Source organism: Phodopus roborovskii, unplaced genomic scaffold (assembly GCF_943737965.1).
Source record: "Phodopus roborovskii unplaced genomic scaffold, PHOROB, whole genome shotgun sequence".
Lineage (NCBI taxonomy): Eukaryota > Metazoa > Chordata > Mammalia > Rodentia > Cricetidae > Phodopus > Phodopus roborovskii.
Genome location: NW_026126588.1, coordinates 7,079,810 through 7,151,898, shown reverse-complemented (window position 1 = coordinate 7,151,898; position 72,089 = coordinate 7,079,810). Strand labels below are relative to the sequence as shown.

Below are 72,089 nucleotides of genomic sequence, written 5' to 3'. Positions count from 1 at the left end.
GTTAGCAAAATGTCACAAATACACCCACAACCCTTCATTTTTCATCATGTTTTTGCTAAATAAGTTGATTAAGAGATATAAACATTCAGACAATTTAACAGTACTCACTGGAGAGTCAGTCATCACTAAGGGAAGTGAATCTGAGCTGTCTTAGGCAAAGAAAGGCTATTCGGAGGCATTCAGGTCCCTGCTTCTGGTTTCCAGTCCCAATGTTGACCTATGCGTTTCCCCTAGAAATGAAATTAACTTGGCACTGAAGAGATGGCTCAGTGACTAAGAGAACTTGCTATCATGCAGCCCCCCAAGAACTGAAGTCTCAGGACCGTTCTTAACTTCAGGGTATCCTATGCCGTCTTCCGGCCCCCACTGATACCTGCACACATCTGTACATCCACACAGACAGACATTACATACATACATACAAACACTGTAGATACATGCACATAAAACACAAACTACAATAAATCATTTTAAAAGTAAATTGAATTTACTGCTATCATAGGTATTAGTGCAAATTCTAGAACGCATAACCCAGGTCCTTCAGTGAGGAACAGTTGTACCTCCTTTCTTATCTGACGCAGCTATGCAGATGGATTTATAAGGTAAAAATGACTGTTAGGGTTTACTGCTGACTCTAGGGAAGAAAAATAAGAGAAGGAGGTTCTTTAAACCTAGGCAATCACCTCGCGTATTTGGCTCTGATTGCTAGTTTGAGATGACTTGGTTGATAAAAGTTGATGTGAGCTCCTTATGTTCCTTTTATCTGCATGTGTTGTCTAGGTCAACAGTGTCATGTCTCAGCAGAGTATGTATGTGTACACACCAGGAAGATGCCAAGTATGACCTTGAGCATGAGTCTTAAAAAGTGGACCATATTTACATCTTGAGTAGGGTTCACCGTACCACGATATAGTCATAGATCATAACTTATTTCTACAACATTTATCTAAATGACACCCTGCCGTCATTGTGTCTAGATGCATCTTTTTTAAAAAAAAATGGCACTAATTAAGAACTGAATATTGTCTAAACAACGTTCAGGTATTGATAGGCAAGAACTTTTTGCATTTTCTGAATAGTTCAGATATTCCACAACTATGGATTTCCCATGCCCACTACTTTCTTCTTTTATTTATTTCATTTTACTTTTCAACCCAAGTTCTTCCTTCCATCCCATTCCATGTCCACTCACCTCCCCACCACCCAGCCCACCCTTCATCCATTCCTCCCAACAGATAAGGGCTCACATAGAGAGTTGAAGAAATCTGGAACATTAAGTTGGGGCAGGACCAAGCTCCTACCCACTGCATTAAGGCTGAGCATGTTATCCCCTAACAAGGAATGGGCTCCAACAAGCTAGCTCATGCTCCAGGTCCTACTGCCAGGGGCCTCTCAGATAGCCCAAGCTTCACAACTGTCTCCCAGATATGGCAGGGCTAGTTCAGTCCCATGGAGTCTCCACAGTTGTAGGTCTAGAGTTTCCACGAGCTTGGTTTGGCTGTTTCTGTAGCTTTCTCCATCATGATCTTATCATCCCTTGCTCATGTATCCCCTCCTCCCTGTCTTCCACTGGATTCCCAGAGTTCGGCTTGGTGCTTGATTGTAGATCACTGTGTCTGGATAGAGGCTCTGTGGTGATAGTTGGGGTATTCACCTATGTAAGGTGGTCAGTTTGGACACCCTCTCCACTGTTGCTAAGAATCTTGGCCGGGGTCCTCCTTCTGGATTCTTGGGAGTTTCCCTAGCACCAGGTTTCTTTCTAACCCCATAGTGACTCTCTCTGTCAAGATACCTCTTTCCTTGCTCTCCCTCAACCATCCTGTTCCCTCATGTCCTCATCCCCCATCCCCACCCCTTGACTGACCCCCTCACCCCCAGGAGATTTCATATAACTCCCCTTCAGTACAATCCATGTGTCCTTGTTATGTAGGAACTCTGGAGCTGTGGATTGTAGTCTGGTTATCCTTTGCTTTACATCTAATATCCACTGATGAGTGAGTACGTACTGTGCTTGTCTTTCTGATTCTGGGTTACCTCACTCAGGATGGTTTTTTTCCTAGTTCCATCCATTTTCCTGTGAATTTCATGGTGGCATGGTCTAATACAACTGAGTAATGCTTCCTTGTGTAAATGCACCACATTTTCTTTACCCATTCTTCAGTTGAGGGGCATCTATCTAGGTTTCCAGTTTCTGTCTATTAGAAATAATGCTGCTATGAATGTTGTTGAGTAAATATCCTTGTGGTATGTCTTTGGGTGTGTCTCAGGGAGCTACTCTTGGTCTGCTTTGATCGGTTGCTGACTGTTTCTTAGGGAGCTTCTGAGGTCAAGGGGGATAGGGAGTTTGAGGGCAGAGTGGGATTTGTAGATTATAGAGTACAAGGGGTAGGGTGGAGTATGCTGTCTTCAGGAAGCTTGCCTGCTGACCAGCTAGTGTAGCCGAGTTTTACCCCTGGGCCTAAGGCCTAGAGACTAGGCTGTCCACCTAGGAGGCTGGTTGCTTAGCTCCTGGACTGCTTTGTGCAGGTTCTGTCTGTGTCCAAGGGAGCTAAATGAGTTGGTGGGGGATGGGTCAACAACGTTTTTTTTTGTTGTTGTTGTTGTTTTTTTTTTTTTTGTGAGCCAAGTTTCTATTGTGTTCACAATGCTAAATGCAGTGGAAAGAGAAGCGCCCTGTTTTCCTCGACCAGTGCTCAGACCAAAGGGGCGATCCTGTCCTTGGACTGCACTGCCCCACAGACTGTCCAGTACTTTCTTTAGTTTCCCTCATGCTTAGTGTTTTTGTGATTTATATAGATATAGATATAATAAGACATAATAACAAGTGCTTTTCATCACTGGTGTAAAAAAAAAAAAAAATCCAAAGCAAATGAATTGGGTTTTTTCCGTAACACTTCTTTTGGGACTTGACTGTTCAAATGTCCTGAATCCTGTTAGCACATGACTGTTCAAAGATGGGGGGGGGGATGACTACAAGTGTACTTAAACCGAATCGCTGGTGGTTGAGTGCAAAGACAATACTCACCCATAAATCTAGGTCACATATCTATTGTAACTATTAACTCTGTTCATCTACAAACTGGCTTAAACTATTTATCTTGTGGATTCACTGTTAACAGTTGTCGTAAGTTTTTTTTTAATATTTTCCAGGGATTATTTTCACTATACCTCTACTTTTTCTTTTCTAAAGGGGAAATAATCCTTACTCACTAAATATGCCTTATAAGGAGGGCTCACCATGTGGAGACTGTCCAAATGACTGTGAAGATGGACTATGCAGTGAGTTGTTTTTGTTGTTTAATTTGGATTGCTTAAGGTTGGCCTATCGATCATATTGACATGGATCCTTTAGGTTAAGCATTGATCCGCGTTCTATTTTTCTTAATTTTCCTGTCAATATTACTACAAGATATATCTAGGTTATTTCTGTTTCCCTTCCCTTTGTACCCAGGGTAAGCAAAGCTCTTTGACTTCACTGTTGAAATGAAAGGGAAATTAGAATACCTAGCTATGAAAGCTCCAGTTCTCATACAAAAGTTAAATAATGAATTAGAGCCAGCCTAGGTAAAATATTAATGTAAGTGTGATTGCTTCCCTACACAATTCCTGAGACACCATATTGTTGACCATAAATATGTGTGCAAACACATAAATTCAACCCTAGACCATTATTGTTGTTTGTGTGTTCTCAAGATTGACCACTCTGCATCGAATACTCAGTAAGGCATCTCTCATCCATAGGAGAGGCTAATTCTCCTTCTCTCAGTAGTCATTACCTATATGTAGCTATTTGTCTAATGGTGGAACAGTAAGAATAATGTTTTATAAACATTGATTCTCAGTACAGAGGCATAGATTATCTTCCTGCATTTGGGTGCCATCTACAATGCTTTATAATTTTCACAATTGTGATCTCACTTTGCGTGACTTCATTGCTGTGTAATTTTACGTGTATGAGTGAAATTGTTTTCTTAATTTCGGCTTCACATATTGCTATTGCATATACCAGTACTCCATATTTTAAATGCTGCTTTGATGTAATGTATCATGTGCTGCATTTATTTTTATATTACATACTAGTTACATTTATATAATATAGCAATTTATTTTTTTCTTAATTTTGGCAACTGTCTTTTTCTATGTATGAGACCATGTCATCTTCTGACCATGACAATTTGGCTATTCATTTTTCCAATTTAGAAAAGCCATTTGTTTCACCATCTTGCAACTGTGTTCAATGAAAGTCATGACAGTGTTCTTCCCCATCTTAGAGAGAAAACATGCACCTTTGATAATCAGTGTGATGTTAGCTACTGGCTCATTATAAGTAAGTGGCTTCATTTTAGAATTTCTATGCATTATTCACTTGGTGTTTCATGAAAGAAAAATGGACAAAGTTGCCAAAAACACTAGAGGAAACGCAGCATTTTCAACAAACAATGTTGGGGAAATTGGGAGATCACGTGTAAAATAATGAAATTAGGTTCACATCCATCACCCTACACAAAAATCAACTCCAAGTGTATCAAATACATCAATTTAAGACCCAAATCACTGAAATTGCTAAGAGAAAACAGAGTTAACATCAATCTCTACTATACTAACCCAGCAACAATCTTTGTCACTCTATTCATAATAACTATGAAATGAAAACAACATAAATGCTCTTCAACAGGTTAGTGGATAAAGAAAACATGGTACACTTATATACAATGAAAATCTGTTCAGCTGGGGAAAAACAAGAAATCATGAGAGTCTCAGGGAAACAAATGAAACTGGAAAATATTATATTGAGGGAGGTAACACAGGCCTGGTAAACCAATGGAACATGTTCTCGTCTATTTGTGGGTATTAACTACAAATCTTTGGATGCCAGTGTTTAACCTAGAGTAACCTGCAGAAGCCAGGAAAAGAAAAAGGGTGAGGGTGGGAGCTCTAAAAAAGGAATAGTGGGACACAGGCACTCTGAAAGGGAAAACAGAAAAAAAATGGAAAGGGGATTATAAATGGGAATAGAGGGAAAAAGAAATACATGGGGAGAAGGAGGAATGAAGGATAGATAACACTAAAGATGTCAAAAATGACATAAGGGATACATTATTTTATGTATATTTTTACAATACACAAAGTTTAAATGAAATTTAACTACCACTTGAGGTAATAATATTTCCCTCAATAATGCTCCTCCCAAATTTATAGACTAGCTAACAAAATCCTCCTTGCCAAGCAATGGAAACTCCTTCCAATTGTTGGTCAGGGGTGATTAAGAGACTCCTGAAACAATATAGGCTATTGCTATTCCCTTTGGTTTCCAGCCAGAACTTGAAGGCACGACCCTATTGCTGAAGACACTACATACAGCCTTTGGACATAGGACTTGGATGAATCCAGCTTGAATTGACTTGGAAGCATCCTCCGAAAGGACTACCTCTCATAGTGTGTAAGGGCGTTACGCAAGCTGTCAGGGAACAAAAAAAATCACTAGTCCCCCTGAGCTGCTGTAAAGTCTGAAAACTTAACAAAGATCAGTACGACAAGATATCCCCAAGTGTTGAGGGTAGCCAACAGCTATGTAGTTGAACTAAAGGCACTCCCAGTAGGAGGAAATTCAGGCATGATCCTGTAAATCCTTAAATCGCCCATGGATTTTGGTCACTGGTCCTACAAGATAACCTACTACTATCACTTCCCTAAACCAGTATAATTTCTTACTGGATGCTAAACAGTGATCCTCATTCTCACAGATAAGTTTAGCTCTCACTGCTTGTCTAAGAAGCCTTGTCTTGTAGGAGATGAAGATCATAACCGAAACCCACAACTGGTCAAAATGCAGAGAGCAACTTTCCTTTGTGTGCACCACCCCATCTGATGCATCTACAACACAATCCCTACAACTAACGCTAAGACAACGTCTCAGGGGAGGGTGTCAAAGAAAAGTGTAAGAGCCAGAGGACCAGGACATCTGCTGTGAGATAATGGTTCTTGTAGGTCATTGAGAAGCTGCACACCCATGAAATATCAACCGTCAAGTCACCTAAATAATTCATGTACATTGACAACACCAGCTGACATGTCAGTGTGGATGTCAAAATCTCACAAGGTTCCACCTCTAGACAGAGCTGCAGACAATTCCTGATTACTTTAAAAGGGAGATTCAGTTTTCCTCAGGGATGAGCCCTTAGATAGGTTACACAAGCTTTGACACAGATACAACATCTAAATAATATGCCATCAATTAACCAGAGAGGTGGACAAACACTGTTGGGATTGACAAGAAAGAGGGAAGAGTGGAAATTATATAAATACAATACACAGGTATGAAATTCTAAAATATTTTAAATTACAAATTTGACTCATGCCAAATTATGAAACTAGCATTAGTAAAACGAATCTTTGTTTCTTTTCCATTCAACTGATTACTCATAAATAATTTGCATAATCTCCATATATTTCCATAACATCCAAAGCATTGTTACTGATTTCTAGTTCTAATAAACAGTAATTAGAAAAATTACTGAATAAAGTTCCAGCATTTTGACACTGTTATAACCTGAGTGTTAGCTTATCATATGGTCTATCCTGTGGGACTTTCCACATAATGATGGAAAGAATATATGCTTTGTACTTTTTAGCTAGAATATTCTACAGAATTCTGTTAAGTCTGTTCAATTTACAACATAACGTAACTCTTGTGTTTGTTGAGTTTTAATATGTCCATTGCTGAGAGTGCAAAAACTTTCAAGCATTACTTTGTAGCTGACCAATATTTGTTTTATATTTTAGAAACTTTTGTGCATATATACATAGACATTTTATTGTTAATCATTATATAATGACCTTTGGTTTTGCTGATTTTTTTTCTACAGTCCATTTTATCTGCTATTAACATGATTACTCTTGCTTTTTTCTGAATTTTATTGACATGACATATATCTTAATACATCCATATACTGTATATGTGTGTCCTCAGAGATTTTTTTGCAAGCAATGTATACTTGAGTATTGTTAATTTTTTTTGTCTCTTCCTTTGCTACATCTTTCATGTGGAAAATGAAATCAACTTACTTGCATTCAAAGTCATCAAGGTCTCATAGCAGCCATATTTAAACTTGCTTTTTAGTTATGAAGTAAACCTGTTTTCTCCCTTACAGCTTTCTTGTAGTTAGAATGCTCAGTATAGTAGCACAATTCTATTTCTTGCTTATTATTTTTGTTTTATCTATTGTACATGTTCTCTTAGCAATAGGTTACCAAGGAAAGAAAAGAACTCAGGACCAGGTGAAGGGTGAGGTATACTTTTTTTTTGGTTATAGAGTTTAGAAACAATATGACAATAAAGATAATGGACACAAAAACAAAAATAATGTGTTGAAAAGAAAACATGTATTTTCAGTCCTTTTTCTCTTACATTAGTTTCTTTTGAAATGTCCCACTTTACGTATTTCTGTCTCTTACTTCAATGTATTAATGAACCTGTTATTATTTTTAATTTCATTGATTATTTTATACTTATATTTGTTCAGCATAAGGAATCATCTTTAGCATGTTTTGTAGGATGGGCTTGGTCAAAACCTCTCTTTGACACAGTTTTCTGATATTGTGCTTATTGTTTCTTCACTTCTAAAATGCAATATCTTTGAGTACAGAATTCCTGATTGACAATTTCTTTCCTTCTACACTGAAAAAGAAAACAACAACAAACAGCCGAACAAACAAAAACTTTCTTTTCCTGAGGAGTGTATCACGATATGAATCAGAATTCCTTTTTAACTTTTAGTTTTGAGTCCCTGATTTCACAACCTATTATGATATATGTTGAGTTAAATATGAGGAGTGAACTTGACTTGCCTGTACTTGGATAGTATTACTAAATTAAGGGTCAATTGTGTCCTTCCATACATCAGAGGGCTGGTGGAGGAAGGTCATAATGACCAGTTTAACATAGAGTTAGAGTCCCAGTTCATTAGCATAGATGTAATTTATGATATAGAGGAATGGTTTGAACTCTTTCTGATACCTAATTTGTCTGTGTTGAGCTTCACATAGAGTTCCAAGTCTATGACCTGGACATTGTTAGTAATGTGGCACAAAAGTAGGATCCTGGCAGATCCCATGGCAGGGTGCAAACACTCCATCAGGCAGAACTTACATGGATAGGAATTTTTGGGGGAAGGGAATGGAGAATGAGAGAGGGGGTGGTAAGAGAAGAGAGGGGAAGAGAGAGAGAGAGAGAGAGAGAGAGAGAGAGAGAGAGAGAAGAGAGAGAGGGAAATGATGAACAGAGAGAGGGGGAAGGTAGTTAGAGTTTAAAAAACCGTTGCACCTGTGTGCAGACTATATAATTATGCAGGAGCTATAGATCCCTGGGCTAGCCAGGGTACTGCCTGAGTGAATGCATTATGCCAGATGACAGGGGGTAGGCCAGCATCATGCCTGAATCCTAACAGATGTAGACGGGATCTCTCTTTATCCTGTATTTCTTTATGTTCAGGAAGGAGTTGGAATGGCAATTCTTTTATTAATTTACCTATTATATAATAAACCAGGTACTGAGATCTCTTAGCTCATGAATTTTTCTGTGAGGACAGCTTAATGCCTGATGAGCCACTAGAACTGATGTGTCTTCGGAGAGACTTGGCTGCAAGGGCTTTTTTGCTTCCTCTTAAGACTACTTATATCCTTCAAGGATAAAGGTAGAACAATTTTTTAAGTGACTGAAACTTTATTGCTTTATTGTTATTATAATGGTATTATTGTTCTCAAAATGACAAAAATAATTGAAAAGATTATTCCTCTCCAGTCTGTTGAGGTGTAGTGTCACCAACTAAAAAATTGAGAAAGGATGAAAGTGCTGTATATTATGACAAGAATTTTTCCATTATTTCAAAAGGATCTGATTCAACTCATCAATTGTTTTGCATTCGTACCTAATCACCTTACCTTAACCAAATCAATCCTCTACTATATAAAATATTTATCTTTACCTCTTTAGGAAGATAATGTCTTTCCTCAGTGTTTGCAGTTGTTTTGAGCATAATGTTGTATGCTATTCTATTTTTTTTTTCAGCGAACCCCTGCCCTTACTATGATGAATACAACAACTGTGGTAAGAAATTGACAGCTAGGGGATGCTCCCATCCATCAGCTCAACTGTTCTGCAAGGCTTCTTGTCTGTGTAAGACCGAAATAAAATAAACTACTATTAACTACTGTGCCATTAACACAAAGCATTGTTTCAGGGTCATTTATTTCATGTTAATGTACTATAATATCTTCAGTGAAATCCATTTGTTTATTATGCTCAATAACCTAGTTTTTGATCATCATTAATTGGCATGAATGTATATTCATTAAGATCATGTCCCCCTTTTCATGGTCCACCCTGTAGCAACACAATTTTAAACTTCCTTGTTGTCTTAATGAAAGAGCGAGTCAAATAGTTGCCCCAAACTTAACACACATAATTTTTGGTGTGTAGGTCGACATAATCCAACCAATAACTTAACTGAGTTCTTCATCTGGGGTGCATGAGCTCTCCCTTGTTCAGGTCAGCTGCTTCTGTGGGTTTCTCTAGCCTGATCTTGACCCCTTTGCTCATCACTCCTCCCTCTCTGCAACTGGATTCCAGGAGTTCAGCTTAGTGTTTAGCTGTGGGTGTCTGCTTCCATCAGCTAGTGGGTGAAAGCTCTAGGATGATATATAAGGAAGTCATCAATCTCATTATCGGGGAAGGGCATCTAAGGTAGCCTTGCCACTATTGCTTACATTGTTAGTTGTGGTCATTCTTATAGGTCCCTGAACATTTCCCTAGTGCCAGATTTCTCTTTAAACCTACAATGGTTTAAATATACCTATTACGGTATATTTTCTTGTTCTTTTCTATTCTTACCCCCATTCAATTTTCCTGCCCCCTCATGTTCTCCTCTCCCTTCCTCTTCTTCCCTTCTCTTTCTCCTAATTTCTTCTCCAACCCCCCTGCCTGCTCCCAATTTGCACAGGAGAATTTTGTTCCCTTCCCTTTCTGTGAGGGACCATGTATGTCTCTCTTAGAGTCCTCCTTGTTTCCTAGCTTCTCTGGTGGTATGGGTTATAGGCTGGTGATCCTTTGTTCTATGTCTAAAATCTATATGTGAATGAGTACATACCATGTTCACTTTTTTTGTGACTGGGTTATGTCACTCAAGATAGTTTCTTCAGGTTCCATCCCTTTGTCTGCGAATGTCAAAATTCCAGTTTTCCCCCTCTAAGTAGAACTCCATTGTGTAAATGTACCTTATTTTCTTTATCCATTCTTCAGTTGAGGGGCACCTAGGTGGGTCTGGCTATTACAAATAATGCTGCTATGAACATACTTGAACATCTGTCTTAGTTGCATGAATGTGGATCATTTGGGTATATGCCTAAGAGTGGAACTGCCGGGTCCTGTGGTAGACTGATTTCCATTTTTCTGAGAAATCACCATACTGATCTCCAAAATGGCTGTATGTTTGCACTCCCACCAGCAGTGGAGGAGTGTTCCCCTTTCTCCACATCCTCTCCAGTATAACACTGGCGTTGGTGTTTTTGATTTTAGCCATTCTGACAAGAGTAAGATGCTATCTCAGAGTTGTTGTGATTTTCTTTTTTCTGATGGCTAAGGATGTTGAGCACTTTCTTAAGTGTCTTTCACCCATTTTAGATTCCTCTATTGAGAATTGTCTATTTTGTTCTGTACTCTTTTTAATAGGGTTATTTGGTGCTTGGTGACTCGTTTCTTGAGTTCTTTGTATATTTTGGAGATCAATCCTCTGTCAGATGTGGGGTTGCTGAAGATCTTTTCCCATCCTGTAGGCTGCCATTTTGTCTTGTTGACTGTGTCCTTTGCCTTGCAGAAGCTTCTCAGTTTCAGGAGGTCCCATTTATTGTCTATCTCAGTGTCTGTGCTATTGGTGTCATGTTCAGGAAACGGTCTACTGTACCAATTATTTTAAGGGTACCCGCCACTTTCTTTTCTAAGAGGTTCTGTGTGGCTGGATTTTTGTTGAGGTCTTTGATTCATTTGGACTTAAGTTTTGTGCATGGCAATAGATGAGGATCTATCTGCAGTCTTCTACACACCATCACCCAGTTGTGCCAGCACCATTTGTTGAAGATATTTTCTTTTTTCCATTGTGTATTTTAGCTTCTTTGTCAAAAATCAGGTGTTCATAGGTGTATGAGATAATATTAGGGTTTTCAATTTGATTCCATTGGTCTACTTGTCTATTTTTGTGCCAATACCAAGGTATTTTCAGGACTGTATCTCTATAGTAGAGCTTGATGTCAGGAATGATGATGCCTCTGGAAGTGCCTTTATTGTACAATTGAGTATTGTCCTTTCAAGTTCTGTGAGGGATTGTGCTGGTATTTTGATGGGTATTGCATAAAATCTGCAGATTCCTTTTGGCAAAGATTTCCATTTTTACTATGTTGATCCTACCTATTCATGAGCATGGGAGATCTTTCCATTTCCTGGTATCTTCTCTTTTGAAAGAATCAAAGTTCTTGCTAATATAAGTCTTTCACTTGTTTGGTTAGCATTACCCCAAGATATTTTATTAGGTTGTATGTGGCTATTGAAAAGGGTGATGTTTCTCTGATTCCTTTCTCATCCCCTTTATTGTCTGTATATAGTAGGACTGCTGATTTTTTTTTTTTAGTTAAGCTTGTATCCTGACACTTTGCTGAAGGTGCTTATCAGCTGTAGAAGTTCCATCTGTAACTTTTAAAGTGGCATCTTTTTCAGTCAACCCCCTTTTCTAGCCCTCCCGTTTCCCCACTATCTGAGTAGTTATCCTGCCTTACTTTTCAAACTCTTTTCTGTTTAAGTCAAGCCTTAAAAATGTTCACTAACTAAACAAAAGTATTGCTCAACCGAGGATGGTTTAAACGCCGCACTGACCCATTCCTGTCTCTGTGTGCATGTGTGTGAAGTGGGGAAAATAAAAGGCCGTCTGTCTTTGGGTATCTTTCCCTTCACTTTTCCTTCTCCAGTATTCTCCTCTGGCCTCCCCTCACCCTGAATATACCACTTGTAGCGAGATATCCACCCCGCCTGCACCTGTTGCACTGACCACGCCTATTTGCGTGTGAGCACAGGTGCAGACATGTCAGGGAAGGCTAGTTCTGGGGTCCTGGATCCGGGCATCCACTGAGTGGGAACCTGCGGAGGTCATCTGTTTCATGTGTAAGTGAATCCTCCCCGAATAAACCACGCTTTACCCTATACTGAGTCCAGTGAATCTTTCTTTCCCATGCTTCATCCACTCCCAGATTTTTGTGTTTCTTACATCATAACTGAATGGATATAAAACTATGCTGTCATGTTATTTGAAATACCCGATCCTTTTATTTGACCTTGTTATATTACTTTAGTAGAAAAAAAAACTGTATCCTATAAATTATTCTGTATATAAGCAGTTTTAAACAAGGGAGACTAAAAATGGATCACAATAAATGATAATATTGTAGTATGTTCTTCATATACTTATTTGTAAGCCACAAACTTTGCCAGTTTCAAATGGGATATAAAAATTTGTGAGTCTGAATATCAAAGAAACATTGCGAGTAGCATAGCTACATACAAAATCTGATGTTTGGCATTTTTGGTTTTCTGGGGATATTTTTCTTTTGATAATTCTTTTTTGTTGTTGTTGTTGTCGTTGTTTTTTGTTTGTTTCTAAAGCCAAGTCCCTCAAATCCTTGTCATTTTCCATACATTTTGTAAGTGGAAATAAAGAGAAACTATGTTTAACTTCCAAGATGGAAATTTTATGTAATCCCAAATGTGCTTTATTGACCAAATATTTCCACAAAATGTGAGGCCAACAGTAGGGTACTTTTCTATGCACTTCTAAGATCATAATTTTTGCAGGGCTATTGTGTACTCGGCAGTGCATTATGGTGCTATGGTGTGTTTCCGGAGAAGACTGTCATCCTGTTTCCAGCATCCATCACTTATGTATATTTATGAGTACATGTATGTATATTAATGAAATCCAGGGGAAATATAAATCAATATGTAAAAGAATGGCATCCAGGATAAATACCAAATAGTATGTTTATTTGGTCACCGTAAAGAGAGGGAGGCGGGGGGTTGTGTAGAAGACAGAAATTATGGGAAAAATCCAAAGCATGTCCCATGTCACGTGCTTGATTTACTGTAGTCCAATAGCACAGTGTCCTTACACTTTATGTGAACACAAAAATAACAGAGAATTTCAAATGTCTGGACTGAACACTGATTCACCATGATGGTAATTAATTCTACAATTTCACTGTTTCCTTTCACCATAGGACACTATTACATCACTGCCAAGGGACCATTTCTATGGTCTGATATAATCCTGAGATCATTTTCCAAAACCATTAAAATGGGGATGGAGCACAGCTCTTTTTTTTTTTTTTTTTTTTTTTTTTTTTTTTAACATATCTCAGTTCCCTCTCCCTCCCTCCTTCCCTCTCTCCTTCCCTCACATGCACCCCGACCACCCTCTCCTCCTATTCCTCCCCACTCCACATGTAGGGTGATGCCCTCCAGGAGGGGTCATCTAAATAAGTCAAGTCATTTGAAGTAGGGACTAGGACTTCTCTCCTGTCTCTAGGTTAAGGGAGTATCCTTCCACGGAAAATGTGCCCGCAAGGTTCTTTGTGCACCAGGAATACATCCTGGTTCTACTGTCTGAGGTCCCTTAGACTTCTCAGGCCTTCTAGCTGAGACCCATCTTCAGGGGGTCTGAGTCAGTCCCATGCTGGATTCCCAGCTATCAGCCTGGGGACCTGTTAGTTCCTCCTTGTTCAGGTCAGCTGTCTCTATGTGCTTCTGCAGCATGGTCTTGTCCTCTCTCTCTGCATCTGGATTCTAGTTCGGCTCAGTGTTTAGTTATGGGTGATTGCTTCTGTTTTCAACAGGTACTAGCTGAGGGCTCCATGATGGTGGATAAGTTAGTCGTTGATCTCATTATCAGGGAAGGGCATTTATGGTAGCCTTTCCACTGTTGCTCAAATTGTTAGTTGGAGTCAGTCTTGTAGGTCTCTGAACATTTCTCTAGGTTCAATTTTCTCTTAAATCCTATAATGGCTCCCTCTTTCATGGTCTCTCTCTCTCTCACTCACTTCTCTCTGTCTCTCTCCATCTCTCTCTCTCTCTCGCTCTCTTTTTTGTCTTCTATTCTTCCCCTAACTCAATCTTCCTAATCCCACATGCTTTCCTCTCCTCCCCTTCTCTTCTAGTTCCCTCTCCACTCACCGCCCCCCCCCCACTCCCTATGTGCTCTGGAGAACTTGTCCCTTCCCCCTTCTGTGAGGGACTTTATATGAATCTCTTAGAATCCACCTTGTATCCTAGTTCCTCTGGTGGTGTGAATTATAGGATGGTGATCCTTTGCTCTAGGTCTAAAATCCATATATGAGTGAGTACATACCATGTTCCTCTTTTTGTGACTGGGTTACCTCATTCAGGTTGGTCTCTTCAAATTCCATCCACTTGCCTGTGAATTTCAAGATTCCATTTTTTTTTTCCGCAAAGCAGTATTCCATTGTGTAGATGTGCCACATCTTCTTTATCCATTCATCATCAGTTGAGGGGCATCTAGGTTGCTTCCTGGTCCTTGTTATTACAAATAATGCTGCTATGAACATAGTTGAGCACATGTCTTTGTTGCATGGATGTGGATTATTTCGGTATATGCCTAAGAGGGGGATTGCCGGGTCCTGTGGTAAACTGATTCCCATTTTCCTGAGGAACTGCCATACTGATCTCAAAAAAAAACTGTACAAGTTTACACTCCCACCAGCAGTGGAGGAGTGTTCCCCTTTCTCCATATCCTCTCCAGCATGAGTTGTCATTGGCGTTTCTAATTTTAGCCATTCTGGCAAGAGTAAAATGGTATATCAAAGTTGTTTTGATTTGTATTTCTCTGATAGCTAAGGATGTTGAGCGCTTTCTTAAGTGTCTTTCAGCCTTTTTTTATTTCCTCTATTGAGAATTTTCTCTTCAGTTCTTTACCCCAGTTTTTAATAGGGTTATATGGTGTTTTGGTGACTAGTTTCTTGAGTTCTTTGTATATTTTGGAGATCAGCTCTCTGTCAATTATATGATTGGTGAAGATCTTTTCCCAGTCTATGGGCTGCTGTTTGGTCTTGTCAACCGTGTCCTTTGCCTTACAGAAGCTACTCAGTTTTAGGGGGTCCCATTTATTAATTGTAGATCTCAGTGTCTTTGCTACTGGAGTTATGTTCAGGAAGCGGTCTCCTATACCAATTTGTTCAAGGGTACCTCCCAGTTTCTCTTCTAAGAGGTTCAGTGTGGTTGGATTGATGTTGAGGTCTTTGATCCATTTGGACTTGAGTTTTGTGCATGGCGATAAACAAAGGTCTATCTGCAGCACCACCATCCAATTTTGCCAGCAACATTTGTTGAAGATGCTTTCCTCCATCCATTGTATACTTTTAGTAATTTGTCAAATCATGTGTTCATTTGTGTGTGGGTTTATATCAGGATTTTTGATTCGATTCCATTGATCTACTTGTCTATTTTTGTGCCAGTACCAGGCTTTTTTTCAGGACTATAGCTCTGTAGTAGAGCTTAAAGTCAGGGAGGGATGGTGATGCCTCCTGAAGTTCTTTTATTGTACAGGGCTGTTTTGGCTATCCTGGGTCTTTTGTTTCTCCATATAAAGTTGATTATTATCCTTTCAAGGTCAGTGAAGAATTGTGCTGGTATTTTAATGGGGATTGCATTGAATCTGTAGATTGCTTTTGGCAAGATTGCCGTTTTTACTATGTTTATCCTACTTATCCAAGAGCATGGGAGATCTTTATATCTTCTGGTATCTTCTTTCATTTCTTTCTTTAAAGACAAAGTTCTTATTATGTAGGCCTTTCACTTGTTTGGTAAGCATCACCCTAATATACTCTATGTTGCTTATGGCTATTGTAAATGGTGATGTTTCTCTGATTTCTTTCTCAGCCCCTTTGTCCTCTGAATAAAGTAGGGCTACTGATTTTTTTTTTACTTTCTTTTATCCTGCTAACAACTCCAGCTCTTAAAAGAGCCTTTAGTATTTGCATATTTTTATGGGAGAGGGGAGGAGAAAACAAAAAAGGGAAGTTTCCTACTGTGAAGCCAATAGCCTCATGGAGGGAACGGGTTTTCAGGTTTTCTTGAACAGAAATTCAGCATTCCTGACCATTAAAAACACATTAATCTTCTAGGCAAGTTAATGCACACGACCACTAGATGGCAGACGACACACACTGCATTTAGGAACCAAAGGACTCCAACCCTCTAGACTATTATTACTAGTCTTTTCTTTTGTGAGCTGATTGCCACCTGTTTGCAGGTTTTGGTCTTCCTTTATCTAACAGCCTCGGAGCTATGAAAAACGGTCTCTTTGTTATTTTTTTATAAGGGTTTGCAAATATCAGAGTTCAAACAGAGAAAATGAGTTTATGTTATAAATTCTTAAGAAATCATTTAGTAGAAAATATTTCAAAGCAGTTCGTGTACAAATAAATATAGCCGAGCAATATGTGAAAAGGGCTTAGAAATTATTTTGATTCAAAAGTCAATTCCATTTGCATTCCAAGCTTGGTATCTTTCATCTGAGAGTCACTGTTCCATGATTGCTTTTGAATTCTTACAACTTACCTAGCGTATTTTAGTCGACATAGTATTCCTAGCATTAAAAAAAAACCCACTGGGGATAAGGGTTGTCTCCAAATTACTATCAAGACAGCCACGTGCGGATTTTAAACAGCTTCCTAGAGGCAACACCAGAACAAACGGTATCTTTAACCAAGATGATCCACTTCGAAAATTTAGCTGCATTGATGCAAACCAACAGCAGATGGCGATGTCGCATTTCTCGAGCCGTCTTTTAACAAAGCTAACAAAGGAGGAGCCCGAACTTTTGTTCCCAGTCTGGTTTTCGTTTTCATTTCTCCTTAACCCTTTACAGACAGAACTATTACGAACTTTTCCCATCCGAAAAACACATTCATCTGCTAACTCACTGCCCGTGACTTTGAAAGAGTAACTGAAATCTTTACCTGTTCAGACTCTTTCAGAGTCGAAGCCTGCCAGCCAATTCCCTTGCTAGCATGCAAATCCGCTGGTCAGAAACTTGTTTTTTGAGACTTCTCTGGCACATGTTTAAATGTAATGTATTGGTTGTTGTCTTAGCAGAGCTCTCACTGTAGCCAATTTCAAATGCAGTCCTTGACTGAACTAGGTCACCCAGAAATTCACTGCTCCCCCTTTCACCTCAGAACATTATTGGTGTTTAAGTCTGTATATTAGTTGTGGTGTGTGTGTGTGTGTGTGTGTGTGTGTGTGTGTGTGTGGTGTGTGTGTGGTGTGTGTGTGTGGTGTGTATGTGTGCATGTGGTGTGTGTGGTGTGTGTGTGTGGTGTGTGGTGTGTATGTATGTGTAGTGGTGTGTGTGTGGTGTGTGTGGTGTGTGTGTGTGTGTGTGGTGTGTGGTGGTGTGTGGTGTATGTGTGTGGTGTATGTGTGTGGTGTATGTGTGTGGTGTATGTGTGTGGGGGGGGGGTGTATGTGTGCTTGTATGTGACACTGTGTTTCCTTCCTAGTTTTTCATTCTTTGACTTTCTCCAAGTCAATTAGAATATTTTAAAAGAAACCATTTTGATTCATTTTGTAATGTTTTTGAGTGTACATCCTTGTATAATTTTCTTAATTCTCTCTTAGCATACTGTGCTGGATAGTTTTGTGTAAAGTTGACACAAGCAAAAGTCATCTGAGAGGAAGGAATCTCAACTTAAACATGACTCGGTAAGATCAGGCTGTAGGCAAGTCTGCAGGACATTTCCTTAGTTTTGTGATTGATGGGTGGGGCCAACCCTGGGCTGATTGTCTACAAGAAAACAGGCTAAGCAAGCCAGAGGAGCAACACTCCATGGCCTCTGTATCAGCTCTCATCTTGCTGTTCCTGTCATTATTTGAGTTCCTGTCCTGATTTCCTTCAATGATAAATAGTGCAAAGAAAGTACAAGTCTAAGAAATCCTTTACTCCCTTGATTTCTTTGGACATAGTATTTCACAGCACTAAAAAGGACATCTATATCCCTCAATACATGTATGTCTTTCATATATATATGTGTGTGTGTGTGTGTGTGGATGTGTGTGTGTGTGTGTGTGTGTGTGTGGATGTGTGTGTGTGTGTGTGTGTGTGTGTGTGTGTGTGTGTGTGTGTAGGGAGCATTCCTACTGTTAGAGGCTGACCCCACAATTTCACTATTGATTTCAATATGGGTTAAATAATTTATTTCATCTGGGGAGGGGGGAGGGAAAGCTTGAGTTCCTCTTACTATTCAACTCCCAGACCTTTTCCAGAATCTTGATGTTTCTACTCGTTTTATTTCTTAGGTGAAATAAGATGTATGTTCCTATTGTGTAGGATCTATTTTCAAACCAACAGAGTGCAAACACCTTCTGAAAAAGCAAGCCAACTTGACAAGGCTTTCCAAACCTGGCTAATTTCAATGACATCAAAACCTTTGGCAATGGGTTCATGCTAAATGCTAACAGCATAAAGTGATTTTGTTTAAGCTTTGCTTGCTTGCAAAGGTCATAAAAGATCTTTGTAAGGTTGTCTCTACTACAGCTGAGGGCCTCTTGCATCTCATTCCCAAGGAGGAGACTGTTAAGTTAGGCCTGGCCATAAATAAATATTACCCTACAATATCTTAGTCTTTACCTCCTGGTTTTCCACACCATAACAGTCACTGCCAGCAAGGAAAGGACACACTCGAAATTAAGACTGAAATTTGAGGTCAATGCATCTCTAGCTGATGCTGGGTCAAAACTTCTGACCAAGCAGTTTGTTTTCCTTACACATTTAAACATAATAAAACTTGAGAAAACACATTTCACATGACAGTTATGACCACAAAGCATTAGACATGGCTATATAGAAATCGCCAATCTCCGTGCAAAATACTTGTCTTCAGTAAGGCACCTGTGACCTTTACCATAAGAGTAGGCTATTGATGACAGGGAAACAGTGTTCAGAGGAGGGCCTAAGGAAGGGAATTTATAATAAGAATATGAACAGGTTCTGTTGATTAAGAATCCAAAATATGCCCTCCAGTGGTAAATCACACTTTTAATCCCAGCGCTCAGGAAGCAGAGGTGGGTAGCTCTCTGAGTCTGAGGCCAGCCTTATAGACTGAGTTCCAGTACAACCAGAGCTACACAAAGAAACCCTGTCTTGAAAAAGAAACAAAATGCAAAGTACATAGGATCTCTTTCATAAGGATGGGCTCTATTCTCTGAGAGACAGAGTTCAGGATAAGGGCCTAACCAATCCTCAGGATCTGGGGGGGGGGGGGGATTCAGGTGAAGGCTGGCTCCATAGAACAGCAAAACATCGCCAGGTCGTTCGACAACATCCGCTCCAGCCTTCTGGGTTAACAAGGATCAGGCATTTCCTTCCCTTGAAGAAAAAAGCCTGCGTGTTTAACAGCTCTTGTTTCACTAGTGTTTTCTGTGTGCTGTGCCCTCTGCATGTGTTCAGTAGGGCATGGGGGTGACTGGGTGTGAGTGTGGTTTGTGTATACACATATACCTCGCAACCATAGTGATTGCTTACTGTTTAAATGTAGTGTAGACAGTTCGGCTTCTGGGACTACTCTTTACCCTTTTCATTTCAAATGTGTAATCACCTTTTCTGTGTGTATAATACATCCCTGCAGGTACCTTTTGAGCTTCTTATTTCAATGAGAAAAGTTAAGAGATTCACTCTCCTTCCTCTGTTTCCCCAAATCCAATCACTCACTCTCATCTCCAGCTCTGCAGGACTTTAGGCAGCCTTCCCTGCCCCTTCCCTCTGGATCCCACAGATTTTTCACCTCCTAACCTCACTTCCCCCAGCCCAGCAGGTAACTCCTTACTAACCCAACAAGTAGGCTGGCTGCACTCAGATTCACCTCTACTCCTCCAGATCCAATCTCTCCATTCTCATTCCCAACTCTGCAGCAGAGCCCCTGCTGTAATCCATCTCTCTCTCTCTCTCTCTCTCTCTCTCTCTCTCTCTCTCTCTCTCTCTCTCATCTCTGAACCTGCCCCCAATGGATCACAAAGATCTTCTCTTTCCACCTCCACTCCAACTCATCCCATTATCCCAGTCTCCAACACCAGCAGACATTCACTGGAGAACATCAACTGAGCAGGCCAGGGGAGGAGGTTCACAGAAAATAGCCACCAGGTACCACAAGCCACCACAAACTCCTCAAGTCCAAGGAAGAAACAGAAATGAGGGCTCAAAACACTGAGGCAACAGAGACAAATGCAGGTATCATCACTTAGGTCTATAATCATGCCAATCCCAGATGCCTAGTCATCAGCAAAACAAACAAGCAAAAATTCCAGAAAAACACTATCAATACCAGCCAAGGTAATATGCCCCAAATGGAGCCCAGCAACTCTACTAGAGCAGACCTTGATTATTCCATCATACTAAAGACCTAAAAGACAGTTTATATCAAGATGTGTCAGAGTTAGAACCTTGCCTTTTTATTTAGACAAAAAGGGGAAAGTGTTGCAGGGTGTTTTTTTTACACTGTGTGAAGAAGTGTCTTTGTGACTTGTTTAATAAAAAGATGAGTGGCCAATAGTTAGGCAGGAGAAAATAGGCAGGACTTCTGGGAAGAGAGAGGGACTCTGGGAAAAAGAGAAGCAGGAGATACCAGCAAGACATGGAAGGAGTTGGACATACAGAATGGAGGAAAGGTAAATAACTACATGGCAGAGCATAAATTAATAAGGACAGGTCAATTTAAGTTATAACAGCTAGGTGGAAACAAGCCTAAGCTGAGCCCAAGCTTCCATAATTAGTAATAAGTCTCCATATCATTATTTTGGAGCTAGCAGTCCCAAAGAGGAAGTCTGATAGGAAAGTCAAACTATAAATAATCTCAGGATAAAGGGTTAAGAAAGTATTCCAAGCAAATGGATCTGAGAAATAAGCTGCTATAACCATTTTAATATCTAACAAAATAGGCATCAAAACCAAAGGTAATCAAAAGAGATAGAGAAGGACGCCACATACTCTTCAAAGGCAAAAGCCACCAAGATGACATTTAATTCTTAACACCTATATGCCAAAATACAAGGGCACCCATGTTTGCAAAAGAAACACTACTGTAGCTTAAATCAGATATTGATCCTCACAACATGATAGTGGGAGACTGATACCACACCATCACCAATAAATAGGTCATCCAGACAGGAACGAAAGGTGAAATAGCTAGAGCTAACAGACATTATAAAACAAATGAACCAAAGACATACCTACAGTACATTTCACCCCAAAACAAATCACATGCATTCTTATGCACCTTCTGGAACTTTCTCTAAAACTGACCATACACTCAGTCACAAAGCAAGTCTCAGCAGATACAAGAAAATTGAAATGACCCCCTATAGTCCTTCAGACCATCACAGATTAAAGCATGTAGATCTCTAGGAGTTCAAAACCAGCCTGTACTACAAGAGCTTGCTCCAGAACAGGTTCCAAAATGATGCAGAGAAACCCTGTCTCCAAAAAAACAAAACAAACAAACAAAAACAGGAGAGATCTCATGCTAGCTACATAAGGATATATGTACACCATCAAATTGAGAAAATATAAAAGAAATGGAGTTAAAGAAGACAAGAGAGGAGACAGAAACCAAGGAACAAAACATTCACCTAACAAAGTCATACTGAGAAATTAAGCACCTAAACCTAAAATCACCCCAAACCTATATGTCTAGAGGCCAGCTTAAGATCACAGTTAACAACAGCCAAGGGCATATATCACCTTCAGAGCCCAGTTATCCTACTAGAGCAAGCCTTGAATAATCCAACACAATAAGAACACAAGAAAAAGACCTTAAAATAAACTTTATGAAGATGATTGAGGTTCTTAATGAGGAATGAAACAGTCTCTTTAAAGGAATTAAGGAAAAGACAATAAATTGGAGGAAATAAATTCCTTAAAGAAAGTCAAGAAAAAAACTAACAGTTGAAATAAGTAAATAAAACTTTTCAGACCTGAAATTGGAAAAAGGAGCATTAAGCAAAACGTTGGAAATACCTCACTGCAGCCAGCAAATCTCAAGCTTTATTGACACAATAAATTGGATTAGTAACAATGGACACTCTGTTCTTCCCGAGGTAGCAGTCATTTCAGGGGAAGGAGGATGTGTTTGCTGGAGGAGGCCATGAACCTGAAGCTGTTTGCTGCCTCTATTTGACCGTGATTGGCATAAAGCTTCATTTGGTCACTGAAGGCAGTAAAGACGTCATTTAAATAAGTATTAGACTTCCTCATCAATTCCAACAGACTCTTGCTTTGGGAGAGGGCACTGAATATCTTCTCCAGGCCCAACAATCTCGTCTGGTACTTTGGGGGGGGACACCTTGTCCCACATTTATCTTAGAGGACAAAAGCTGGTCTATGTTATTAAAATACCAAGTAGAAAGAATCCTTTTATTTTGTCAGCATTTGTAAATGTTCTTTAGGCACCCTGATCAGTAATGTTCTCTTGTGTAAGCAAATTCATTCTACACCTCATCTGCTTGACTTGCTCAGAAGAGCTGACCAAAGTCTTGTTTTGTGTCTGTGCTATAAGAAAAAAATAGTGAAATGCTGGCAAAATCCTCTCCTTGGGGTTCTGCTGCAACATGGTTATTTTTATAAACTAGCTGCCTGGGGTGTATTTCTATGAAGAATATATAATCGAATGGGTTCTGCCAGAAGTGGAAAATGTGAAAACTTTGAATATGGCTTCAATACATGGCAAATTTATAAACTCATGAAAGCAAAGTGCTTTGGGTACCTCTTATGATTCTCACTACTCATCCTGCTGCTATGGGACTACAGTGAATATTTATATATCCAAATCATAACATAGGCTGCATACTGTGCTTTGAAGTGGGAGACATTGGCATTTTCTATTATCCTACAGGTAGGCTTCAGTGCCTTGGTTGTAAAGTTGATCTTGGATTCTTTTGCTAATGGATCTAACCCTAGTCCTGAATCACATCCATTATCACTGCATACTTTCATGAGTACTGGTGTAGTCAAGATGCAGGGCCGTAGGGTTGAAACTGGCCTCATCCTTGAGTCATATTGAGGATTCCAGGTATAGAAATGTGTCTGCAAGGACAGCCATGTGAACAATATAAGGAGGTCATGTCATTGCTGGAGACTGAGCTGAAGCCTATAGTAGAGTCAGGAAGTGTCTGCCTCTGAGTACCTTGATTGATACACATACATGGTGAGAGGCACCCCACTATAGTGTTAGGTTTTATCTTTCTGGGGTCCAGGTGAGGGTTCTCCATTTTCCTGGGTCAACTCTGGTAGGTTCTTGGACTTAAGGCATGGGAAGATGGGAAGACGGAAGAGAGAGGGAAATGGGATTGATATGTAAAATAAGATTGTTTCTTATTTAAATTAAAAAAAAAAGTCCTTGTATTCACACACTTCCAGTCTACTTAGGTGAGCTTATAAGGTAATACTTTTTCCTATTTTAGGAAGAAGTTATTAAAGCCTGTGCCCCATGGGTGGTTGTTCAAAAGTGTCACCAAGGGCAAAGTTCAATCTGAAAAGCAATTTACCCACATGGAATGACTTAGGAAAAGAGTCCAAACTCAGCACTTGCCTTGGCTGTGGGTACCACAGACATCAGGATGACACAAAAGTATCAGGAAGAGGCTGCCAAAGCAGCAGGCACTCTCTCTTTACCTTTTCTCTCCAAAGAGATAGTCATTAAACTTTTATTGGGTTTAACTGTTTAAAGTTTTCTGCTTTGGTTGAAAATAGATTCTCTCCCCCCACCCATAATGCACCCTGATTAAGGTTTTCCCTCCCTCTACTCCACCCAGTTCCCTAATTTCTTCCCCTCCTATGTGGAAAAAATGAACAGCCTTCTAGAAGGTAATGATAAAACTAAATAGAAGCTAACATAAAGGAAAAGAGCCAATACCCTCAATAAGGGGAAGCACTGTTGTGCCGTGCCACCATTACAAACAGACGAGACTGAAGCAAAACCAGACTTTAATATTTTCCAGAGGCTATAAGAATCAGGCAGTTGGTATCTGCTCTACAATGAGGTACAATGCAAACACACCAAGGTATTGATGGACCTGATTAGATGTGAGAGGCAATCAAGAGAACTGGAAACCATGGCCTCAGAATTGAAGAAATAGACATGAGTAAAGAGAAACACATTCTAGGAGTGGGAGACCACCAAACATCTCTTGGGAAGCAATGCCAGAGCAGGGGTTCTGACTCTTCTAGAGGATGAATTCGTCTGATAAAACTCAGGCAGAGACACATGGAAACAGTATTTAGACCTCCATACTTCCCACTTCTGCCTCCCAGGGCTTTATCAGCTGTGCATGTTAAAATCGGCAAAATCCTCCTATTCTTTGCATCCAGATTTAGAAGGAAAGGGCAAAAAACAAAAAAGAATTCAAGTCTTACATCTTACTGAACATTTGCCTGCTTCCTCAAGTAATTTTTTATTCATGCCCCGAGTTTGATTTTCAGCTTCCTCATCAGTGGACATATCAGTGGATTTTAATTTTTCCAAAAAATAAAAAATATTGTGCTTGCTAAGTATTTCTCATTTAGAAAAAAAATTTAGTGGCTATTTGATTATAAGTGAGTTACATTTGCATAATGATGCTCTGTTAATTTGGGTCATTTTGCCATCCTTTACTCCATCCTTCCCCTATATCAGACACGTTATTTTCCCACATTCGGAGAGAAACAAGTTGAGCTAAAGTAACGACAACACATTCAAGTTATCGATGTCACTTCTTTAATAGGTTGACATGAGGATGCTTGTTCTCTATGAAGTACAGTGGGAAGCCCTGATGAGGTCTTGAAGAAAGCAACTAATGCGTGGCAGTTTTAACAGGATGTGCTGGGGTTGTGCTGACGGCTCTACTGCTCACTCCTTCCCGGGGGGCTTGATACAGGGTAGAAAGAAACTGAAGCTAAGTTCAGGTGTAAAGGCCCTAAGCTGGATTCAGTGCTCCGTACTGGAAAACAGGAAGCAAGAGCATTTTGACAGTTACATGTTGCTAAGGGCCTCTACACCAGGAAGGACTTTACCTTCCAGAAGCTCGAGACTTGCCCCACCTCCGGTGCTCACATGGCTGACCTTGTTTTCAGTGTCCCATTTGGCACAGCAAGTAGCAGTGTCTCCACCCCCTATAATGGTGACGCAGCCCTTGGATGTGGCCTTGACAACTTCATCCATGAGGGCTTTGGTTCCTTTAGAAAAGGCATCCCATTCAAACACCCCCATGGGCCCATTCCAGATAATAAGCTTTGCCTGAGCCACAATCTGGGCATTGTTTTTAATGCTCTCGGGGCCACAATCCAAGCCCATCCAGCCAGGCGGTATGCCAGACTCGAGAGTGGCTTGTCCCACTTTCGCATGCTCTTCAAACTTGTCGGCAGTCACAAAATCAACAGGGAAGGTAATCTTTACACCATTCTTTTCTGCTTTGGCCATGATCTCTCTGACAATCTTGGCTCCCTCTTCATCAAACAAGGAAGCACCAATCTGCATGTTCTTGAGTTCCTTCAGGAAGGTGTAAGCCATGCCACCTCCGATAATCATAAAATTGACTTTGTCTAACATGTTTTTGATGAGCTGGATCTTGTCTGACACTTTGGCTCCACCAAGGATAGCCAGGAAGGGTCTCTCTGGGTGTTCTAAGGCCTTGGAAAAGTAATCTAGCTCCTTCTTCATGAGGAACCCAGATGCCTTCTGGGGCAAATTTACTCCCACCATGGAACTGTGAGCCCGATGTGCAGTACCGAAAGCGTCATTGACATAGATATCACCGAGTTTGGACAGTGATGCTCGGAAGGCTTCTATTTGAGCCGGATCAGCACTAATTTTTTTCCCAGAAGAATCCACACCTTTGCCTTCTTCCTCTACGTGGAAACGCAGGTTCTCAAGTAAGATGACAGTCCCATTATCTGGGTTGGCACAGGCTTTCTCTACTTCAGAGCCCACACAGTCCTTCAGGAACAAAACATCCTTGCCCAGTATGGATTTGAGCTCAGCAGCAACAGGTTCCAAGGAATATTTGTCTGGCATAGGCACACCGTCAGGCCGGCCGAGGTGACTCATGAGAACTATGGACTTTGCTCCCTTTTCCAGACAATACTTGATGCTGGGGATGGCAGCCTTGATCCTCTGGTTGTTTGTGATATGGTTGTTCTTCATGGGAACGTTGAAGTCTACTCTCATGATGATTCTTTTCCCCTTAACATCCACTTTGTCCAGAGTCAACTTATGAGAAAGAGACATTTTGATGGTATGCTGAACAACCTCTTTGCTGCTGTTAGAAGGCTGCTTGGGTGGTGATTTTTAACGCTTCTGTCTTGACCCCACCCCATCTCCTGCACAACAACCAGTGATAGACATAGAAAGGAAATTCAGCTCTGTGATTGGTCCACGATCCTGTCTGTCTTGATTTGGAAGTTTTTGCCGGGTACAAACTCAAACTGCCATCCTAGAATGCTAAACAGTGAAACCCAGAGCTGGGCTGTAAGGATGGAGAATTAAAACACTTTCTAAGAAGTGCCAGAAGGCCAGATTTTTTTTCCTCCTTGTTCAAATTTCCACATCCCCTTTCAAATTTATTTTATTCTTAAGAAAATAAAAAGCATAACCAACCTTAAGATCACCAAAAAACTATATGACCCTTCCCCACATCAAATCTCCAATTACATTATTGAATAAAAATCCTCAGCAATGCAAATGACAAAAATTTGAAAGCAAGTTTTTTGTTTGTTTGTTTTTTTTTTTTTTGTTTGTTTTTTTTTTTGTTTTGTTTTGTTTAATTCAGGGTAGCATGAGATGTGTGTGCTATACTTGATAAATATTTCTGCTGAGGCTGGTCTTGAACTCAAAGAAACCCACCTACCTCTGCCTCCCCAATTCTTGGATTTAATGGCATGTGTCACCACCACTCGGCTGGTTTCTTTAATTTTTAACATTCATTTTTTCTTATATGTCAGATCCTGTTCTACGCATTTTACATAGATTACATTTTTTTTTTTTTTTTTTTTGTAAAAGTGTTTGCATTTCCCTTTGAGGCAAAGGATACCATTATTTACACTTTATAGATAAGGAGACTAAAGTACAAAATCTTATCAAATTAATTAGTAGCAAATCCACGATTTCTAGGGTTTGGACCAGGTTATGTTATCTCTCAAATATATTAAACCCATAGGTCATTCTGCCCAATAGAATTTTTGAATTTGGGATTGTTTGAAGAAAAAATTGTTAGAAATAAGAAAAGGCAAGACATTTGTCAGTGTTACAACTTAAAAAATATTTTAATGTATTACACCAATAAATAACTTCCTCATCTCTGTATCAATTAGGTGCTTCAATTACATTTAGTGACAAAATCAGAATTCTTTCTTGCCCTCATAATATTTATGGTCCAGCAGAAGAAACTGCTATGTCTTAGTCATACCAATAACTAATAAAAACAAACAAAAACAAAAAAATCAAAAAAAAATTCTTCTGAGGTCATAATTCGGTGCTGGGCATGGGCATTGTGATATATTCTTGTTTTGTGTAGTAATCATGTATTTTTCTTAACATGTTTTTTAATTATTTATTTTTAGGCTTTGGTGAATGCTTGTTGTCTCCTGCAGAAAAATAGCACAGGAGCCTAGTAAATGGAACATCACATTTTTTTCAGTATTCAGGAGTTATGATATTGTCCTCTTTCTTTCTTTCTTTCTTCCTTTCTTCCTTCCTTTCTTATTTCTTTAGCTTATTCCTTGTATCATTTAGAAATCAAATATAAAACATGTTTCTTGAGTTGAAATGTCCTTCCAAAAATGAAAATGTTGATATTTTCTATTTTTTTTTTCTTTGCTGGAACTTACAGCATCTCACGTATAATATAATATCATCAAAATATAATCATTTGAGTTCTTTTCCTATCTGTATCCTTTTACTTTCTTTCTTTTGTCTAATTGCTCTAGCTACCACTTCAAGCACTGTGGTATAAAAATGTGGGATAGTGGACAACCCAGTTACTCCTGATGTAACAGAATAACTGAGTTTTTCTCCATTTAGGGTAGTGTTGGTTGTGGGAGTGTCATATATACACTATGTTGAAGCATGTCCCCTCACTGTCCTTCTTTGTCCAGGACTTTCATCTTGAAGCCATGTTGTGTAGGCAGACCTTTCTGTCGCTCCAGCCAGTTCAAAAATAACCACACAGAGACTTATTATTAATTAAAAGTGTTTGTCCAATAGCTTAGGCTCATTTTTAACTAGTTCTTATAGCTTAACTTAAACCCATTTTTATTAATCTGTGTGCTGCTCCAGGCTCATTTTATTTTACCTCATATATATATATACTTTCTATCCTGCTCACTATGTGTCTCAAGCATCTCCTCATGACTCCTCAGACTCCTCCTTTCTTCTCCTCAGCTTTCTCTCTGCCCCTAAAATCCTGCTTAGCTACCAGCCAGTCAGTTTTTTATTAACAATGAGAACAACACATCTTCGAAGTGTACAAAAGGATTATTCCACAATGATGTTGGATTTTCTCAAAGGCCTTTTCTGCATCTATTGAGGAGATGGTATGATTTTTTTTTTCTTTTTTGGTCAGAGTTACCTAAACATACATTGAATATCAGGTTTCTAGGTCTGAAGTACACAGTAATCCTAACTAAAAAGATCCTGTCTGAAGGGATTTTTAAATATATTTTTTGAGAGCAAGCAAGTGGATAGCACATAGGAGGGACTTGGAGGGGGATGTTGAAGGAAGGAAGAATAATTGCACTTCAGTGGTGTAGACCACATTTCCAGCAAGATATTTAAAAAATTTCCCAAGTTGAAGACATACACAATCAGACAGAAAAACACCCAGAACTTCAAATAGACAAGATTAGAAAAGAGACACTCATAAAATATTATCTTTAAAACACTAAATACATAAAAGAAAATGAAGATCCCCCGAGCTACAAAATTAAAACCACAGGCCAAATATAAAAGAAAGCCTATCAGATTAACAGCTGATATCTCAATGGAAACTAGAAAAGAGAGAAGAGCCCACAGCAATGTATTTCACATTCTAAAAAACCATAGATGCCAACCTAGACGATTGTTTGATGGGAGATGTCATTCTGTATATGTTTTTCATACTGGTTAATGAATAAAGCACTGTTGGCCAATAGGAAAGGAAGATAGGAGGGACTAGGAGACAAGGAGGAAATAGGAAGTAGGAAGGAGAGTCAAGATGGAGAGTCTGGAGAGAACAGAACTGCCATTCCTCTGCTCTCGGTAAGACCACATGGAAATACATAAAAATGGGTTAATAATTAAGACAAAGCTAGCTGATTAAAAACTAACACCTGGCCAATAACATTGTATCAAATACAGAGTCTCTGTACATTATTTGGGGCTGGCATCGTGGCGGCAGGACAAGACCAGGCGGCGGGCGGAAAAACCATACTCCTTACAATTGTTCCTAGCAAAACTATCTAAATCGCTGAAAACACAAATTCTCCTTCTTCTATGCCTAAGTCCAAAATTTAATAGTTCCATGGTATACCAAGTTTACACATTCTTTCCTGTATGTGTCTGTTAATTTTATTTTTTTAATTTTCTTTGCTAGAATGGCCCAGTTTTTTTGTTTTTTGTTTTCCTTTTCTTTAAGTCCTTATATTCTATCATTTATTCCATTCATTCTACTTATTCTTCCCCTGAGCTTTGGTTAGTTTTCCAATTCTGTCTTCCTTTCAGCTGGAGTTCCCTATAATACTCCTTTGTCTTCCTGAATATGGTTTTCCAATTCTGAATTGTCTTCACCATTCATTTTCATCGTGTGTGGGATGTGTGTGTGTGTGTGTGTGTGTGTGTGTGTGTGTGTGTGTGTGTTTATATTAGACAGCACTGAGGCACTCTTTTCTTTTATGTTATTTGAGATGTTTGTTAATGTCTTCTTTAAACTCCTCAAATTCCTTGGTAAAACTTGATGTTGTTTAAAAAGATTTTTGTTTCTTGAGGTTCATTGTCATTGTAAAGCATTTCTTCAAAACTAGCAGATTTGGTGGGATAGGGTCATACTGCTGGGGCTGTATATATTATGGTTTTGCAATGAGACCAGAGAGTGTGGATTTCTTTCATTAGTTGTATGTCTGATGTTAGATTGTAGAGTGCCTCAGAGCTGTCTCAGTGCACAGGGGGTCTTAAGCTTGGAATTACATAGGGGCCTCACCAGTCTGTGTGGACATAGAGGATAATAATCTGTGCTAGGCCTGAGAGTTGGATATGGCAGGACAGGGAAAGGTCATCAGCGTTTGTCAAACTGAACTCCACTATTGATTATTAGTTGAGGTATGTACTGATTACTGCAAACTCTTGTGAAGGCTAAGAACCTTAATGTAAATAAAAATTAAGAAAGCTGTATCACAAATATTGTGTAGCACCAGACTGAAATAAGTTCACACCAGTACTACGGGAGGAATAATATGCAAATACTAAGACTTATTTATTTTTTTTTAAAGCAACCAAGGCCATTGGAGTCATCTGAACAAGCAAATTCTGCTCATTAAGTTTCATTGTAACAAGGTGTTTGAGAAATCCAACAATGAAATGTAAGTTGAGGATTAGAATTTGAACCACTAATTCTGAGGAATGTGAAGAATGAAAGGTGAAAAGGAATCAAAGAAAGCTAGTGTAGATTTTTTCTTTTTATGGAGAGAGTTAACTATGTAAAACTAGGAAAGATGACTGAGAGTTATGTTGAAAATATGTGCTGTTCCTTTATGTCATTGTGCTCTGGGAACCTGATTCTTATTTTCAAGGCAGTTTTGTGACCTTAGTCATGCAGACAAATGATGTATAATCTCAGGCTTGACTCAACTCCATAAATTTGTCATAGAATGCAGAGATCAAGCACCAAAGGTATTATTGATTTTGTTATTGTGAAATCTTCCGTGATAAATTAATTCTGCTGAATGGGACAATGTAGAAGAAAGGTATCTTTGCTATTTGGAATCATTTGAATGTATGTACACCTATAATTTCCTGGTGGAATGTGATAAACCTAAGTAGAGGATGTAGTCTTACTTCACATGGCCCTGTTTGTGTGTACTGGAAAATTTAGTGAATTTTTCCTTCACAGTTGCATGCAGCTTTACAGCTTTCTTTCACCATCGGATGATTACAGGTTAGTGATCTCTTCAGATCTTCACAGTTAGAATAGCCGTCTTCATATTCACAAATGTTTGCTGAATAAAAACAACAAAGATATCCATTACTTTGTTATTATTTTTCTTGTATTAACAGTGACAAAATAAAACATATGAATTGGGAGAATGGGGTTGAGCAAATGAATAGGTGTCCTTTAACCTAGAGCTTTGTGAGATGTCTTTGAGATGAATTGATGTATCTCTTCACTAACGAAAGGCTTAAGAAAATTAACTTTAGTGATTCTTTGAGGAACTGAACTATCGAGAGGCTAGAAAGATGGCTTGGAGACTAAGACTCCTTGCTCTTCTTGAAGAGAACCTGGTTTTGATTTTTATCATCCACATGGTGGTTTAAGACTACCTGTAACTTGAATTCTATGGGACCCTGTTCTGTCCCTCATGGTCATGGAGCCCAAGTGTGGTGTGCATTAATACATGCACATAAGTGAACACTAACATTTAAAGCATGAAGTAAAGACAAATATTAAAAATAACCTTACTATTTAAAATGTCATTCATTATGCAAGTACCTTTTAAACTTAAATAAGTTAATATTTAAACTTTCATTACTATGTTCTATAGCTACTATGTCCAACAATGTCCTTATGTGAACATATCAAGTATTGCGTCATTCCAGAACGTTCTGTTGCTCATGATTGACCTAGACATTTACTCTGTCCCTAATACCAGAGGAGGTAATCTTATGAAGACAGGGGCTTGGAAAAGTAGGTAGTGGAAAATGTTGTTCTGATTATTAAATGTTTATAGCTAGCCTGGCATTTATGGTGCACACCTTTAATCCCAGCACTTGTGAGGCAGAGGCAGGCAGATCTTTGTGAGTCTGAGGCCAACCTGGGCTACAGAGCTAGTTCCAGGACAGGCTCCAAAGCAATACAGAGAAACTCAGTCTCAAAAAACAAAAAACATTCAAAAACAAACAAACAAACAAACAAAAATAGTCAAATGTCCACCAGTACTCAAGAAAATTCATTCAATACTTGTCACATCTTTGATGTGTATATACAGCTCATGAACCTACATTTAGCTCTCCCAGTCTCAGAGAACTGGATACTCATAATTACCAAAATAAGACCATATTTGTCCTCTATGTTTTCTGTATTTTTTTTTTTATTGACACAGTGTTTCATTGTGTTGTCCAGGCTGGAGTCAAGCCCATACAATCATGTAACCCTGCCAATTCTACCTCCACAAAAGCACTACTGTGGACACATGGCTAGTCATCTTTCCCTCTGTGTGGTAGTTCTCTTCAGGGTTACAGCCTGCCTCTAGACTAAGGGAGTATCCCCCCCCATGGGGAATGTGCTTCCAAAGTCCCTTAAACTTCCCATGCCTTCTAACTGAGACCCATGCAGGAGTCAGTACAATGCTGGTTTCCCAGATATCAGTCTGGGGGTCCATAAGCTCCCGCTTGTTCAGGTCAGCAAAATAAGTGATACCATAATAGAGGGAGCCATTATATGTTTTAAGAGAAATCTGGCACTAGGGAAATGTCCAGAGATCTACAAGAATAACCCCAACTAATAATTTAAGCAATAGCGAGAGTCTACCTTAAATGCCCTTCCCTGATAATGAGATTGTTGACTACCTTATATGACATTCAGAAAAGGGATGGGATGGGGGTTGATGGAGGGACCAGGGGAGAACACAGGGGAGGACAGGAAGGTGCAAGAACTGGGATTTATATGTAAAATAAGCTTGTTTCTAATTTAAATTATATATACATACATATGTATATGTATATACATATGTATGTATATATAAATATATATATATATTCCCCTCACCACATAATAATCAAAACAACAAACATACAGAATAAAAAAGAATATAAAGAGCAGAAAAGGAAAAAGGCCAAGTAACATAACATATAAAGGCAAACCTATTAGAATTACAACTGACTTTTCTATGGAAACTCTGAAAGCCAGAAGGTCCTGATAGATATTCTACCAACACTAAGAGACCACCATAGATGCCAGCCCAGATTACTATAGCCAGCAAAGCTTTCAATAACTGTAGATGGAGAACAAAATATTCTAAGACAAAACCAGATTTAAACAATATATATCCACAACCCAGCCCTACAGAAATTTCTAGAAGGAAAGCTCACAAAAACATAAGCAAATATAATCCCATTTTACCAACAGCCAAAAGAAAGAAGAGGGAGGAGGAATCCACACACAATGTCAACAACAACAAAATAAATAAGAATTAATAATCAATGGTTATTAACATTCCTCAATATTAATTGTTACAAGTACTTTCCCTGCCAGGCTGGTCCCACAGTCATGTCAGCCCCAAATAACACACAGATACTTGTATTAATTATGAAACTGTTGGCCAGTGACTAGCATTTCTTATTGGCTAGCTCTGTGTTATTAACCCATATTATTAATATATTTATTTCTACAAGGTCTTATATTACCGAGAACGCCAGACTCATGCATCTTATCTTCTTGAGATGACATGGCGACTCTGTCCTAAATTTTCCAAAATCCCCTACCTCTCCTATTTCCACCTTTCTTGCTTCTCTATTGGAAAACAGTTCTTTATTCATCAACCAAAAAGAGAAACATATATATGGAATGGCATCTCCTATCAATTAATGGTCTTAGCTCGTCTGCAAAAAGACACAGGTTAACAGAATGGATACAAAGACAGAACCCATCCTTCTGCTGCATACAAGAAACACATCTCAGCTCCAAAGACAGACACTACCTCACAGTAAAGGGTTGGAAAAAGATCTTCCAATCAAATGGACCCAAGAAGCAAGCAGGTGTAGCTATCCTAATATCTGACAAGTTAGACGTCAAACCAAAATCAGTCAAAACAGATGAAGAAGGTCATTTCATATTCATCACAGGAAAGATGTATCTGTACAAATTCTTAATTCTGAACATAAGTGGCCCAAAACACTCAACCAGGGAACTCTTACATGTGATAAACACCTCCAGCAAAGTGGCAGGATACAAGATTAACTCAAGAAAATCAGTAGCCCTACTATATACAGACGATAAAGGGGCTGAGAAAGAAATCAAAGAAACATCACCCTTTACAATAGCAACATATTAAAATATCTTGGGTAGCTAACCAAACAAGTGAGAGGCTACCTTAAATGCCCTTCCCTGATAATGAGATTGATGGCTACCCTTCATGCCATCATAGAGCCTTCATCCAATAGCTGATTGAAGTATAAGCAGAGGCTATACTCAGCTAAGCACTGAGCCAAATTCCCGGAATCCAATTGTAGAGAGGGAGGAGTGATGAGCAAAATGGTTAAGACCATGCTGGGGAACTCCACAGAAACAGCTGACCTGAACAAACACAGAGGTCATGGATCCCAGAATGACAGCTTGGAAACAATTGTAGGACTGAACCATGTGTGTGACGGGAAGTATGGACAGTCTCTGGGGACTCTGGTAATGGAACAGCATTTATACCTAGTGTGTGAATGGACATTGTGAGCCCACTCCTCATAGAGGGATAGTCAATTAGCCTAGAGGTAAGCCTAGGCCCTGCCCCAAATGATGTGACAGACTTTGATGATCCCCATAGAAGGCCTCACCCTTTCTATGAAGCAGAAATGGGGTGGGATGGGGGTCAGTGTGGGGCATGGGAGAATGGGAGGGATATGTAACTGGGATTAATACATAAAATAAGATTGTTTTAAAATTAAATAAAGAAATAAAAACTGCTAAAATAAAAATAAGGATCTTTTCCTTTCTATTTCTGTTTATAGTCTTTCAGTTAACTGTTAATGTTAGGATAGACTCATTCACAAGAACATTATGTAGATCTGTGACTATTTGACTCTTTTTTATTTTTACCTTTATAATCTTAATATCATTAATACTTTGAAGTTTACCTATACAAATACACAATAAAGAATTCTGTAACTCACTGGAAAATGTACAAAAATCACTGAGAATTGCCACCTGAATTTACCATATTAATTTTGATACTATATTCCATTTTTATAAACACCATATTGCTGTTAAAGTTCCTTAATGTAGCCCGGCCTCACCTGAAGTGTGATCAATATTTCAAACTGGGTTTGAACACCTAATTTTCCTTCCTCTTCCCCTAGGACATTGGGATTACACTTATTGCTTGTTTTAATATCTATAATAATACTAAAAATGAGATACTATGACATTCATTTTACTCCCTTTCTGTGATGCAATGCTAAAGTTTTAATGAAATAATAATATGTGTAGATTTTATTTAGACTCTAAATGTCTAAATATGTACAGACTCTAAAAATGTACAGAAAACTTCAAAAACAAAACCCATGTAACTGATGATTAAGTGGAAGGACTCAAATGATAACCAAGGGCCTGTGAAATGGCTCAAGGCAAAGGTACTTGAGGTCCATCTCTCACACCCATATTATGGAAGGAAAGGACCAATTCATACAAGTTGTCCTCTGACTTCAACAGACAACCACACACAGATGCCATGGCACAATGCATGTTCCTGTACATATACAGAGAGACACAAATACACATTCACAAATAAACAAAATCTTCAAACAGATACCCATGTTATGTTATAGTTGTATCATAATAAAACTTACTGCACAGTCCGTCTTCACAGTCATTAGGACAACTGCCACAAGGTTCTCCTATTGTGTAAGGAGTGTGTATCCTTTCTAAAAAATTACCACTGAAATTGAAAGGCAAAACATTAGATAGTTTTATTTTTCTCTGTACTCTAATGCTTGCATATATCACACCCATATATATCCCCTACATATATATACATATATACATATGTATGAATATACATATATTCATAAAAGCCTATCATTTCCTGAGTATTCAGATATAGATGTAAAATAAGGAGATAATTAATCCATTCACCTCAACTATCATCTCAGAACCTGAGCAACTGGAAGAGTTTAAATAAGAATATAAATGTTTAGAAAGAAACATTTTAACATTGAAATGCTCTTTTTGTTTCTGGATGAACTTGGAAAATTATTAAGATAGTGCAGCACAGGATGCTTAGAAAAGTTTAGGGTTTTCTGAAGGAAGCATATGGGTATGAGACTCTAAGCTTATCAAAAAATGAGAATGTTAATTAGAAAAACTATGTATAAAAACCATCTGAAGGGTGCATACTCTTATAGTGACTAGCCTGTGACTCAATAAGATCATCGCTTCACTGATTGTCTTATGAAAATAGAGAAGTCAGATCCCCCATTGCACCAAAGATGGCAAGGATGTGTGGGCATCTCCTCTAAATGTTGAGCACAGCTCTATGTGTACGAGCGATCTTAAGACTGAAAAGTCATAAAGTGTTGTACAAGTTCACTTGCTTCTCTTCATTATTCATCTGACACTTCTAGGTGCCAGGCCCCCGATGCCACTTATTTGAACAGGCAGCTTGATGTCGTCTAGTGGCTTCTTTCTTTGTATTTCACTTAATGACAACGGAAACATGCTTGAAAATCTTTGAGGACCTTACTTTTTAACTTAGATGCCACACCATCTGTGTTACCCACAAACAGAATAGAAATGAATCATTTGAAAGGCTTGATTTGAAAAGGATCTCAACCTTATGTTGCATAAGTTTCTTGTATTGAAAAGAGGAAAATAGAGCTGCAGAGATGTCTCTGCTGTTAAAAGAGCACATTCCTCTTTTAGAAGACTTGGGTTTGGTTCCCAGGACCCACTTCAGGTGCCTTACAACTGTCTGTAATTGCAGTTCCAGGGAATTTGATACCATGGTCTCCACAGGCATCTGTACATATCTGCACATACCCACACATGGACAAACACACATGTGGATGCAGTTAAAATATTTTAAAGAAAAATTAGGTTTACAGATTATGAATATATATATATATACATATTCATTTTTCATGACAATGTTTTTAAGAGCTCAAATATAGAAGGGAAGTGAATTTCTGGCTTTAAAATCAAGATCTAGTGAATGGGTTTTTCAGAATGTTTCAGTAAATTCTGAGGAGAAAAGAGTTAAGATTTTAGTTTTCTTAACTGTTTGAAATAGTCTAAGGACCTCTCAAAGCATCTATGAAGTCTACTATTTAATAAATTCTTCTAGGTATAAGTTAGCAATGTAGGGCTGGAAAGATGGCTCAGTGATTAAAAATGTTTGCTGTTCTTGCATGGGATCCAAAATTGATTCCCAACAACCATGTCAAGTAGGTCATACCACATTTAACTTCAGGTCTATGGGATTCAATGCCATTTTGTGGCCTTTTAGGGGTATGTGTGCACATGCAAAACCAAACCAACAAAAAACTAAGATTGGAAAAATAGCAACTTGGGTAGTCATTGTTATGGTTTTATAGAAAGATATAACTATTGGTTATTTTCTCCATTGGTAGCTTACATAGCATCTTCTAATACTATGAGAGTCAGTCTGCAGGAAGGAGGCTTCCAGGTGAATTCCACCTCGATTCCTCCAACCCGTGTCTGAAGTTGCTGATGATTTTAGCAATAGGTTGTTATTTTCAAGTTCATGGAGGCAACCAAGGGTGATGGCAAAAGGCTGTATTGCCCTGGATAAGGAGCTACAGATAATCTATGGGTGCTGAGAAAGGAAGAATCAGTTTTCTTCAGGGGGAGACTCATGATAGGTTATCCAGCCACAAGTAGTCAATCTGAAACACTTGCACATAAGAGCAACAGGAAATGGACTTGGTGGTATTATGTCTGTGCATGTTATGATATGTGAAAGTATGTATAGTATGTGTGTGTGTGTGTGTGTGTGTGTGTGTGTGTGTGTGTGTGTGTGTGTGTGTGTGTAAAATAGCAAAGATGAGATCATGAATTTGACAGCGAATGTGGAGTTGGATGATTTGGAGTAGGAGAAGAAAGTGTGTAAATGATGGAAATACAGTACTTCTATATGAAATTCTCAAAAAAATATGACTTTTTTTGGAGAATTTTGAGACAGGGATACTCTGTGTTGTCCTCACTGGCCTTGAATTCACAGAAATCCCACTACTGCTTCTCCCAAGTGCTGGGATTAGAGGTATAAACCTCTTATGACAAATCAAAATTTAAAAAGGAGATATGTCAGCATAATTAAATTAGAAACCCCACAAATCACTAACCTGTGTCATTTATTCACATTCTCTTCTGCTTTAATATTAAAAGTTTGCCTTGTGACCCACAAACATAGCAAGAACTGACAATATGAATCTCACAATCCCTACACTTTGCATATTCATGGGGTGACCATTAGTCAAGGGAAAAGCTATTGAGGAGGGAAGAGAATGCATTTTTGGAGATAAGGGAAAAGATTCTGAGTGTGATTCATGAAAATGAAAAGTTGGGCATTTCAAAGTTTTAGTTAAATATGTTTTTACTCTAAAAAAAGATTTAAAAGTTTTTATTTCCCTCCCCATGTGTAAAATATATTTTAATATGCTTTATACTATAACAATTTTAAAAAGTGCCAAGTTGCATTTGACTTCGTTGAAAATGAACTTTGAAATGGATACTTACGGAGGACAGTAGTGGCAAACGTAGTAGAATCTCAAAGGTTGGTCAGGGCACTCAGCAACTCCACATGCAACTTCGTAAGATGTATTCCATACCAACTATACCCCCAGAGACAAAGGCAGGGCACATGTCAGAGAGGAAAATAATGCAGAAAAACAAATAGAGAATACAAAATTTAGAACACCACCTGTGTACTTGGTTTCTGTATATGCTTTTGGACATATTTAAATTATTGAATCAAACTACAGAATTTTTATATGAAAATATTTACACATTTAGGATTATCATTCTGTGTGATGTAGAATATTTCTAACACTGCTTCCAACTGTACAGTCATGTGACAATAAATAGCAAGAGGGTCACCTGGGTATCAGGTCAATTCCTGGTCTGACATCAAATTGACCATGGTGTTGCTGGTGACTAGCATTCAGATAAGTACACTGAAGTGCTTTTGCAACAACAAGTATCCTGTGTCCATAGAGCTCTGGCTTTGAAAGATGAACCAGAAAGTCCTCTCAGCAGCATAGAAGATGCTATTCAAATTGATGCTAAGCCATGGCCATGAGTACCTTCCTTCCTAGTAGGCAGAGACACTGGGTGGATTGTAGGTCCAGCCTGGTGAGATGCTGCCACTCAGTCATAATGCATATTTCCTAGAAGTTGGGTGTGGTGAGAGCTCCTATGTAAAGCCTTGGATCAAGCTATGGATTTGGAGTCGCCCATGCCTATAACACTTCTGGATATTATCTCCTCCAAGCCAAGCAGGACCTTTATATCACCCTCTCTTCTAGGTTTCATAGACCCTTTTTGACAGTGGACAGGATCATAATTCTTGCTAAAAGAGTCACTTTGTTTGATAGGAAAGGGCCCAGTACCTGGGCCTTCAGGTCCAGCAGGAAGGGTTTCTAGTAACAAAACTCCAAGAGATACCTTTCCCCTTTCCCCTCAGGAGCCACACAGAACTGATGTACAGCCCAACCAAAATCTGCATAGGTGCCTTACAACACAAACACTTTTGTTTGGGGACAGGAGCCTAGAAATTAGTTAGAAAACAAACTCAAGTAGGTATGTATATCCCTTATAACAATTAGAGAAGCAGTTGAAAGAGTCAGCTCAAATAGACAATGACTGTGAAGACCAATGTACAAGCAACCACTCTAAACCATTCCCAAGGATTTATGGTTGGTGTGCACCCTCTGCATAGTTCCTGAAACTAGGAAGTGTGATATGACAATAGGAAGTCCAAAGCCAGTCTGGGCTACATAGTCAGACCCTGTCTGGAAAAGACAATAAAAATTCTCTGCACCGAAATTCTGTTTTGAAATCTGTCAAGTAATTACAAATATTTCCTTATCGAGAGTACCTTTCCTTACCTGAGTATAATGTCCAATTACTGCACCAGATTTTTTGGGCCCTGAACCAAAGACAAAGTCATTGGATTCATCAAACCAGCTTTGGATTGCTTCAGACCACGATGCTGGATAACTTGCCATGAAGAGGTTCTCACCACATCTTATGTCTAAGGAAAAAGATAGGCCACTCATGAAGACAGCGATAAGGAAAAAAGAGGAACACAGATGTGCGCGCACACACAGGCACACAGGCACACATGCACGCATGCATGCATGCATTCACGCACAACACAGATACCACACACAAACAAGCGCAGGGCAGAATCCCTGCTCTTTAAAGACATTGCTCACAGTTCCTTCTGAATATTTGTAAGAAGCACGATTCATCCATGATGAACCCTTAGCTGAGCAGTAGCCATAGGTATTCAGCATGTGTGTACTGAATACCAGAAGCACTTAGTAGACAATGAAGTCTTTGTCTCAGTATCTTCTCTCCTTGAATTCATTCATTCACACATTAAGGTTTCCACACCAGTGTGCACGTGTGTGTATGTGCCTCATGTGGGTCAAATGTGGATTTGCAGGCTCTGAGAAGACAAACTCCTTTCTTTCTCTCCTGCACTAGCTAGAATTTTTATATGAAAATATTTACACATTTAGGATTATCTTTCTGTGTGAGCTTTGCACAAGTACAAAGCAAAGAAAAGCAGGAGGGACTGTGTTTTCAAAGTTTATAGGTTATTTCTTAAGTAGATGACTAAAATTTCACGTGTCAAATTTTCTTCAGAGAACGGAGGAAAATATCTTTTAACCTCCAAGACAGTTTAGTATTTTTTATCAAGCTCTGTAAAAATACAATTTCTTTAACCTTTAACTGCATATAGAAGCATGTTAAGCAAAATTTTCATCATTATGTAATTACATTAGAAATATCTAATGAAAAGAGATGATTAATTTATTAGGTTCAAATTGAGCAAAAATGTGATCTTTTTAAATATCTCAAGAAATATTTTATCACGTGGTCCATTTATTTATTTTGTCACCATTTTTATACTTCCCTATGTAAGCATTATGTTCCATCGTTTAATTTTACATAATAGACCTTTCAGGCACTCCGACTACACATAAGTTGATCTCACCAAGAAAGAGCTGGACAGACACACATTGGTGGCTTACAAACAAAGTTCCAGTACTTAAGAAGCTGAGATTGAAAGACCAGAAGTATGAAGACAGCCTGGGCTATATAGTGAAACCTGTCTCCTCTTCACTAAAAATTACAAAGGAAGTAGTAAATGTAAATGCCAAGATATTTAAGATTTCTTAGTAAAATTTATAGTTGATCAAATTAAATGCTAAAATAAGATAGCTTGCGAACACAAAAAAAAAAAAAAGCCACATCATAAGATAAGATACTGAGTTAAACAATAAAAATTCTAATTTCAGAGGCCTGGAAACATGTAAGAGGATACCTTGCTATTTCAGCAGACTTGAATCCAACCCCTTGCATCAGCACAGGGCAGATTACAACCACCTGTGAAACCAACACTAACAATCACCTGTAACCTGTACGCTTCAGAGGGTCTACTGCCTTCTTCTGGGCTCTAGAAGCGCACTTACATATACATACATGTGCAGAAATACACAGAGACACACATACACATAAATAAAAATAACGAGAAAATAAAAAATAGATTCTAATTTCAAATTTTCATCCAGACTTCAATTTCTAATATTTAAAGCAGAGCAAGTGACGATCCGTATCTTTTTCACTTGTGATCTGGTTGATCTGGTTGCTAGGCTCAAAGCTGGCATCATGAAAGACAGTTAGTGTAAAATAGAAAACGTCTAATAGGCACAATGTGGAGCCTTTCAGAGCCATCTCTGCCCCAGAGATATTTAACTTTTAAAAAGCAGTATCAGAATAGGTGTTTATTTGCAACATTTTGTTTTGCATGATACCAGAAACTGGGCTTTCCTGTGTTACTCCCCATTTATTTCTAAGTGATTTTGAGTTTACATACGGATTGTTCTCTCTTCTTGTGGACTGTGTTGTTGAGTGCACAGGTTTGCCCATCTCTGTGCATTCACTTGGGCATCACCACTCCATTGCTAAAGAGGAAAGGGAAAGAGGATAGCCATGTAATAACTCAAACCTCAAAGTAACATGATCTTTGCAGACAGGCTAATATGACCAGCTTGTATGTCATTGCAAAATTTCTGTAGAAACCCTCTAATTTTCACCATAATCAATTTAGTATATGGTACATAGCTGTATTTTTATTTTAGCATCTATATTATCAGCTTTCACTGCAACATTCATAAATAAGTTTATTTTGGCATATTGTCCTGATCCTGCCCATCCTCCCATGCACGCCTTCCCACCCATAGCCTCCCTCTGATGTCACACATGCTCCATTTCCGTCCCCTTTCCACGGCTTCTATAGTCCCTTTCTCCTCTCTCATGATCTTCTTAGTATTTCCATAACCCGTGTCAGAAGTTATCCCCACTTATATATGGTCTTTTCTATACTAAATAAATACAAGTAGTCTGTCTTCCCAAGGTCATATATATATATATATATATGTATATATATATATATATACATATATATATATATGAAATATTTAGTGGTCTAATGACTTCCTGAAATCACAACAGGAACCTTTAAAGACTTTGAGTGATTGCTGTACTACCAGTAGCACTAACCATGTAGAAGAACTAAGACTGTTTTTACAGCAGTAAGAGGTTGCCTCATAAATCCTAGCTTCATTTTGTCCCCATTAAAAGAATTTAAGAAACACATGAACCTTAAAGGAGAGATATTCTGACCCTAAATTAAGAGAGAGGAGAGTGAGCCAAAATAACACGGTGGCTTTTTACTGGAGACCAAAATCAAAAGATTTGATTTTAGCTCCATCACTATAGTTGATACAGCTCCATAATACCAATGAGTCACTGCTACAAAAGAAATTGAATAAATCCTACTCTGATCATAGCACAGCTAAAGACACAGAAGGAGAGAACCAATTCCAGTCTCTACATGCATGCCTTAGAATGTGGACACACACGAACACACTCTGACACACATAAACAAAATAATGAATACTTTAAAAAAAAGATGCTAGAATAGAGCTAGACCCTCTTAAAGCACATTGGAGAAAGTAGATGCTAAAGGCAGGCTCGAAATACCGCTCTCTAAATGCACTGTCCCTATGTGGCTCCTCACCATCTTTAGTAAGTCACTAGCAGGTGGAGAGACTTTTCTTCTCAGTTCGTTATGCTTGTTTACAATTTCTTCTTGTACTGACTCTCTAGTGGTTGACAAATTCTCAATATCTTTATTCTGAAGAGAAATAAAATTAAAGTCATGTCAGTATATGTTAAGGTTGCATAAAACGGTTAATAAATTGCCTAAGGTGAAAGGTCATTTTTAAAGTACTCAGTATAGTTGTAGTCATTAATCCTTGACAATAAATGTTACGAAAATCTATAACACTTTCATTAGGGACACTTTATACAGAAATTTTGAGAATAAAAATGAGTTCATGGCATGTCAAAGTAAAAATTCTTCTGAGGCTACAAAGGTCAATTTTGAGTTAAGAAGGACCTATAATAATAGCCATACACAGGTAGAGCCATACATGTAGAGAACCTGAAATCATTAATACTCAATTAGGTTGTAGCAAGAAAATGTTAAGGATTAAGACATAATTTATTACAGATGATAACCAACCTGACAAGGACTTTGGAAGCTTGAGAGATAATGTGTAGGTTCAGACCCAGTACATTCAATGTTCTATTACAAGAAGAGAATTTTGTAACAGGTTTCTGCACTAACTCCCAAGACAAGTTTATCTAATAGAATATCCAACTCAGTTTGGAGGCCATGGGTTCTTGATCATAGTTGAGTATTACTGACCCTACATTTTACTGAACAGAAATAAGCCTGCCTAGCTAAGTCAGATCCTGATATTTAAATTTATATATTTGCATTTGTGCGGGACAGGTGGATGGAGTGATACTATATGAGTTGGCAGAGATATAAGAGCCATTTGCTGGTAGAAACAGACTCCAAAATGCACTGTTTTATAGTTCACAGCAAGATATTACAGCATAATTATTGATGAACAGAGACTCGCATGCATTTTTGCCTTACTGCTGGCAGAAGTTGTTTTTCCTTGTAGTACTTACTCCCCTCAAGACTCTGAGGACATTGCACCTATGGATCTAGTCACATTGCATTGCAAGTTTCTGTCATATGTCCCTCTCTAATGTTCTATGTTCTGAGGGCACTGATGAAGTCTTGTGGCAAGAGATCTCTCAGAGCTACTGACTTCAAAGGCAGAAAGGATATACATACTAGTCATTCCTTGAAAATGTAAAGTAACAATATCCCCAGATGTTTATTTATTAAGGGAATGCCGTCGTTTTATAAAACTATGTATTTTTAGTTAAGTTTATATGTTTGTGTCAAAGTATGGGTTTGTGTAGAGGAGTACAGTATCAATGGAGGCCTGAAGAAAGTATCAGATTCCCTGGAGTTGGAGTTACAGGTGGATGTAAGCCTCGTGAGGTGGATGCTGGGAACCAAAAGTGTATCTCCAAGAGCAGTAAATGCTCTTATCCACCAAGCTGTCTCTCCAGCCCCCTCACCCTGGATATTCCATTTTTACCTGAAAACCCTACTTAAAGTTATTTCATTTCAAAAGACAAAATATATGGTTCTGAGAAAGCCATTATTATTTTCTGCTTGTTATCCTACCTTCCATGGTACCAAAAAAATTCGACCAGACAATAAGTGTGCTTATATTTTCTTAACAGGCAATAAGTGGTACAGATTAAAAAGCAAACACACTAGGAACACTGAAATGTGAGAATAAAATGTTAAAGGCTTTACATTAGATAGGTAATATGACCTAATAATGGAAACACCACAAAGTAAAGCCAAGAGGAATAATAATAAGTGACACCAGGAGAAGAATCCATTCTTCACGGTAATTCTCATAGAAGCCATCCTTCATAAAAGATGAAGATCAATCTCTCTGCTATTTAGGTCCTGAAAATATATTAAGAAGTACACACAGACCAAAGATAGAAGGGAGGGGGAAGGGAGCAAATGGAGGGGAATAGATGATTCAAAGGTGTCATAAAATGAGATCATTTTAGGAAAGAAACTGGGAAAGCAAACAACTTGAATGAACACCTATATAATTGCCTCCAGACTCCTAATTTGATTATCATAACAAAGACACATAATTTATATTACAAAACAGGTTTAATGAGTTACTGGCACTCCTTATTCTTGAGGAATTCTGGTAGTTTCTAATGCTGAGACCAAAGAAGAGCATGAGGGCTACAGCAATGCTTTTAGTAGCTTTCAAACATCTCTGCTTGCACTACACATTCCATCATTAGAGAAGATTACTGAACCTCATTTGGGATTGTCTATGCATAAGAAGATATTATAAATAATTAATATTTGATTCATGTACACACTGTTTGCATAGTAGATGTTCTTAATATCTTTGGGGTATTTTGTCTGTGTGTGTGTGTGTGTGTGTGTGTGTGTGCGGGCACGTGTGTGTGTGTGTGTGTGTGTGTGTGTACTGCTGATGATCACACTCAGGGAATTGTGCATTCTAGCAAGTGTTCTTGAGCATCATCGCTAGCTCAATTCTAGCAAACTTTTAAGTTGAAAATGTAGATACAATTCTCTTAAGCAATATCTATGAAAGTTAGATACAAAAATGTACAAGATGAAGTTACCCTAATTTGAATATAATGTGAGTTTTCTATGAGAATCACATTGAAATGGATTAACTAAAATAATAACAATGCTTGGAACAGAAATTTTCATGAAATAAATCCACAGACGTGAAAATTCCAGTGCAAACATTATTCAAATACCATGTGTAATTGTAATTTCTTGAACACATTAAAAAGAAAAAAGTATTTTAAATTAATATCAATATTTCTATTTAAGGTGATATAGCAAAAATACAATTTAATTCCCATTGGTATGAAATGCATTATACTTGTCTCCAGTCCCATCTTTACTATCTACTTAGTGGTATAAATGTAAGCCTGTTTCCTTCAGATATAGCACGAATTTAACTACTGTTTCATATTCATTCGTAGTTAGGGCTACATTCAATGCACCTTTAAAATGTAGTTAACTGCTCTGGTCTATACATGAATAGTTTTTTACTTATTTCCCACTCTGGCCTTTTTCAGTTTTTGAAGAGTGATCTGGTAGCTTGCCATCCTTCATGTTTTCCTAAAGTGTCCTGAAAAGATACCCACGCTTACCGTTTCCTCATAGTCATCTTGAAGGGATGGGGGCAGTACAGCGGCCAGGAACAAGAGTAAGGGCAGAAGCATCATGTCTAGAAAGCAAGAGAAAAAAAAGAACTGCATTATAATGGGTAGTTACATGCATTTCCGAGTAACACGGAAGTGCTGGAGGAAGTAACGAGACCCACATCCCAGATTTACTAGCAATAAAACAAGGAGGACATACTATTTATATCATCAACATGATGACAAAATAAACTCAAAAGGCCTGCTTGCAGCCAGTGCAATAAAGAACAAAGCAAAGTACCTAACAGAAGCCCCTGAAGCAGGAACCTATGAATGCTCTGGGAAATTAGCTCCTCCCCCCAGTCACACTCAACTCCATTTAGGTCCTTTCTTCAGATTCTAATTTAGGAATTCTTCCTCTGTCCTTTCAACAGTAGCAAAAGCTCCCAGCTATTACCATGGCAGGGCACCAGTATGGTATAATTAACCCTTGTTGAATCCTTTCAGCTCTGCCTACTCCATTCTATGATGTTTGTTAGTTATTCATCCATTAGACGTGTTTCTATTCTTTCATTTTTAGACATGGTTTCACTACATAGCCCAATCTGGCTTCAAACTTACAACGCTGCCTCAGAGGCTGAAGTGCTGTGACATATGCATACCTGACCACACACAACTCTAGCCTATTTTTAAATCAATGGCCTTAACTTGGCTCATGTGTCTTTTGCTGTCAAGTCTAGTCCATAATACCAAGACTGATCCTGAGAAAACTTAAACTTTCATTATCATCATATTCTACATTTAATGGTAAATGTATGATAAATTAATGACATGTTCAACAATAGGAAAAACTTTTAAATAGTCTGGAACACATTCTCTTATTAAGGTATTAAGTAAAGCACACACACACACACACACACACACACACACACACACACACACGTATATACTCTAATGTGTGCCAGTATGTGTGTATCTGCATACACATGAGAGGGCAGACTTCATGTATCTTCAATTTCTGCCTTGCAAGATAGGAAGATAGGAACTATCAGGGAGCCCAGATCTCACCATTTCAGTTAATCTGGCTACACAGCTTTCTCTCTATTCTCTCTGCCTTATGCCTGCACTGAAGTTATTAGCATGCAGCCACGCCCTGCTGGTTTTTACATGGGTTCTAGTGATTTAAACTCTGTCCCTTGTGCTTGCATAGCAAGTGCCTTCTCTCCAGAGACAAATTGTCAGCACCTACAGCTCGCTTTTAGTGATTTCTCCCACCAGTAAGCAATGTTTTACTTACTCTACAATGAATAGAGGTCTATATAGTAGATGGATATAATACTTAAAAAGGTAATTTTCATGAAATTTTCCATTGCACCCTTTATCCCAACTTACGCACACAAAATAAAAGGCTATGTTTGCTGTTATTTTGTTATGTGCCTCTCTGTGGGTTTCATTTACAACTCATAAAAAACAAATAGAGAGATACTGTGACTCAATATCCCACTTAAACATGAGCAATCTTAGTGTTACAGACTTAATACTGAGGTGTCATAAAAATTCAGGGAGCATAACTGGGACCCAGTCACCATCTCTCTGGCTTCGAAGCCTTCAGTTCTGAGAGCCAGCGATTGCAGTGTTCAGGGATTATGTAGATGAGGAAGTATGTCAATAAATCCCCAGCAGAGGTACGTGGAGTGAGTGCATTACCGGAAGAATCACATGACAAGTAGTCACCTTCCCCTGAGTATCTGCTGTAGTATTTTCTATATTCCAATGTAATATGTAATTGCCCCGCAAATTGATTTGTCATGTTTCTCTGAGCTATGAAGCAGTCAACACAGAACATAAATTCTACAGCTGGAAGTCATTATGGAGACAATCTGGACAGATATCTTATAAGAATGACAGCCTTGTCCACTCCTAAAAAACATTCTTTTTTTTTTTTTTTTTTTTTTTTTTTTTTTTTTACATTTTCTAAGAACGAATATTTCTGCTTCTTTGAACTTGCTAAGCAGTGGCACTGGAATTGTGAGCTGGGTCTGATCTACAATAGTTGGAATTTCTGCCACTCATTTCTGAGATTTACTTGTGCCTTTTGTGAAATGAGCTGTCTCACATCAAGGATTGAGAGTTACCATAGAGCAGTCTATTATCTAAAAGCTGTAAGGATTGACATTTAATCATAACCTTGACTGCTTTTGATCCAAATTCAAGTGTTTAGCCAGACTGGCAGGCACTGTGGTTCAGATGTCAGCTAGTCGAGTATATCATTTAAACACATATAGAAAAGCATCAATAAATGCCCCTTGGAATTACAATCTTTTCTAATGCCATATACTTCCCTTTTTATTGACATTGGATAGTATCATAATATTCTAATATTCTCCAGAAACATTTCTTGTCTGCCCCAAACACAAATATCTTTGAGGGAATCTGCTTTGCCATATAAAATATGTGCATAATTTATACATGTATAGAATTTATAATCTGTTTGAGAATATTCACCTATGACCAGAAAAAAAAAAGAATGGTTTTCTTTTCTGCTTGTCTGTGTTTTTTGGGGCCAGTTATATATTCTTCTGATGAGCAGCAATAGCACATTTATTTCAAGGTCAGTGCTATAATGTTGATTTTTCCAATTTAAAATCATTAACAAGGCTACTTTCCTATCCATAATCTAATGATATTTGCATCAGTGCACGGGAAAATCTCTACACTTATAAATTCTATTTCTAGTAAAGATGCATCTAATATAACTACTTTGAAAAGTCATAGACATCATTTCTGATTTTAGAATTAAAAAAAAAATCCATTCCCACATCTCTGAGCAAAAGCATTTCAAGGATAACAAATAAGCTACTGAATTCATGGATCCTTAGCTTAACAACAGCAAATAAAAGAAATTGTTCTCAATAAAATTATCGGTATGGTTCTGATGGCAAGCAAGATGTGCAATCATTAACTAGAACACTTTGCTGCTGCTGAGTTATGAATGCGATCACATCAGGAGATTCGATTCAAAATGGAGAAGTGCTACTTACTGCTGACGTCCAAGCAGAATGGGGTATGTGTGCCGCTGGAAGAAGAGAGTGATGACAGACAAGTGTCGGAACTATCTATATGTACTCTACCTATTTCCTGTTTTGGAACAATCTGGTTGGGCAAGCACACCTTGGTTAACAAGGTATGACACAGGATCTGTCATGCCAGATTTTATGGCTGGTCATCTAACTGAAATTTTGACATCATGTATTGAGTCTGTATATGGCTATTAGAAAGAAATTGCTAGGATATTTACTAGCTCTTTGGTGCTCACCCAGTGTTACAATGTGTCTACATATTTGTCAATAGAATCCTCAAAAGCTCTTAACCCGTTCATTTTCATCTTATCAGAGCCATACTTCCCTCTTTTAAGGGAATTGCAGAGGCAACTCAGTGGTTAAGAGTAACTTACACTCTTCCAGAGAATAATGAGTTCTGTGTCTTCCGCCCATGTCATGTGTCTCACTACTGCTTCTAACTCCAGCTCCAGGGGACTTAACACCTTGTGGTCTGCATGAACACTTTACTCATATCCTCATACCTCTACACAGAAGCAAATATATGCATACATATTTTTGCATACTTTCAAAAATTATTCCCTTAAGAATGAGTGTGAGTTTATATTTTTCATGATCACTAGGGAATTCAAGATTCATTCACAGAAATCAAAAGCATCCATAACTAATTTTTTTAGACAACTTTGCTTTGAAGCAATTGTGTTTTGCCTTTGTAAATTCAATGTGATGGTGCCTTCTAGAGTATATTGCCAAAGAACCCCAGAGCCCTCTGGTATTTTTAAAGGTCTGTAGTTTTAGGTTGTATTTTCTGGTTGAACAAAGTTGAACACAATATTGAGCAACATATCAAACTGCTATCATTTGAGTGTGTAGACCCACATCATAAAAATGAAGCAGGATAGACTAAGAGAAAAAAAATTCCTAGGCATTGCTATTAGGAAATATTTTTTGATAAATAAGCAAGGATAAATTAAGCAATCACAGCAGTATATACATAGAACTGAGAGGCATTTCTGGAAGCTCATGTTGTCATATACATTGTAGCACGTCATGTGTAATTCAATTATTTGTTCTCATTTTTTTATTTATCATTAAGTTCACTGAATTATGTAAATAAGATATACCAGAAAACAGAATCTATGCAATTCATGTTTTAATTATATTTAATCATAGGGTTAAGTATTAGACACTGTTATTCGTAAGACACTATTTAAAGTTCTGGGTGGACTTGACCACAAGAAATTAAAGGCTCACAGGTTGCTTAACTGTCTCTCATCACTTCCTTATGTGTATTTTTTTTAATATACAAGTGAGAGCCAGGTGGTAGTAGTGCTCACCTTTAATCCCAGCATTTCAGAGGAGAGGCAGGAGGATCTTTGTGAGTTTGAGGCCAGCTAGATCTACAGAGTGAATTCCAGGAAAGATAAAACTACACACAGAGAAACCCTGTCTCAAAAAATGAAAAAGAAAATTTACAAGTGCAGTGTGAGCTCTAAGTAAGTAAATACCATCCCTGAAGCACATTACCTTAGGATTTGCTGTCTCTACATCTTTCCAGGGAAGAATGTGTCATGGGTATGATCAGAACAGAACAGTCTCCATCCTCACCCTACTGGCTGCATAATGGTGTACAAGATTGTCATAAGCTTGACATTTCAGTTCTCATGAACAAATGGTGAAATTTTTACAATGATGTGCACTTAGATTATATATATGAAAATACTGTTTATCTTACTTGTCATAAAATGGTAGAGTACATATCACCCATTGCCATGTAGCAGGTCTTTATTTTCAAGGTCATTGTTTATGTGTGTGTGTGTGTGTTAAATGCCTCTATTCTTTTTTACCTGAATAAATGTATTCTAAACATCTGTGAATTATGTGAGAATAAGTTGATTTTACTAACCTATAGGAAGTAGTTTGTTTTGGGAGAAATACCCATGAGAAGTAGATGCAAATGGCTTGAAAAGCAAAGATATTCTGGCATATGGTTCCTGCTTCATGAATTTTCTTAAATTTCAACTTTGTGATCATTAAATGAGCTATGATATATGCTACAGTCCATAAAATAACACACATGCATTCAAGCATCAAAGTGACATTAATTTTTCAATATGGCTGTTTCTTGTCAATTTTGTTTCCTCATTTCTCATGATTTTGTGACCTTTACTTCATTGATTATATTATAGCAAATGTTAATATTTCATTACTTATGTTTCCTACTTTCAGATCCCCAGAGAATCTACAGCTTATTTTTTGGTTGGAAAATTAAATTAGTAAACTAAATCTTTGTCTACACTATATATATTTCCATCAGTGTCATAATAAAACTTGTAACTGAGTACACATGATTTGTTGAGAAAGCATAATTCAGCAAAAAGCTACAAGGAAGGGAATGATCTAGACATGGAATGTCAAAAGTCTAGAGAATTTAGATGAAATATAGTTTACTACAAGCAAAATGGTTAATGTTCTAAACAACCCCTTCAAAAAATATAGACCTACAGGTCTATGGGATAATGGGTAGTGACTCAATTCATGTTTATAATGTGAGATGATAAAAATCAAGGCAGTTAGGATTTTTGTCTTTATCATTATGACTTCATGTTTTCAACTTGTAGTTTACATCTCCTAGTTAATTATAATATGTATAGAAGTCATCTTAGTGACTCCTCTATATGCCATAAGACATCAGAGCTTATTATTTTTGTCTATGTTTTGGAACCTGCTCTCCAACTTTCTTTTCCATTGCCTTTGGTAGTTGTTCCAAATTCACTTGCTTTATCCCTTAACCAAAATGTTATATGTTTAATAAGTACATTTAACAGAGATTCTGTGACATTATAATAAATATCTGGTATACTGAGACATATTACAACAAAGGGCAATCTCTACTAAAATAAATAAATAAATAAATAAATGACTAGGAATTATTTCTCAAGTCTGTTAACAGCTAAGAAGTGCCCAGCAGGGCAATCTAACATGTATGATCTGAGGATGATAACACTTTTCTTAAAATACATGACTACTCCATGGATTTCCTTCCACAGTTTTACCACACTTGCAATTTTTCTCATCAAGTATCACTGAGTTACATTAAGTCAGAGAAATTTCTTGTATTTGTTTAAAAATGCAATCTCAGTAATGGAGATGACATTTTAATATTTACAGTTTTTTTATCCATCAAATTATGCTCATTAAACAGACCTAAAAATAAGTCCTTTCTTTTGGTGGTTAACAACTGTTGCAAGACACAAGATCGATTCAAGTGCCCATACCTCTAAATCACCTGTTTTTCCCTGATAAGTTTGGAAATCTGTAGCGACAACCACAGTGTAAATTACATCTTTTTTTTTTTTTTTTTTGTATTTTTAAGTACATAGATGATTGCTTTTAACTGTTGCATGAAAAGTAAAAAAGATCCATAGTTTTCCCATTTTCTAACTTGTTTGTTAACATTTGATCTTAACTTCTATGGCATTAAGTTGTCTTTTGTGCTATTTTTAAAACTGTCAGGAAGAAAGTTAAGGTCACTGAAGAAAACACATGCTACTGTGTAGATAAGTTCAAAACAGCTGCTGTTTAGTAAAACCATATCAGTGTAGCTAATATATTTGTTTAGAAATACATACCTGAATAACTAAACATGCTATACTGATTTCTCATCTATGATGAGAGAAAACGTATTTTACACAATAATAACTCACAACAAATGTTGGTGGGTATATACATCATTCCTGGGATGATGAGACTTCCTGAGAAGATTGCACTTGTTGACCCATGTAAAGCTCTTGATCAGGGCCAGAAACAAACATTGTTGGCCAACATATGCAACATGTGAGTACAGTTTCTTCTCAAGAGTCTGTCTGCCTGATTGTAATCTCTTGGGGATACACAAATAGATTCCACCATACTATGACATTTGCAGGGTTATAGAAAAACTTATCGTAAAGGTAATGTTCAATAGTTAAAACGTTTATCTTATATCTTATATCATCATATCCAAAGTTGAGCACAAAAAATGTTTTCATAAATGGATATTGAATTATTGAATATCTAAATCAAGAGGAAATGAGAAAAAAGAGGAGGGAGAAGTAGGTCAATTTAGAGGGACAAGGAGGGAAGAGGGACAATTAGAAGTAAGAATGTTTGCAAAATCTCTAAAGAATCATGTTATTTCACATTTTACTAAAGTTGCTTATAATACATTTACATATATGTATACACACAAACATACATACATATGTACACACACATAACTAAATTATACCTATAATTTAATTATATATTAATAATTAATATAGTACTTAATAATTAATATATAATTAAATTATAGGTATAATTTAGTTATGTCAGTGAGGCTAACAATTCTGCCTGTAATAAATATAAGACTATCTAGCGACATTTCCAGTACCTGGCATTAGAAAGTTCTGTTGAATTTTTGGTCAGGAGTCCCTTGAACTCCCAAAACAATATAGGCTTTTTTTGCTCTTGCCCTTCGTTGCTGCCCAGAAGTTAAAGTCCCTGCTTATGAAGACACCACATACTTCAAATACAAGGCCTGTTGAGCTGGCACTGATTTGAAAGCTTCCTTCCAGAAGTTGCTATGCAACATGCCAGTGGAGAATAGCAATCAGTAGTCCTAATCAGCTGTTAACCTATGAACCACATTAATGATAAACATGGTAAGATATCCTTAAAGGGGCCATGACAGCACTCTTATGTTGGCTATAACCAACACCTGTATAATTGGACTTTAAAGACCACCCCTCAACAAGGGGTAAATAATGCTTGGTACTAGAAACCTAGCCACCTATCCAGGGCTAGTTAGCTCTTGAATCATAGAGGAGAATTTACCATCATTTTACTAGACGAGTATAATTTCTGCTTTGAAAAAGGACCAGCTACTCAAATTGTTCAGGATCACTGTGGTATGATTAGGGCTTCCTACCACACAATATACCGAGAATTGATACATGTAACTATGTCAGAGTTAAGGGGGGAATCTTAGAAAAGCAAAAACAAAAACAAAACTGTGCTTTTCTTGTGGAAACAACTTCAATTTGTCTCAACACTGAATCATTAACTGCCAGTGAAATTACAAAGCAAACTTTGTCTCACTTTATATGTAATTTCTCCTCCACATTTATAGGCTTTCCACAGTAAGATGCCAGCATACCTCAGGATATTGACTTCTCAGCTTCTCCAACAATGGTTCAAAATAAATCTCTTTTTGTTGTAACATACCAGTTTTCCAGTTTATTGTTGTCTTAGCAACACCAGTGGACTAAGACAAAAATGCATTATAGAGTTACAGAAGGCCATGACTGCAGTTTACTGAGCTACAAATAACAACCTCACCCCAAGGAGTACTTTGTTACTTTGCTATCCTAACTTCCCTGGAAGCAGAACAAAGTGGGAGGGAACAGAGAACAGAGGAGAGAAAAGGAAATACCTATTTATCTATCTATCTGTCATCTATCTATCATATATATATATATATATATATATATATATATGGATACATACATGTATATGTATGTTAGAAAGCCCATGCTGTAAACCTAAGAATTTCATTGGTTTCTTATGTGTTCTGTATATAATGATTTCTAGTAAAGCTCCTCAGATAACTAAAACCAAGGATTGTAGTAACTATTTTAAAGTATAGGATCAGTGGCAAAGAAGATGTTATTAAAACAATGGCTTGTTAATTACATTCAACACACAGCACTCACCTAATATTATGAATGATTTGAAAACATATCTTCAAATTACTGAAGAGCTGGAACATGTGTATAAGCTCTTATATCCAGATAATATGTTAAAAGCTTTTTCATAATTGAAAATAAAGGACACTATTAGTGTAAATAGAACATGCACATGTATGAAAAATTGGAGATGAGGAGGGATTGACAAGTGAATAGATGTGGAGCCTTAGTGGAGTTAATCCAACTTCTATTTATATTTTAGCTTCCCTAATAAAGGTATGTATTTCTATTAGAAATGACACCTTTATCTGTCTTCTTAATAAGAATACTTATTAGGGAAGTTATCTTCATAGGAAAGGTAGTTTTTATTATGCATTGATTAAATGATGGCTCAATCAGGATGAAAGAAACATGATGCTGCATACAAAATTAATCAATTAAACTTTATCCTAAATTAATAATAACATTCTTAGTCTTATTATCATTAGTCAATAATTTTGTCATATACATATGTAATGCCCTTATGCAATAAATTATTCATACACTTTTAAAGTTGCTTTGGTTTGATTTATTTAAAGTAATGTATTCTTTCTTAAATATAAAAGTTTGATACACATCAATTCTCCAAGTTTTAGAATAAAGTTTTAAAACTTGAGCGCTGAATTAATGCTAGAAATAATAGATTCTTAGGAATTGTGGCTATCTCATGGGTGGCAAAGAGGTAAATACCTTACTTCTCACCAATGAATAAAATAAACAACCATATCATTGTGAACATTGACATTTTTGTAAGAATTTCCACTAATTTTAATGACCATATAGAAGTCACTGAAATTTGTTGTGTTACCAATGATTAGATGAACATAAATTAATTCCATACACTCTATTGCCTCTAGATATATGAGATAATTCCATTTGCATGTGTAAGCAATTAGTAAAGATTACCTCTCCATTGTTGTGGAAAAGTATGAGGAAGGAAGACATATGTTTTATGACTTGATCAGGAAATGTATATGTGGGTAATCCTATGAGGATATAAAAGATGAGCAATGTAATATCTAAACAATAATGTATTTCCCTTGGTTTAATAAACAGTATGATATTTTTAAACTCACGCAGAAAAACACCTAAAATAAGATATTAATACTTTCCATATTATTTTAGGTGGTGTTCTCATATTACTGATGGCAGTATATTCAGCACAGATGATCATAGTGGAACAATAAACTTTAACATTGTATATATTAATGTTATTCTTACTAAAGCCCATTATAAAATTATTACAATCTCCAATTCTTATAAGAATTCTTTGTCATTAACACTGAAAATGCCTTGAAACCTTGGTCCCATGATAAGAACCCTTCATTTTAGTGATGTTAATACTATTTGTTTTCAGTTTATATTCATCTTTGTTTTCTTAACATTTGAGGGATTTTTGTCTTTGGATATTTGTCATTCTAACTTTGTTGTTAGGTGCATAACTCCTGAGCTTTTGGTTTTCATGAATTGAAATCATTGTCTCACTCAGTAGTAGTTCATACATTTGTGGTAAGTGTTAAATTTGTTAATTAAGCATTTGAGTCCATTCGGTATGTCAGGTGAGATATTCTAATTGCTCATGACCATTGATAGACAAAATAATAAAATATTAAGAAAAATTCCACTAATATTTTGAAAAGCTTCAGGATTTTTACTTTTAGTTTTAATTTATTATTTGAGAATTTCATATATTATATTATTATCAATTCCCCCTTCTTCCTTCCTCTAGCCCCTCCTCTACCTCCCTATTCCTTTTCATGTTGTTTTATTCCTTAATTATTATAAATAAAACCTGGAGAATTTGTTTGTATATGTGCTTAGAGTGACTGCTTGGGAATTGATAAATGGTCAATTAAGTTACCAAATAACTTAATTGATTGAGTCATCAGTTCTCACTCTTGGAGAAGACTGATTCTTCCTCTCTCTCAGAAGTCATTAACTGCCTGAACATTTTCATCTATAGATGGGACATCCTGGGATTCCTCCATTTATGTTGACATATTAGTTAAAATGTTTTGAACAACTGCTGGTTATTGTAAGCATACTTACAATACAATAATTTTAAGTATTAATACTAGGTGTGGAATGCATAAATGCATTTATGTAATTTATTTTGTATTACCTTGAGTCTAAAATGATGTTTCTTGAAAATAATTGTGAAAAATCTAGTTGACTTCTTAGATAAGGAATAGACTGTCATCGGTCAACACTAGAGTTCATTTGCTTTGTTTTGTCTTTGTTTTTGTTTTTGTTTTTGTGTTTGTTTTTCATTTGTTTGTCTTGGCTCTGTCCTTCACTTCCTTTTAATTCTTTTCCCTCAAGTGTTTTTCATTATGATACAGATCACCCTTCAATTCTCAGTTGTTAAGCTACATTTCTGTCACATTATCTCCTTAATGAATTTGCCTTGAAGTTCACTAAATCCACAAGTGACAGAGAACTGATTTCGAAAATATACAAATAACTTGATAATCTAGATAGCAATAAGCCAAATAATTCAATTAAAAAATGGTGGGGCACACATCTAAACAGATAATTCTCAACAGAGGAATCTCAAATGGCAGAGAAACACTCAAAGAAATGTTCAATATCCTTAGCCATCAAGGAAATGCAAATGAAAGCAACTATGAGATTCCATCTTACACTTGTCAGAATAGTTAAGAGGATATGGAGCAAAGAGAACTCTCCTCTGCTGCTGGTGGGAATTCAAACTTGTACAGTCACTTTGGAAATCAACATGTGGTTTCTCAGAAAACTGGGACTCAAGACATAGTTATATCATTCTTGGGCATATACCTAAAGGATGCTCCACCATACCACAAGGACACTTGCCCAAATATGCTTTTAACCTTTATTTGTACTAGCCAGAAACTGGAAATAAACAACATATTCCTCAACTGAATATTGGCTAAAGAAAATGGAGTATTACTCAACTGTTAAAAACAATGAAATCTTAATATTCACACACAAATGGATGGAACTAGAAAAAAATCATTATGGGTGAGGTAACAGATTCAGAAAGACAAACATGATCTATTTTCACTTATAAGAGATTATTAGGTGTAAATTAAAAGTTAAGCAAGCTACAATCCACAGACTCAAAGATGCTAAACTACAAGAAAGTCTGGGAGATGGGGGGAGCACTGTGAAGGGGAAATAGAAGAGACATCACAGCGGAATGGCGGAGGGGTCTAGATGGAGGTGGGCATGGGAAGAGGAGGGATCATGTAGGGATAGGATACTGGGAAAGACAACCAGAATCAGGGACATCTCTGGGATGCACTAGAAAGCTATGCAATGGAAACTCCCAGGAATCTATTAGCATGACCCTAGCTAAGACTCATAGCAATGGGGATACAGAGCTTGAAATGGCTATATCCTGTAACCAGGCAAGATTTCCAGTGGAGGATTGGAACACCAACCCAGCCACATAACTTTTGACCTACATTTTGTCCTGCCTACAAGACACGCTGGGTTAAAGTTGGCACAGACATTATGGGAGTGGCCAACCAATGACAGCTCCAGCTTGAGACCCATACCATGTGAAGAAGGAGCCCAACTCTGACACTCCTGGAGGACCAGGACTAAGAGGCTGAACAACCCAGAGACCTAGGATGGAATGAAACATGATTGTCAAAATAAAATAGAAGTCAATGAAATGATTTTGATTTTTCGAGACAGGGTTTTTCTGTGTAGCTTTGTAGACCAGGCTGGCCTCAAACTCACAAAGATCCATCTGCCTCTTCCTCCTGAGTGATGGGATTAAAGGTGTATACCACCAACACACAGCTAGTAGTGTCTCCCTACGCAGAGCTTAATTATAATAAATTAAAAGCATTCTAATCACTAATGTTCATGTTGTACTATCTATTCACTGAGAACAAATCTCCTTTTGTTCTGATTTTTGGCTTAACATTTTTAAATTAAGTAGTTTGATAATTATATACATGAATGCTGTATTTCCCTCATTTCAACCTCTCATTTCCTCATTCCAGATTCTCCATGTTCATCTTTCACTCTCTCTCTCAAATTAATAATTATTATTAATTAATAACTATTTGTAATTCATAATTATTATTGTTTTATACACACACACCATACCCTGATGAGTCTGTTCAGCATTGCCTTTATGTACACGTATTTAGAGCTGATCACATGAGACTGGATAACCTATCAGTGGGCTCATTTCTAGATAAGACTGATTTTTCCCTCTCTCATCAGCCTCTGACTGCCTGTAGCTCTTCATCTAGGGGTGGGGCCTTTAGTTTCCACCATCCACATTGAAATGTTGGCTACTCCATCACCCTGGTATTGCTCTGTCAATTATTTTTTTAAGATCTATTTATGAGTGTTTTGCCTGCATATGACTGTGAGTCATATATGTTTGTAACATGTACTCAGAGGCTGGAAAAGGGTTTCCCGTCCCCTGTAGCTTCAGTTATAGATAGTTGAAAGCTGCCATTTCAGTGCTTGGAGACAAACCCAGGTCCTGTTCAAGAATATTTCTTTCTTTAAAAAAAAAAAAAAACCCAATTGTTTACATTGAAACAAGCTTGTTTTACATGTCAAACTCAGTTCCCAAACCCCCCTGTCCTTCCCTGTCCCCCCTACCAACCTCCATGCCATCCCCTTTCTGCTCCCCAGGGAGGGTGAGGCCTTCCATGGGGAGTCTTCACAGTCTGTCTATCATTTGGAGCAGGGCCCAGGCCCTCCCCCATGTATCTAGGCTGAGAGAGTGTCCCTCTATGTGGAATGGACTCCCAAAGTCCATTCATATACTAGGGATAAATACTGATCTACTACCAGAGGTTCCATAGACTGCACAGTCCTAACTGACACCATATTAAGATGCCACAGATCCATCTTTCCTCCTGGTTAGAAATAGAATCTCATAGCAATCATGCCACTCACTTTTAAAGTTTCTCTGACTTCTCTGAGATGTCCACTGAGCCTGTAGGGTAGGATTTGCATTGCAGTTGTATCATTTGGGCTCAGATACCTACCTCACAGTCATGAGTGTCTCAAAGTTCTAAATCTCTCTTTAGAGTAAGAAACTTCCCCCATGGTCTGGCTCCTTACGAATTTATCCATGCTGTAGCCTATACCTTTTATTCTCCTCTATCAAACCTCCTTGTTTTTGTGAGGAGGGATCACTCTCTCACCCCATTTTCCTTTTCCCTAAATTCTCATTCACCATTTCTCATTCAAACTAACTTATAGCTGTTCTATTCATGAGAGACTTGTCCAGCTCCCATAGGAAGATGTGACTATTCAACCTGGGTTTGCATTTTGTTTTGCAGGTATCCACAACCCATTAGCCTTTACAAGTTCCATTTAATATCTATGGATGCTGGAATGAATTTATGTGTGCCATGAGCATGAAGAAGCTCACAGAGGTGAAAAGAGGGCATTAGATCTCCTGGAACAGGAATAAAAGGTGAATGTGAGCAACCACATGGGTGCTAGGAACTAAACTTAGGTCCTGCACACGTGTAGTAAGCACTTAAAACTGCTGAACCTTAACTCTGCCTCCATATTTAGGAATTTTTAAATACAATTCCTTATCATAGGTCTATCTCCCTTCTAAACTATGGTCATGTTCTTGATTTCTGAGCACACATGTTTTCATGTATTTATTCCTGGCATCGGTGTTTATACTGGTTGTTTTTACGTGTCAAATTGACACAGTCTAGCATCATCAGAGAGGAAGGAGTCTCAGTTGAGGAACTACCTCCATGAGATCCAGCTGTAAGGAATTTTATCAATTAGTGATCACCGGGGGAGGGCAGAGCCCATGGAGGGTGGTGTCATTTCGGAGCTGGTGGTTCTGGGTTCTGTAAGAAAGTAGGTTGAGCAAGCCCTGACAAGCAAACCAGTAAGCAGCTCCCCTCCATGGTCTCTGCATCAGCTCCTGCCTCTGGGATCCTGCTGTGTTTGGGTTCCTGTCCTGACTTCCTTATTCCATGAGGAACAACAGTGCAGAATATAAGCTAGCTAAAATCTTTCCTGCCCTACTTGCTTTTTGGTTGTGATGGTTCGTAGCAGCCATAGAAATCTTAATTAAGGCAGTGTTCTATTTAAAATGTATCAATTATTTAGGAGATCTTGTCCCTTTCCCCTTCTCTAGGAGACCACATATGTCTCTCTTAGGGTCCTCCTTGTTTCCTAGCTTCTCTGGGGTTGTGGACTGTAGGCTGGTGATCCCTTGCTCTATGTCTAACATCCACTTATAAGGGAGTACATGCCATGTTTTTCTTTCTGTGACTGGGTTACCTAACTCAGGATGGTTTCTTCTGGTGCCATCCATTTGCCTGCAAATTTCAAGATTTCATTATTTTTTTTCTGCTGAGTATTACTCCATTGTATAAATGTACCACATTTTCTTTATCCATTCTTTGGTTGAGGGACATCTAACTTACTTCCAGGTTCTGGCTATCACAATTAATGCTGCTATGTATGAATGTGCATCCTTTGGGTATATTCCTAAGAGTGGAATTTCTGGATCTTGAGGTATACTAATTCCCAGGTGTCCTGAGTAAATTGAGAGCATGGGGGGGGGGGAGAGGGAGGGAGGGAGGGTGGAGAAAGAGGAGGTGAGAAGGGATGGGAGGAGGAGAGCATGAGGGTTCAGGATGGTTGAGTTGGGGGAAGAAGAGAAGAGAGCAAGAAAAGAAATAACTTAGTAGAAGGAGCCATTATAGGTCTAAAGAGAAGTCTGGCACTAGGGAATTGTCCAGGAATCTACAAGGATGACTCCAACTAGGAATCTAAGCAATAGTGGAGAGATTACCATAAATGCCCTTCCCCTATAGTAAGATTGATGACTACTTTAAATGCCATCCTAGAGTCTTCATCCAGTAGCTGATGGAAACAGAAGCAGAGATTCACTGCTAAGCACTGAATCCAGTTATAGAGAGGGAGGAGTGATGAGCAAAGGGGTCAAGACTATGCAACAGAAACCCACAGAGACAGCTGACCTGAGCAAGTGGGAGCTCACACTCTAGACTGACAGCTGGGAAGCCTATATGAGACCAAACCAGGCTCCCTGAATGTGGATGTCACTTGGGGGTACTTGGGCAGTCTATGGGGCCTCCAGCAGTGAAACTAGTATTTATTCCCCATGAACAAATTTGGCTTTTGGAGTCCTTTCCCTATGGAGAGCTACTCTCTCAGTCTAGATACACCACAGGGGAGGACCTAGGTCAGTCCCCAAATGATGTGACAGAATGGATAGGGGTGGGGGATTCCCGGGGGGAATGGGAGGACAAGCGAGAGAAGGAACTGTGATTAGTATTTAAACAAGATTGGTTTTTGTGAAAATAAAAATTTATTAAAAAACATTTGACTCAATACAAAAACTATAAATTAAAATATAATGTATCAGGTAGCTTAACAGAAGACATATTTATTTGGAAAGGTATAGCAATGAAAGATAATGCTTAGTTAAAAATATTTAGTTGAGTAAGTGAGCTTGTGGTATGATTGAGAAACTATCCTTTCGGGATCTAATCCCTATGGTGGGATGCCTTTCCCAGCACTGATGCAAGGGAGAGGAGCTTGGTCCTGCCTCAATTAGATACACCAAGCTTTGTTAACTCCCATGGGAGGCCTTACCTCTTCTGAAAGGAGGAGTGGATGGGAGGAGCCGGTAGAAAGGAGGTGGGGGAGGGGAAGGGAAGAGACTAGAGAGGAGAAACTGGTTAGTATGTAAAATAAGTAAATGAATTACTTAATTTTTTAAAAAGAAAAACGACAACAAAAGAATGTTTAGAGAGAGTCAATGAATGTAGTATGTTTCATGTTGAATGCAATAATTTACTAGGCAGAATGGATGAACTTGATTTTTACTCTCAAGAGGTTAAGGATAAATTCAAACACGGGACGGTAGTACACACTGGCCGTCAGGCAATAACAATATTTGGTTAGTAAGAAGATTTTTATACTGTTTATTATTTTATTCCAGTATGAGGAACTTAGACCAATACTCCAGGAACCACTAAATCCTTGTCTTTCTATGCCTAACACAAAACTTGAGCTTCTTACAACTGGCAGCTTGTTTTTCCCTGGGCTTGGTTCCAAGCCATGCAAAATCACAGCATGATAAAAGCTATAAATCCCTGTTGAGAACTCACTAAGCTCCTTGTGCCAGTGTCTTCCTGTTCTCATAAAGGTCAACCATTGGCTGCTTTGGCATTCAGTTTCATTACCTTCTACAGTTTATTCCTACAATTGTTAACTTCCATTAAATAAAGGTTCATGCAGTAAAGAAACATTTGGCAGATAGATTTATCTGGCTCTGGTACCTAGTTGACCTGTTATTGTGTTTCCTTTATAAATCACAAATGTTTAAAGGTCACCTATGACTCAGTAGAAGCCAATTCTTGTAGCTTTGAAACTAGTACTTTACTTAACCCTCAATAAAGAAGAAATCTCTTTGGTCTTCAACATAAAGTTTATAGATTAACTATTGTTGTTTTCTTCCAAATTTAACATTAAAAATTATATCTGAAATACTTGTAGTCATGGTGAGGAAAAAAAGTATCCCTGAACTGATTCTCAACTTACCTTTGATTTTTATTTTTTTAATTCAATGTTCACAAAAGTGAGAGTAACCCATGTACTGTAATGTAGTTACAATTGTAATCTTAAAAAATTTGCTGGTCTGCTTGCATTAGACCACAGACTGTAATTATAGATTTTCACAATTTATTTTTTTTCTGTGAAGTCAAGTGATGTCTTTTTTCAATGTCTCTTATGAACAAAGGGAACTTCTTTTGACATAGGGCCTTTTGGGGCATAATGGCCACATCCTCTTTTCCTAGCCTCAAAATCTTATCTTCAGCTAGTTTGAAGAATGATTCACAGCCTAAGGAGTATCTTGAAAGGAAATACTCCTATATAGAATGCTCATAAAATTAGTTCTAACTCAATTTTCGACTCTTGTACCAATGACCTCCATTTTATGCCTTAACCTGGTGTTTAATTTTTATTTGAGGTTTTCTTCATGACCCATCTACTTCTCCAGAATGTTCCTTCCACAAATAGCACCTTATATCAGCCAGGCAAACCACAGCCCTGATTCCTAAAGAAGCTTCAAGTGCTTGAAAGTCAAACTGACAATTACAATTAACGCTCACAACATTTTTAAAGGAAGAATTCTGGTGCAAATGACTGGATGGTTCTGACAATAAACATTTTGGATGTGAGGAAGTGGAATAGTGCTCCAGCACCAGGAATATACATATAACTGAAAAGACAAAGCTAGAAACAGATGATGTTTACACAAGTCACATTTTCGTAGGACCTAATGGCTTGTAATAAATGTACATATATTGTATATTTGAATTTTCCACATTTCTGTGATAAACTGGTCACTATATTCATTCTCTGGGCTTTTATATAAAATTGCCCCCCTTTTTAATATGCAATTCATTTTTAATATATATTACAATCTTGTTTTACATGACAATCTCAGTTCCCTGTTTCCCTGGCCCCCACTAACCCCCTATCCCATCCCCTTTCTGCTCTGCATGGAGGGTGAAGCCTTCCATGGTGGATCCTCAAAGTCTGTCATATCATTTGGAGAGGGCCTAGGCCCTCCCTCATGGTCTAGGCTGAGAGAGTATTCCTCTATGTGGAATGGGCTCCCAAAGTCCATTCATAAACTAGGGATAAATACTGATGACTACCAGAGCCCCCATAAACTGCCCAGTCCTCCTAACTGACACCCATGCTCAGGGGGCCTGGGTTGGTCCTATAATTGCTATTAGACTGGGGGTAGGGCATAAGCTCCCTCTTGTTCAGGTCAGCAGTTTCTGTGGGTTTCTCCAGCCTGGTCTTCACTCCTTTGCTTATCACACCTCCCTCCCAACAACTGGGTTCCAGGAGTTCAGCTCAGTGTTTAGCTGTGGGTATCTGCTTCCATCAGCTACTGGATGAAGACTCTAGGATGGCATTAATGTAGTCATCAATCTCACTATCGGTGAAGGGCAGATAAGGTAGCCTCTCCACTATTGCTTAGATTGTTAGTTGGGGTCATCCTTGTAGATCTCTGGACATTTCCTTAGTGCCAGACTTCTCTTTAGACCTATAATGGCTCCCTTTAATATGGTACCTCTTTCTTGCTCTCTTGTATCTCCCCCCCCACCCCGACTCAATCTTCCCACTCCCTCATGTCCTTCTCTCCCCTCCCCTTCTCCCCTTCTCTTTCTCTTAATTCCCTCTCCCTTCTGGCCATGTTCCCTAGTTGCTCAGGAGATTCTGTCCCTTTCTCCCTCTCTGGGGGACCATGTATGTCCCTTTTAGGGTTCTCCTTGCTTCCTAGCTTCTCTATTGGTATGGATTGTAGGCTGGAAACCCTTTGTTCTGTGTCTAATATCCATATATCAGTGAGTACATACCATGTTTATCCTTTTGTGACTGGGTTACCTCACTCAGGATGTATTCTTCTAGTTCCATCTGTTTGCCTGTGAATTTCAAGATTCCATTGTTTAAAATTGCCCTCTTCACACAATCAAAAAAATCCAAATTAAGTTTTATTTTACATGTATAGAAACTGTGAAAAAACTTTACATGTTCACACTTTGTTAACATTTCAACAGAATAGTTCTAGCTATAAATAAGATCTTAGTGACTTGTATTATGTGCTTCAGGGTAAAGAAAAATAACTTCATACATGATTGTTAGAAAGTTTCAAAACCAGACATAAACATGTGAGAACATTACTAGCATGATGCATCGTCCATTCATTATTTTACTATTTCATGATAATGTTTTGGTCAATTAGAATATTCAAAGAAAGTTAACTGTTCAGAAATATCAAGCATTAATTTTTGCTATGCAGTAAATTGTGATAAGAATTACACACATATGAGTTCTGACTAACCTTTACTTCCCACAGATTAGCTTCCACAATTTTTATTGTATTCTAGACAAAATTTATTTCTATTTTCATGTTTGCACAAGAGTAATTTAAAAAGTTATATGATTAAAATAAAAAATTTAAAATTATTAAATAGGCAGAAAAAACTTTAATAGATTACTTGGATTCTACATATATATATGTATGTATTATATATATGTACATATATATATACTTATATATATTTAACTTTATACTACAATAAGAAGCAATTATTTTAGAAATATTTTAGGACATTTTAGAAAGTGGAACTATTGTTTCAGTGACTTACAGATAATTAAACCCACAAAATAACTATCACTTGTACTGAATACCTCAAGAGTTAAATAGGTCCAAATTTGTGCTAAAGCACAGTTATGCAAAGTGTAAAATACATTATATTTAAATAATTTTTGTTTGCTTGTTTGTTTTAAAGCATCCATAGCTTGTAAACACCATATGTGTTATGATTCAGCCCATCCCATTACTGTGAATTTGGATAATACATTTCTATGGTAGGAAGGCAGATTCCAACCTGCTGTGGACAGCAAAGAAAGAAAGAAAGAATATCTTTGTGATTTCAGAGAAAAGAGAAGCTGGGACTCTAAATGGAGGGACCAATAGCTGAAGTCAGCAATATTACATTTCATAGGTTTCACAGGATTAGCAACTTTGTAATTCGTATGTATTAAAATCAATTACACATATGGGAACACATATATGCATGTGCAGACATTAGGTGCTGACTAAGCAATTGTGCAGTAAATCCACAGCCTGAGTCACAGCATTAACAAGTAATTTATAGCTTAACTGCTCTTCTATGCCTGGATTCATCTCCATTAACCATGCCGGTAATTTCCAAATGATGCAATGAAAACTCTGGTTGCACTATTTCATTCTTTTGTTGAGTTACATTCGAGAGAAAGGAAGCTAGCTGCTGGCTGCTTCACTGATTTCAAAGCTATTGCATTCTGGATGTATTATACAAACACATGCTTAGAAACTTAAGCAAGTAGCAGTTTCCAGTGGGGACACATTGTTAATATGTATCATTTTGGGTGGATTTGCAAGGTATTTTAACATTGGAAATGTCAGAAATATTTTCTTTGTGTTTTGAGTAAGGAGTTATTTTTTAAAGTTTATTATTTTTATTTTAATGTGTATGTTTCTGTTGCCTGCATGTCTATATGTTTGCCGTGTATGAGCAGTCCCTGCTGAAGCCAGGGATGAATGTCCTATCTCCTGGAACTGGAATTACAGATGTTTATGAGCCACAGTGTCTGTGCTGAGGGCCCAATCTGTATCCACCATGAGAATAGCTGATGGAAATTAACTATTGCAGTTAATGACCATAGGCATGAAAGCTTTTGGCAGATCATTAGCATCACTGTTTTCCTGGGCTATTTGTTCTGCAGATGGTACTCCAGAAACCAAAGCAGAGTACCATTGCTTCCCCGCCAGCCCACACCGCTAACCTTTGCCAATGTCATTATTATTCTGCTTGCTTAATAATGACCTTCTTGCACAAACTAATACACAAAATGTGAACTTAATGGTATATAAATACATGTGTTTTTGGCAAAAGGATGTGTTCTGGGCATGGCATGACATTTCATGAACTCATGGTAGCTGTGGTTACCAAAGCATCTTCTCCACAGCATTAGACACAACTTTCATTTTGATGGGGAAAGGGCTCATGAGGCCTTCCCCTCTGTGAGTTACTGTTATTAGTTAAGGAGTAGAGGAGGAGGCAATGTCAGTTTCTCCAGAGGCGTAGCCACTAAAAAGCATGTCATGCTTGGAAAATCATCTCCTACCCATGTTCATGTAAGCAATCATTATAATCGAACTCAGTCTCCAACCCTGCCCCCCCACACACACGCGCGCGCGTGCACACATACACACTTTCACGGAAGCAGGAAGAGGACTTCTGGGGAAGAAGAAGGGTTTCAGAAGGAGAAAAAAGGGAATGAAAGAAAGAAACAGAGGTAGAAACAACGAGACTCCATTGTGTGCAGATGAGCAATCAAAGAATAATATATATATAGATGATATACTATCTGTATTTTGTTCTTCTTGAGGTTTCCATGATAAATTTCACTAACATATAGCGTTACTTCTTTAATTTTATGTTTGGTTGGTTGTGTTGACCTTTAACCCTTTCCTTCTGAGATTCCAACTAGCCTTAGATGAGAATTCTTAGAAAGCAACGTGGCTGCACAACCATTTTACTTACATGTACTTACTTACAAAAGAACGAGGTCTTACTGTGAGAAGTGTTGTCACTTCCTTTAATCCACATGTCAAAGCCTCAAAGGAGTGTGAGATCTCTTCTTATCTTCAACACGACCTCAATCCTCGTGTCCCTTTATGATAATCAGCAAACTCTAGAAATGTATTGCAGTTAGACTTGATGTATTTTGTTACGTTATGATTTGTTTGAATGAGAATGTGTTAACTTTTCTTTCTGTACATTACTGAAAGGTAAATCTTACTATTAAATTTTTTAAATACAAAAATTGAATTTGAGCTGCAAGGTCCCCACCCAAATGTACCAGAACCAGAACTCAGTATGTACCTAGTACTGGTATAGTACCCAGGATGGCACACGTAGTCAACAGCCAATACACACATCCATTGGAAAGCAATCAAAAGGACTCCTGAAACAGAGGGAAGAAAATGGTTCCATGCCCCACAGAGACTTTACACTGTAACTTGTTCACCATTCTCTGACCAATCCTGTAGTCTCTACTAAGACTTAGAATTAAAAGAAATAACACCTCATTACAATTCTTACGTTGCTCAATCCTACTAGAAAAGTGCGTTCTTCCTATCACAATTTTGGGAAATTTGCCTTTTACCATTCTAGAAAGGAATACAGGGATACCATATTAGTGATTTCTTCTAGAATGATTAAATCCTGAGGAACACTTTCTGTGGAGTTTCTATGTAAGAGATTTAACTCTTGAAAACCAACTGACCTGGTATCATTTGACACTTTATACACAGAAATAAACACACACAAAACACCAGTGGAAATCATCTATTCACCATTCAGCTCTGTTCCAGAGCATGAGATAGCTTATAATTTCAGCTGTGGTGGTTTTCTGGACATCTGGATCCTAGGTAAGCATCAAGGATTAAAGAACACGGATTTTCACAGATACCGTCCCAAATTACAGTTCAACTGAATAGAAGGGTCAGACATACAATGGAGTGTGGCATTTGAGCCAGTTTGTCTTCTAAACTATTTCTTATTAAAGAAGAAGTGCTTAATTAGCAGCATGTTGCTGTTATGTAAATGTCCATCCCAAGTTTGAGAAACACACATGGGTCCTTTTTATAACCGGCCAAACGTCACCGTATAACTTGTTTTCATTCAAATGAAAGTATGTGTACAATCCACAAAAGAACACAGAGGGGAAATCAAGACTGTCCTCCTCATCATGGAATACTTGTGGTCACCGGTTAATTTTAATTACAGAATTTTCAGTGAAGGATGAGTGACTGAAAGGGGTGAGGGTAGCTCAGATTGAGAATCTGTAAGCAATTTACTCTCCTTTGGTTTAATCTGCTGTTTGTTTTTAATTACAGAGAGAATTTACCTAGACATGCCCAGCCCAGTCCCTCATGAGGGCTTGTGCCTAGTCGTATTGTATCTAGTTACGTTATATTTGGTTGATATCCCTGGAAGGCCTGCTGTTTTCTGAGGGGAAATGCAAGAGGAGTGGACCTGGTGGAGAGGGGAGGTGGCAGGGAAACCAGGAGTAGTAGAAGGAGGGGAGACTGTGGTTAGAATGTTCTGTATTAGAGAAGACTAAATAAAAAGAAAGCAATTAAACATTACCAAAAATAATGATAAGCATTAGAGAGAATGGCAAGGGTCTGCGGGTAAATTACTTTTATTAAACATTCTTTTAAGTTTAAGAATTGCATCCATTATTACTCCACGTACAACATGACATCTTGCACAACTGGACGCATCAACAATGTAGCTCTATCCTACATGTTCTTAGAGTGACTTACACCGTAAGGCCTATTAGAATTTGAAGATCTAAATACATAGGTATTTCCTCCAAGCTTCACAAGTGGCCCTTTTATTTTAAAAAGAAAGAAAGAAAGAAAGAAAGGAAGGAAGGAAGGAAGGAAGGAAGGAAGGAAGGAAGAAAAGTTGATCGGTGCAGAGTCAGTGGCAGTACAACAGAAAAGACAGCTAACAGAAAGGTAAACACAGAAATATCAGGTGGAGAAAATCCCACGCTGAAGTAATAGGCAGAATAACACAGCAGTCTAAATTAAAAATCGCTGATCTGTTAGAATGCCGTGGGAAGAGATAAACGATGTCTCTTGTTTTTCTTTGTAAAAGAAAGTGACAGGGAGCCATCTTGAAAATGGCTCACACTATGTTATGGCTTTAGGAGTTAACAACTTCATTTTCTGTGTCCCAGAAATTCACAACAAATCTTGTAGTGAAATCCAAGGCAACATTTCCAATGGGGCCCAAGGTCATATCAGTTAAACTTGGATGAAGCAAACTTATGGAAAACTCTTTGCAGAGGGATTTGGGCCAGAAGTGGTTAAATGAGGCTTTGTCTTTAGGAAAGCACTAAAGAGAGCTGGGGAATTAATCAGGAACATATAAATAGCTACATGAAGGAACTGTCCTCGGAAAACCATTGGTGTTGGACAGGAGAGCACAGGGTCAGCTCAACCTCTTGAACTCAGGCCCAACAGGAGTTTTCCTCAGCACAGCATTGAAAACAAACCTCGCTGGAGTAAATACTCCCCAAGGAAATTTGCTTCTGAGCTACCTTGTACTGCTGAGCCAAGAGACATATCCAACCAACCTTGTCCTCAGACACTCACGTTGACTGGACCTGACTGGCAAAGCAACATGACAGTAGGAAGTGGACATCTGTTCCCAGGATGTGTTCTCTTCTGGGAGAGCGTCGCACACACACAGCAAGGAGAGGGTGCTGGCGAAGCTGATGATCACACCAATAAAGAGAAGCATGTTCCAAATCATTTAAACAGGCAAACAAACAAATGGAAAAAGCGATTCATCTTCTGTTTAAAAACTATTTTGAAACTTGACAATTAGTTGATTACTTCATGGTATGTGTGTGAGAGAGATCTCCTTTCAATATAATTTTCTTTATTGCTCCTTTGTTGTTTCTTCCTAGGTTCTACTAGTTTCTCTGTCTCTCTCCCTCATAATCATGGCCTTCATGTTCTCCCTTTTAATTTTTCAATATTATAACTTTCCTTTCTGCTTCTGATTTTATTCCCATAGGTTCTTATTTTCTCGTGACTGTAACTCTTTTTTACTACTTCCTGTCTTGTGTCTCATCTATCCTCCCCACTCCTGTTGTAGATGCTTCTAGAGGTTTGGCTGCCACAGTCATTACATAGGCTCCTCTATTTCCCTGTCTGGCTCACTGCTGTTTGTTTCGGTTGCTGCTCTGTTTCCTCCTTTTGAAATGATGCTGGTGATGACAGCGCGTTACTGTGTTATGGAGACGCTGTAACACTGAACTGTATTCCCAGAACAGCTGGAGTCATCATTTCTTGATCGATGCACAACTCAGCTGACTTAGATTTCAATGAAAACTATGAATAAAAGAAGAAGAGAAAAAAAAAAGAAATAAACTCAATTCTGGAGCTCGTCTACAATATATCAGTCAGACATGCTGGAAATAATTCTCTTTTGTGATTCTTATACAGAAAGTAGGACTACCTGGGCACAACAAAGCTTAAATTGTATCATAATATACTCTCCCCCATCAAAGGGAATATATTTTAAATAATGTTAAAATCAATTTATGACTATTGCAGATATATTCAACACTTCCTAATGACTGGATAGCCTGGGTACATTACTAAAAGAACTCTGTTACCTACAATGGACTTCACATAAAAGTAGAAGGGTTACCCACCTTAATATGTGCATA

At 37.9% G+C, this 72,089-nt stretch overlaps 3 protein-coding genes across 3 annotated transcripts in view; 1 reads left to right on the top strand and 2 right to left on the bottom strand.

The window, feature by feature from the left end:
* The window catches only part of Crisp1 (cysteine rich secretory protein 1), a 17,779-nt gene extending 8,584 nt beyond the window's left edge, over positions 1 to 9,195 (top strand). Inside the window, exons 6-7 of the mRNA XM_051204533.1 lie at positions 3,191 to 3,279; positions 9,068 to 9,195. Of these exons, the coding sequence (XP_051060490.1) occupies positions 3,191 to 3,279; positions 9,068 to 9,195 (217 nt within the window). The remainder of the gene's footprint in view (positions 1 to 3,190; positions 3,280 to 9,067) is intronic.
* Positions 9,196 to 25,099: 15,904 nt separating this feature from the next.
* Pgk2 (phosphoglycerate kinase 2) lies at positions 25,100 to 26,392 on the bottom strand. Its single transcript, XM_051204541.1, has one exon. It carries the CDS (start codon positions 26,362 to 26,364, stop codon positions 25,111 to 25,113), a length of 1,254 nt encoding a protein of 417 aa, XP_051060498.1. The 5' UTR covers positions 26,365 to 26,392; the 3' UTR covers positions 25,100 to 25,110.
* Positions 26,393 to 31,157: 4,765 nt separating this feature from the next.
* Positions 31,158 to 46,516, bottom strand: LOC127236668 (cysteine-rich secretory protein 1). Its single transcript, XM_051204417.1, has 7 exons — positions 46,442 to 46,516; positions 43,359 to 43,475; positions 42,153 to 42,240; positions 40,153 to 40,298; positions 38,783 to 38,877; positions 35,878 to 35,966; positions 31,158 to 31,322 (listed from the first exon to the last, which is right to left on the bottom strand). Exons 1-7 carry the CDS (start codon positions 46,514 to 46,516, stop codon positions 31,195 to 31,197), a joined length of 738 nt encoding a protein of 245 aa, XP_051060374.1. The 3' UTR covers positions 31,158 to 31,194.
* Between the last annotated feature and the right edge of the window lie 25,573 nt (positions 46,517 to 72,089).

What these genes read in the sequence shown, in the direction of transcription:
- Pgk2 (XM_051204541.1), bottom strand. Translation starts at nt 26,364, where the DNA reads ATGTCTCTTTCTCATAAGTTGACTCTGGACAAAGTGGATGTTAAGGGG.
- LOC127236668 (XM_051204417.1), bottom strand. Translation starts at nt 46,516, where the DNA reads ATGATGCTTCTGCCCTTACTCTTGTTCCTGGCCGCTGTACTGCCCCCA. An exon ending in ACAAGAAGAGAGAACAATCC is followed by an intron (nt 40,299 to 42,152) that starts GTATGTAAACTC and finishes CTTTTTCCTTAG; the next exon opens with ACATAAGATGTGGTGAGAAC. An exon ending in CTGTGAAGACGGACTGTGCA is followed by an intron (nt 31,323 to 35,877) that starts GTAAGTTTTATT and finishes GTTTTTATTCAG; the next exon opens with CAAACATTTGTGAATATGAA.